Source organism: Cibotium barometz, chromosome 3, assembly GCF_041138505.1.
Source record: "Cibotium barometz isolate CiBa-2024 chromosome 3, ASM4113850v1, whole genome shotgun sequence".
NCBI lineage: Eukaryota > Viridiplantae > Streptophyta > Polypodiopsida > Cyatheales > Cibotiaceae > Cibotium > Cibotium barometz.
In genome coordinates this window covers 29,614,138-29,686,226 of record NC_141048.1, presented here as the reverse complement: position 1 = coordinate 29,686,226, position 72,089 = coordinate 29,614,138, and the positions used below count along the sequence as shown (strand labels likewise).

The following is a 72,089-nucleotide window of genomic DNA, read 5'->3' as shown; positions in this document are numbered from 1 at the left end:
CAAGGTTCGATCCATGACATTCTAGCAGATTTTTTTTCACTTATTATATCTTATGGCGCTAAAGGTCCTATTAATTTGAGTATATTTGAAACAGCATGTGTAAATGTCAAAATTTAATTTAATGAGACTTTGCAAATGGGTTTACTGGTTCTTTGTTGTCACTTGTCTTATTATGAATTATTATGTCTTTATGATTGTCTAATTCATATTGGATCATATGTTCCAGACTATGATATTTCAAAGGATGTCCTTATATCGTTAAGGTCACTCTTGATTGTCAGTAGAGTGTATGTGGGTTCTTAGAGCATAGGATCCTAGTACTTTTCAAAGGTTGAGAGAACAATATACATGTCAAACAAAGCAACCTGACCATGCGGAGCATGATGCTGATGACATGACTGGATTTCTTGATGATTGGTTTCAAAGTAATACAGATGACAATGATCATGAAAAATATCTCCGAGAAGAAACACTCACAAATATCTATGAGGGTTCTTCTATGACAAGATTATCTATGATCCTCATGAAAAATAGAAGCACTCACAAAGATCTATGAGGGTTATTCTATGACGAGATTATCTATGACCTTCCTTATCCTAAACCTCCAAGCTCGCTACTTCTAGAGAGCAATGTATTAGTTTCATCATTACTAAACGTGAGTGGAACATATGCAATAATACATGGGTGCTAAGTGATAGGGTATGTTTATTTTCCTAATAAACTATTGTTGTTGTCAGATTACTTTCTAGTAAGATTCTACCACCCGATAACACCATCCCAAAAACAAGGAACGAGGCACGAAAGATGATGATGAGGAGTCTTGGACTTGACTATGAAACGATCCATGCATGCATCAATGATTGCATTTTGTATCGAGGAGAGCGTCAAAACTCCGTTCTTTGCCTCAAATGTGATGCTTCACGTTCTTTGCCTCAAATGCGATGCTTCACGTTTTAAGGAGTGAGAAATACTTATTCCTCAAAAGGTTCTAGGACATTTTACATTATCCCCACAAATAGAGTACCTATTTTGAAGCTCGAAGTTATCAAAGCTTATGGATTGGGCGGCAAAGAATGTGAGCACATACGAGTTCCTACACATTCCGTCTAACTATGAAGCTTTCAAGCACATTGATAGAACATGGCCAGAATTCAGTTAAGAACCCCGTGACTTAAAACTTGGTGTTGGTCTTGATGGAATCAATCCATTTTCACATAGATCAAGCAAGTGGTCAAGTTGGAGTTTTCAAAACTTATGGATTGGGCAGTGGCAAAGAATGTGAGCACATACGGGATCCTACGCATTCCATCTAACTGTGAAGCTTTCAAGCACATTGATAGAACATGGCCATAATTTAGTTAAGAACCCTGCCACTTAAAACTTAGTGTTGGTCTTTATGGAATCAATCCATTTTCACATAGATCAAGAAAGTGGTAAACTTGGCCGATGGTGCTGATCAATTACAACCTAGCACCATTCATGTCCATAAAGAAGACCCAATGCTCTTCATCCAAGGCCAGTGCCTCTGGAACAGTTCAAAATCTGAATTTCTCTTTTCTTCTTTCTCTAAACCCCCAAGCATAGAGAAAACCCTGTCGGGAGGCTTGCATCTGTGGGGAAAGGGGATTAAAGATGCGCCCAAAGGCAGCAGACCATCAGTAGAATAGCAAGTTGGAAATACTTGATCGCTTTGCGTGCGCCTCACTGGTGCCATTGAATGGAGCACACCGCAACCATATTAGGCAAATAAGACTTGCCTACTTAGCGCAATTGAACAATGCGATCAAACACGAATACAAGCTCTCTCGAAACCAACCAGAAAACGAATCTCTAGCATTGAGGGGGGCTGATGAGCAAAGGAACACTTCTATCCGGCCGGTTGGCCTACAGTCAACAAAATCTCAGTCATCGAACTAGCATCTAATATTGAGTTTACTAATTCCAAGTACATGCACCAGAAACATGATCTGAAATTGTATCCACCCGATATGTTTATACTTCTTGAAAACTCTGACTCAATATAGCACTTCGATATAGGAAAATGATAAGTCAAAGACATCATTGTGTACCTAGCACCACTCATAGAAGATCTACAACAACTATGGAAAGGGATAATCATGCTTGACATGTCTAAGCCTGCAGGCGAACAAAGCTTTAAGGTTTACGGCATTCTAACATGGACTATTCATGGCTGTCCTAGTTCTTCAGGTACATGATTATAATTACTTTTTTGGATTTGAAAGTGACATGGAATAAGAATTGCACACTGACTTCGATTGTTCATAGGTCTATCAACAAATGGTTATAAGGCATGTCCACCATGCGAAGATTGGCTACGATCAAAATATAGCAAGAATATATATCTCTGACATAGAAGATTTCTATTGGAAAGACACATATTGCAATCGAAAGAACAAGCAAGACATTTCAATAGAAGGATTGAGAGTGAAGTGTGCCCTATACGAATGACTCCTATGGAAAATGTACAATTGGGCCTATTATAGATGCAAATGCAGAGCTCACAAGCGACGAGGAAGATGAGGATTATCACAAAAACAGAGGGAAAGAATCGATGACACCCAAGATTTTAATATGGTATAGTTTGGAATATTGGAAAGAATGGAAAATCACACATATTCTTGACCCCATGCATATTTTCAAAAATGTTGGACACTCGCTTTGGAAACATCTTGTGGGTATCAAAGATACAGAGGCTGTGAGGGCAGATATAAAGGAACAAAACTATAAACCATATTTATGGCCTATTTTAAGTCCTAAAACAAGAAACACAACTTATCGTTGTGCACCATGGGTACTGACAAAGGATGAGATGAACACAATCAAACAATGATAGGATGAGATCGATACGTACACCTACAGGCTATGGTGCATCATTGGGAAACATGTTTACTATGGACGATAACAGTCTTTTTGGATTAAAGACACATGACTGACACAACTTCCTAAAGGTAGGCCATGGCTCTATCTTATTCTTGACATTTGTTAATTTATGTGGATACTAACATCAAAGGTGGACTATTTGTAGCATATCCTGCCACTTGGATGGATGCTTAACCAAGGGCATTCGAGATATCATATACCGTTTGGGGTCACATGCAAGGTACTGCTCCTTCAAAAATGTGTCTAGGATTCTTCTTTGCAATTGAAGTTAGTTATTGATTAGTGTTTTATCATTTGCTAGGTGGATCACATCAAACACAATAAAAACTCAGGAAATTCCACAAAAAATTTTGGAGTACATAGAGCTCCTATGCTTGATGGAAAAAGAGTTTTCTACATCCTTTTTAACATCCAAGTCCATGTGCTTATCCACCTCATTGAGGAGATAGAGATTGCTAGAGTTGTAAGCACACGGTGGATGTTTTGGGTTAAAAGAATCACGGGAGTCTTGAAGGGTTTTGTAAATCAGAGGGAAAAGAATCTATGGCAAAGAGATGGTTACATCATGAGTGCATGTACTATCTCTCTAAGTACTTGTAGCTTGTTGATGAGGAGGCTCCCCCTATTTGGATGGTAGAAGAATCAAGTAAATTATCAGAAGAGGTGTTATATGGAAAAGGACTCCTAGTACGTCTTGATCACGAGACAACAATGAAATGCAAAAATGAACCAAAGAGCACAACAAAGAATGGCAAGAGAATATGCGAAGAATATCGACAACGGCTGACCCCCACCATGTCAATGACATGGATACAAGAGCGAATAAAAAAGGCACAAGAAGAAGGTGCGCAAGTTACACGTGAGGAGTTCGAGCTCAGTCTTGAGTGTGACAAGGAGGTTAGATATGGCATGGCCCACACTTCCAGTATTCTATATGCGAGCGTTTGTGATGTTAATATTCTCTACGCTTGTGATTTAGGTTCGGGCATATAGTAGTATGTGGGCCTATGGACAACATCTTCCAGTCAAAAGGATTGATCATATGCATCTTACTCAAGACTCATCCATTGTTGTGTCATTGTAACAACAATCTCATGCAAGTTCCCATGACACTAACCTTGTCGATGAACGAGCTATGTTACGTCGCGGATCTAGAGCAAATATATGAAGTTAATTATCATTTTATGAAACAAGTATAATTTAACTAGAAATTGATTTATTCTCTCACATGTTGGTGTATTTGGTGCTACTTTAAGAACCTGTTTATTATAGGTCATTTTGAAGGTTCGCTAGTTTCGTACACAATACAGAGGCCAAGATGCTGTCGTGAAAGGAGAGCCCATGGGTTTTTGGTCTATCGACTCCTCCAAGTTGCGAGTAAGAAAAGAATCTTACCTTCTTCCAATGCATTGTGAACAAGCATTCTTTTACAAGAATCCAGATGCCAATCCATGGTGGCAAATTGTGCAAGTCAATCCTCGAAGTCGACAAATTTTTGATAGCACACTAGCCTCCTTACTCGAGGATAGCAACCATATTAATATTTAGAAAGATACACATCCTGACCTCGTTGTGATGGTGATTGCATTTCATTGTCGTCTCGTGAATGAGATAGACCAAGACCAAGACCATCTAATGTGAATGAGGAACGAGAGGAGGAAGACGAAGATGACATGGATGAAGACCTCCCTGAATTTGGGATTGAGCAGGTAACTAAGCTTGTAATGTCAACTTTCCCTATACCACCTGGGCTAGACATAACAGAAGAGGAACTACAAGAAGCTAGCAAGGACAATGATGAAACACACTTTTACACATTGACATTTTTCCCGAATCTAGTCCTTGAAATTCATGTATAATCCTACTTCTCCAATAATTCCCCTAGTTTCAATGTGTCACATGCATTCAAAGCTTTCAAACATCATGATTAATGTCACCATTTGCTCCCTTCATCAGTCTTGATTAATGTGAACGAGGAGGAAAAGGAGGAAGACGAGGATGAGGGGGATGAAGACCTCCTTGAGTTTTGGCATTGAGCAGGTAACTGAGCTTGTAACGTCAACTTTCCCTATACCACCTAGGCTGGACCTAACAAAAGAGGAACTACAAGAAGCTAGCAAGAACAATGATGAACCACTCTTTTACATTGACATTTTTCCCAAGTCTATTCCTTGAAACTCATGTATAATCTTAATTCTCCAATAATTCCCCTAGTTTTTGGGGATTTTCCACAGAAGAAAGATGAAGCATCCATTAAGGAAAATTTGGGCTCATTTTTGGGCCCTCTAAGGGATTTTTTGCCATCTTTGCTTTGAAAATGGAAGCCGCAGTGAACATTTCTTACCTTATGTTAAAACCCCATCATATGACATATCATTAGAAAGATCATGAAAAGTAGATCTTACAATTTCAAACTCTGAAACATCTGGAGTTTCTAAGCTCAAGATATACCATTTTCCTCAAAATCAAGTTTAAAGGCTACCACCCATAATAGTTCACCATCAATTTTGAGCCTACTTTTTGTACTTCTTCCATGGGTCGTGTCCAAACCCCATCATGTTATATATCAATGGAAAGATCTTGAAGAGTAGATTCTATATATACAACCTCCGAAAAAAATGGAGTTGATTTACAAAAAATTTACCATGGCTCCATTTTTTATGATGTTGCATTCCTTACAAGGCCCAAAAATGAACCCAAATTTCCCTTAATGTACCGGTAGAGTTTGGCCTGAAATATGGCCACACAGCAAAATCAGCATGGGATTTATTCATCAAATTGACTTATAATGCTTATAATTTGGTGTGTTCACATATCATTAAAGACAGGCTGTGGACTTATTACTTTTTAGGCAGCATGTATATGTGGACAGAAGAAGGCGCCTACAGTAAACTTGGGCTAAAGCCTAGAAAAAGCATAAAGCTAATATTTTTAAACAAGTTCATCTATTTTGAAAAAAAGGGAAAAAGTGCTACAAATATAGCTAGTCGATTCTATTAAATTAAGGGTTGGGACTGATTTTATCATCAAGTGCTCATCTCTCATTTGGTCGACTGGAGATTTCTTCTCTCTCTCTCTCTCTCTCTCTCTCTCTCTCTCTCTCTCTCTCTCTCTCTCTCTCTCTCTCTCTCTCTCTCTCTCATAGCATTGGCCGTACAATAGTTGAGTGATGCTCCTCCCCTTGCGCTGGCTGTACAATTCCCTCTTTTTTGTGATGTGTTGATTGCACATAGGCGAAAACAACTAGACTATTATCTCTACCGAGTGTTGGTCGTATAGAAGTGGTCGTACAACAGCCACACGTGTGACATCTATCGTGTTTCTCAGCTACTATTTTGCTTACTAATCAGACCTTGTTATGGGCAGATTTGGGACTACTTCTTGAGCTATTTTGGATGAGTTTGAGATAGTTTTTGAGAGCTCTTCTAGGGCTGATTTGAGGCTCTATTTTGGGGCTATTTGCGCAGAGTTTGAGGCTATTTTCGGCTCCGTACACCGGGCTGTTTCATGGGCTATTTATGAGCTAATTCATGGGACTGTTTTTAGATAGTTTTTTCGATGGATTTGGGAGGGAAAAAGGACAAAAGGACCAAATGTACGAGAGATTAGAGAAAATCAACATAGCATGAAATGGGCGAGTGAGTGTATATATGATGGTGAGTGAAAACAAGTACAAGAGGCCCTCTAATATGAGGAGACTCTGAGTAGAAGACTGGTGCAGAAGCAAAGATGATGTCAGAGCTGAAGCATGGTCAATGCCAAAGGCTCCCGTCAATGTGAGGCAAAGGCACTCCGTGAGGTGGTCGGTGTCAAAGGCTCTCGTCAATGGATGCAGAGGCACTCCGAGGTGGTAGTGGGAAGAGAAAGGTAAAATGGTGCAAGCAAGGGTGTTGTGGTACCTGAGGGAGGTGATGAAGAGCAAAGAGGGCCACCGTCCCAGAGGTGCAGGCTCTGGTGTGATAAGGGTGCTACAATATCTTAGTGGTGGTGAAGAGGAGCAGAGAATGTTGCCGTCCTGAGTGGTGCAGGCTCTGGTGACAAGGGTGCTACAATACTTGAGGGGTGGTGAAGAGCAGAGAGGGCTGTCGTCTCGAGTTGATGTCGAATGAGCAGAGAGGGATGCCGTTGTAGCTTCCGAGGTGCCCTGGCGTTTTGCAAAACACTTGACCATTGATGCAATTAAACATTGACATCGGCCACAATCTTAACACATATCCATCATCACTTTGCATAAAACATAAAATCTGGACAAAACATCCACAAATGCTGAAAGTGGAACTTGCACATGTGACACCCCATGGATGCCAGAATGGGCTGACCCCCCCTTGGAGTATTTTATTACCCAAGGAGAATAATATCATGTACAAGCTTTGAGGGCCTTACTCTCCCCACAGGAGATGCCGGCTTATCCATATACAAATGCCATAACACAACCCAACACAAGGCAACCATAAAATTCAGTTGGCACATAGCTGTAGAAATGTCTAGCCAATAATGTAAGCCATATACCTCTGTGTGGGTACTGATTCTTTCCTAAAAACAACAGGTCTTCATGTAATAGATCTGGTACAACAAGTACAACTCTCTATTTCGATAGTACAACAAGTACAATGGTTGGTATAGTAGGTACAATGGCTAGTATAATGGTTGGTACAATAGTACAGTTGTGGCTGGTACAACCGAATAATGGTTGGTACAATCGGTATAGTGGCTAGTACAACCGTTATAATGGTGGATGGTACAACAAGTACAGTAAGTAAAAGGTCTAGTATAATAGGTACAATGGCCTAGTACAACTGGTATAGTGTGGTTGGTACAATAGGTACAAGTACAAGGGGGCTGGTACAGTAGGAATAGTGGCTGGTATAGTCACAGTACAGTGGTTGGTACAATAGGTACAGCAAGTATAAGGACTGGTACAATAAGTGCAATGGCTATAAATCATAATAAAATGATTAAATACCCTTTCCTTAAGTATTTCTTGTCATAGATACTTTGCCAACTCTTGGTATTTGCTCAATTCCAGATGTAATGACATGCACCTTGGTTTATTGTAAAAGCTTCTCTCAAAATAATGAAGTTCCTATGGGGAGCAGGTGTTCCACCTCAGTGTGGTGTTTTTATATTGTATATGGTTCTTCCGTTGTGTTTCCATGCTCTGTCTGGTATTTGAAGTGGTGGTCTATTATTGTTTTGGGTTCCCTACTTGTGACATTGGTATCAAATCTAAGGCTTTCTCGCAAAAGCAAGAAGCTTCCTTACAACAATGAGAAAGAGAAAAGATCAGGAATGGGGATTACATTGACCACCAACAATTTTGATTATGGAAGTAGTTATGTGTCAGAAGCATGAGCAGTACATAGATTGGACTAAGGATTTGTGGATTCACAGAATTTATCCTCAAAATATGGAGTTGGCTTTATGTGCCCATGTTCACCACTTGAAGTGTTAGTCTATTACTGTTCCAAGTTTTCTACTTGTGACAATTAACACATATGTTTCTCCACTCAATCTTTCAAACAAGGTTGCGTATTATTACCGTGAATTATCTCTCAAGTGCCTGAGTAAAATTGCATACTCCTGTAGAACACCCTTGTGGCTCCAACCGACCCCGAACTCTCGCTCGAGCTGTGCGATGACAAACTTCTTTTGCTGACCTCATCCTGGTCCCTACATTTAAATGAAAACTCTATTTGTATTAATCAGTTTAATTACAATTTACAACCATCTCATATTAAAATCAAAGATATCTTACCCCCATAGCTTGTGGACCTCAGGCATATAGAATTCCACGAGGTCTCTGTTGAGATATCGAGCTCTAGTGAGGCGGTGGACACTGATGACCCGCCTGGGGGATAGGCCCCGCACTTACACCACTGGCATGGTTGGTGAGATCTTGGGTGATATGCGGCCAGTGGGATGACAGGCTGTGTGACAGCGACTCTAGAGACTGGCATAGTTATAGCGCCAGCTCATTTAGTCGGGTTCACACTATAGAGAACCCGTGTATGTATTTGATTGAGTACCTTTCATATTGTGTGTACTCTTATTCTTGTAAATGGTGTGTTGAGTGTTGAGTAGAGAAGAAGAAGATTTTCAGCCTCTCACCTTGTGTGTTCTCTATTAGGGTTTTGTGAGTGTGTGTGTGTGCTTGCAAGAGCTCAAGCTCTCTTCCCCCCTGCATCTTTTCATGGTATCAGAGCATGGTTCGTGCTAAGGGCTGAGCTGCAAGCAAGAGAACCACAGGAAGCGGTACGAGGGTAAGAGCTTCAACTACTCTTCCCTATTGTGTTGGTGACTACACCCTTGTCGGGAGCTCTACGGGAGACACCGGCAAACGATCTCCGATTGAGGAGCTTTCTTCACGGGAGTGAAGCAATAGGGCAACTATACAGTCCTACAGACTAGTCCTACGGACTGAATTTTTTGGGTCGAAAACGCGTTTCGGGCGCGTCTGGACCTCCGTTTTTTAGAAAGCAGGCGATTTCGAGCACTGCGGGTAAGTCATCGATTCTCTGCAGAACTCTGTTTTAAGAACTGCAGGAAGATAGATTGACTGTGCAGACACTGTGGGTGCTGCAAAGAGGTCTACAGTTGCCATTGGGTGTATGTATGTGCATTGAAGTCACTGGTTGTGACATTTGAGAGTACTGCGGTACCGCTGTGCAGAAAATACAGCATTTGTGCAGAAAAACCAGAGTGCAGTTTCTGGTGAAATTGTGTGTTTGGCAAGATGTCAAATGATGGGATAACTCAGATTGTGGCTGAGAAGCTTGACAAGAATAACTTCCATGCTTGGAGGTTCAGGTTGACGAATTTCCTGATGGGAAAAGGCTATTGGGACTACATAGAAGGTGAGCATGAAGAGGCACCGGAGATACCGGATATAAATCCGACTGCTGCAGATGTGAAAGAGTTTAAAGACTGGAACCAAGGAGCCAGGAAAGTAATGTATTGGCTTTCCATTAGTATACAGGACACCATGATTGGGCACATTCAGGATGCCAAGTCCCCCAAGGAGGCGTGGGACACCTTGGTAAAGCTTTATGAAACAAATACCAAGGCACGCAAGATACAGTTGAAGAATGAACTTCATACTGTGGAGAAAAAGAGCATGTCTGTGAATGACTATGCGCTGAAGATAAAGGGTATTGTGGAATCCCTTGCATCTATTGGTGTGTCAGTAGATGATGATGACAAGGTGGAAGTCTGTCTACGTGGTCTCGGGCCACAATACAAGGCGTTTAAGACGTCTATTCAGACTCGGGAAAACATTCCCAACTTTACAGATTTGGTGTCTATGCTGATTATCGAAGAGAAGAACTTGGGTGAAGACCAACAGTCTTCACAAAGCAAAAACAGTTCAGAGCAACAGGCTTTCTACACGAGTTCAGGAAGAGGACGAGGTAGAGGAGGCCGTGGACGCGGTCAAAGAGGTGGCCGAACAGGTAATCAGAATTATGGCCAGCAGCAGCAGCAGCAACAACAGTCCCAGAATCAACAACAACAACAATAACACGCAGGTGGAAGAGGCAAATTCAGAGGCAGGGGGAGTCAAAGAGGCCGTGAAAATTGGCAAAGGCAATATAATGATGCACGTGAATGCTATTATTGTGGTAAGCCTGGACATGTGCAGTCAGAATGTTATAAGAAGCAGGCTGACATGCAAAATGGAAAAGTGCAGCAAAACAACTATGCATCCTCGAGCAGAAATAATGAGGATAATGAAAGGTTGTTTGTTATGCAGCATGTTGTGAATGCCATGTTTGAAAATGTTGATGCAGCACAAAAAGATAATGTATGGTATGTGGATTCAGGCGCTTCGAACCACATGACGAGTCATGGGGAGTGGTTCAAGGAGATGAAAAACCCGGAAAGACCAGGTTTTGTGGAAACAGGGGATGACACTACTCATCCAATTGCCCACATTGGAGATGTGCCATTGTCTATGCAGGATGGCAAAGTGAAGTACCTTGCAGATGTACTTCATGTACCGAACATAACAAAGAATCTGGTTTCAGTTGGCCAGATGATTGAGCAGGGGTTGCAGGTTCGGTTTAACCCTGATGGATGTTATGTTGAAGATTTCAAAGACAAGTGCAGGTTGGTTGCAAAAGGCAACAGAGTGGGCAGAATGTTTACGTTGAATGTAGACATGCCTAAAATGAGTGCTGCGATGTTTGCAAATGGTTCAGGAGTTGTTGCAGACACAGACATATGGCATAAAAGAATTGGACATGTAAATGTGCAGAGATTGAAGTCTATGCAGACAAAAGGAATTGTGACAGGGCTGCCAAAATTTAAAGTGGAAGGTATGCAGAAAATCTGTGAAGCATGCCAATTTGGGAAGCAAACAAAGCATGTGTTTCCACGTAACAGATATGTGAGCAGAAATGCACTAGATGTTGTGCATTCAGATGTATGGGGTCCTACGAAGACCATATCTATGGGAGGCTGCAGGTATTATGTGACTTTCATTGATGACCACACAAGGAAAGTGTGGGTATATTTCATGAAGGAGAAGAGTGAGGTGTTCACTCACTTTCAGAATTTCAGAGTTTTGGTTGAAAAGCAAACAGGGAAATATGTAAAGTGCCTAAGGTCAGATGGAGGGGGAGAGTACTTCTCCAATGAGTTCTCTGAATTCTTGAAGAAGAATGGTATTCGGAGACAGTTCACATGTAGATATACTCCGCAGCAAAATGGAGTTGCTGAGCGGAAAAACAGGCACATTGCTGAGATTGCGCGAGCATTGATGGAAGAGAAGAATATGCCGCATTGCTATTGGGCTGAGGCTGTTTCTACAGCAGTATACATCATGAACAGGACTCCAACTACAGCCATACATGATGTAACTCCAGAGGAGAGGTTTACTGGTAGAAAACCTGATTTGTCTCATCTGAAAGTCTTTGGATGCATTGCATATGTGCATGTGCCAGATGAGCTGAGAACTAAGCTGGATCCGAAAGCTGCAAAATGTGTGTTTATTGGATATTCCCTTGAGCAAAAGGGATACAGGTGTTATAACCCTGCTACACGTGAGTTGAGAGTAAGCAGGGATGTTGTCTTTGATGAGATGAGCAGCTGGTATGCTGCTAAAAAAGAAGCTGTTGGGGCTGATGTGAGTGGAAGTGTGGTTGCACAGAATGCAGGTGCAATCACAGTCTTTGAGTGGACCAGGAGAGTCCTCATCTAGTGGGTCTATTGATAGACCATGGAGTGGCAGGCTGCATCATAATACCAGTCCTGCAAATGTGATTACTACATCACGTAAAGGAAAAGAGAAAATGGTTGAGCCCCTTGGTATGCCTGACATTTCTGCAGGGCATTCTCATGTTGATGGAGAGTCTAGTGGCTCAGATATGAGCCTTGATGAGGAGCTTGGGATCCCAGCTATGAGAACACCTGGTGTAAAAAAGGCTATGGAAGCCATGAATGAAAAGCTGCGAAGATCAGGGAGAGTGAAGAACCCTGTGCAGAGATTTACATATGATGGTTATGTGGCACATCACTATGCATATATGGCAAAGGTTGTGCAGGTTGTAGAGCCCACATGCATTGATGAGGCTGTTGGAAATGTGTGTTGGGAGAAAGCTATGGATGAGGAGATGGATGCACTATATGGAAATGAAACTTGGGACTTAGTGCAATTGCCTGAAGGCAAGAAAGCCATTGGATGCAAGTGGGTGTACAAAGTTAAACATAACAGTGATGGAAGCATAAACAGGTACAAGGCTAGATTGGGAGCCAAAGGATATGCGTAGACATATGGGATTGATTATGAGGAAACTTTCAGCCCAGTTGCCAAGATGGCAACGGTGAGAGTTGTGATAGCAGTGGCTGCGTCAAAGCAATGGTCTTTACATCAGATGGATGTAAAGAATGCATTCTTGCATGGGGATTTGCAAGAAGAGGTGTATATGTTGCAGCCACCTGGTTATGAGGATATGGGTCACCCCGAGCATGTTTGCAGGTTGAAGAAAGCCTTGTATGGCTTAAAGCAAGCACCAAGAGCATGGTCTGACAAGATTTCTGAATATCTTGTCACTATTGGCTTTCATGTAGCCAATGCAGATTTCTCATTGTATGTGAGACATGGTGATAGAGGGGTTGTGCTTGTTGTCATCTATGTAGATGACTTGATCATTACGGGGGACCATGATGCAGAGATCTTTGATGTAAAGATCTTGCTTAGACAGAAGTTTGAGATGAAGGATCTGGGGGAGCTCAGATATTTCTTGGGCATTGAGGTGATTAGGTCACCACATGGTATTGGATTACTGCAGAGACAGTATGGCTTGGACATGTTGTCCAAGTATGGTATGACAGGCTGTAAGCCTATTTCTGTGCCATTGGATCAGAATGGCAAGTTGAGTGCAGATTCAGGAGAGATCTTGGAGGATCCTACTATGTACAGGAGCATAGTAGGAAGTTTGATCTACATGACGATCACCAGACCAGATTTGAGCTATGCTGTTGGGTTGGTGAGTCAGTTTATGCAGGTTCCATGGAAACCGCATTTGGATGCTGTGAGACGCATACTGAGGTATGTGAAGTCTACTTTACATTGTGGACTATTCTATGAGACTGGGACAGAGATATGTGTACATGGGTACACAGATGCTGATTGGGCTGGTAGTATCTCAGACAGAAGATCTACCAGTGGATTCATGTTTTCTTTGGGGAGTGCTGCTGTGACTTGGAGCAGCAAGAAGCAACCTACGGTTGCTCTATCGAGTATGGAGGCCGAGTACAGAGGAGCTGCTATGGCAGCATGTGAGGTAGCTTGGTTGAGAAAGCTACTTGCAGATTTGGGTCTATCAGTGGATAGACAAGTTGTCATTTTCTGTGACAACATTAGCAGTATCCAGTTGGCCAGGAACCCAGTCTTTCATGCTCGTACGAAGCACATAGAGGTCCACTACCACTTCGTCAGAGAGAAGGTCTTGGCAGGAGACCTTGACCTTGTTTATGTCAGCACAGAGGATCAGGTAGCTGACATCTTCACCAAAGCATTGGGTACAAAGAAGCTCCGCAGATTCAGGGCTTCGCTTGGTGTACATGAGATGGAGTTGAGCTCGAGGGGGAGTGTTGAGATATCGAGCTCTAGTGAGGCTGTGGACACTGATGACCCGCCTGGGGGATAGGCCCCGCACTTACACCACTGGCATGGTTGGTGAGATCTTGGGTGATATGCGGCCAGTGGGATGACAGGCTGTGTGACAGCCACTCTAGAGACTGGCATAGTTATAGCGCCAGCTCATTTAGTCGGGTTCACACTATAGAGAACCCGTGTATGTATTTGATTGAGTACCTTTCATATTGTGTGTACTCTTATTCTTGTAAATGGTGTGTTGAGTGTTGAGTAGAGAAGAAGAAGATTTTCAGCCTCTCACCTTGTGTGTTCTCTATTAGGGTTTTGTGAGTGTGTGTGTGTGCTTGCAAGAGCTCAAGCTCTCTTCCCCCCTGCATCTTTTCAGTCTCAAAATTGACAACAACTAAAAGCCTTGCCTCCATATCAGTCCACAATGTGTCCCTACTCACCATTAATGGAGCACTCTATGCCCACATCCCCTATACAAGATCGTGGCACCAATGGTGGTGGGATTGGCTCAAGCGAATGTGTAGCACTCCACTCATCACTCCTATAAGGAAATTAAAACAAATAGTTATTAGACATTGAAATAACCAGTATAACATACAAAACATACTTCATACCTGCATCAATGATGCCTCTGCTGAGGGTCCTTGTTGGTGACATAACCAGGCCCTGCGTACCTCTCCTTTGTGTCTTGAACAATTGACTAAATATAACTATTATTGCAATTTTTATAAAAATGATAGCTCAAAAGTGACAAATTATAGAAATTATACATATTCATCTGGCTGCGTGGTGGCACCATGTTCTACTCCTAATCCTAAACCTCTGGTGCCATGTCCAGCTCCTAATCCTGATCCTCCAATGCTAGCTCTAGCTCCTGACCCTAACCCTCCTCCTCTTGACCCTCCTCCTGAACCTTTTTCTCTCAATCCTCCCCTCCTGAACATCTTGCTCTCGATCCTCCCCTCCTCCCCTGAGAGATCTAGAGGTGCCCTCGCTAGGGACTACAAGCCACACAGAGCAAGAGAGTCAAGTGAGAGTAGCCTCCATCTTGTCAACGCTCAACACAAAATACTCTCCCATGTCCTCTTCTAACTCCTCTCTACTCAAACCCATGTCCTCTTCTATCTCCTCTCTACTCAAACCAAGACTCTAGTGCACTGATGTAGAGCCAAAAGCATGGTTACTACTTGTAGCTTGCCCTGCTCCTTAATGTTTTGGCATGGCCCAATGGGACCCACAAGTCCAAACTCTTCAAAACTTGATGGCTCACCTATATACACGTTGGGTATACTCATGTCGATGTCATCTGTGACATCAAAAACATCAAAAATATCGAAAACATTGCTGCTATAAACTATAACCCCCATGCATGTGTTGCAACCTAGACCATGGCTGTAGATACGTCCAGACACCTTGGTTTTGCCTAGGGTTTGACTTGGTCATAGTCCAATATATCTTCTAGACTCTCATGATGTCGTGTTGCCAATAGCACTCCTATTTTGGTTGTGTGGACCTAGTGAAAATGACAGCTTTGCGTGTTGTACACTACTTGTAGCTTACCCTATTGCTCACTGTTTTGACGTATCCCAGTGGAACCCACAAGTCCAAAATCTTCAAGTGATGATGGTTCACCGTATACACATTGCATGTACATCCCATTATAAAAAACCATGTGGATGTCATCTTCTGTAATGTCAACAACATCAAAAACAGGATTGTTGTAAATTGCAACCCCCATGCCTTTGCTGCCACCAAACCATGGCTATAGACGAGTTTAGACACCTTGATTTTGCCTAGGGTGGTTTCTACTAGACCCTCGTGATGTCAGCTTGCCAATAACACTCATATTCTGGCTGTGCGGACCTTGTGAAAATTACAACTTTGCGTGTTGTACACTACTTGTAGCATGCCATGCTACTTAATGTTTTGGCATGTCCTAGTGGGACACCCACATGTCCAAACTCTTCAAAACTTTATGTCTCACCTATATACACATTGGGTATACTCATCCAAGTATCAAAACCCATGTCGATGTCATTTGTAACATTAAAAACATCAAAAATAGAGCTACTGTAAACTACAGCCTCCATGACTCTACTGCCACCTAGACCATGGCATAGACGGGTCTAGACACCTTGGTTTTGCCTAGGGTTTATCTTGGTGATATTCCAATATATCTATTAGACGCTCGTGATGTCAGCTTACCAATTGCACTCCTATTCTAGTTATGCGGACCTGGTGAAAATGATAACTTTGCATGTTGTACACTTCTTGTAGCTTACCCCGTTGCTCACTATTTTGACCTATCCTAGTGGGACCCACATGTCCAAACTCTTCAAGTGATGATGGCTCACCTATATACACATTGAGTGTACTCATCCCAGTATGTACTGTGGATGTCATTTGTAATATCAAAAGCAGGGCAGCCGATGCATGCCGATATCTATTGGCATGCTTAGGTAGCTATTGGAATGCATTGGGAACACCCAACATATACATTGGGAGCTCGTGGTGCATGCCAATAGTTACCGGCATGCTTAAGTTATATCGACATGCATCGGGAGCTATCAACATGCACCGGGAGCTTCCGAATTCCGGAGGACCAACCTTTCTCCCTAGATGTTGATTCTCCTTACTTTGATCTGGACCACATAGGGGATGGGACTTCTTACTCATTGGAGAGCCAACTTGTAGGAGTTGGCTAGCCAAGAGGGGCCCACTTTTGGTGCTAGCCAACTAGGCCATATCTAGTCGTGTGCTAGCCAACTAGGTCATATCTAGTCATGTGCTAGCCAACTAGGTCATATCTAGCCATGTGCTAGATGACTAGGGGATAGACCTAATCGTGGGCCCATTTTGGGCGATGTAAGCCTATTTCTACTAGCCGACTGCTACCCCTTACCCATAGATATAGGGCACTTTCTCCCCCAGACATTATGTACTAGATATCTTGTGTATATAGCAGAGTTTACACCACTTCTCCTCTCTTGCACTTCTACATTTTGTTGCTCTCAAATTTCTCTCATTTTCGCTGCACATTCCGACATGGTATGATCAGAGCCCCTGGTAGCTTGAAGCTTTGGAGACAATGAGAGCCTGTGGGGCTGTTGTACTTGGTGTGTTCAGGCTGTACAAGACATGGAGAAGTAGGTAGAAGGTGGGCGTCATTGCTGGACAACCACCTTGCAAGAAAGTGCAACCTCTTCTTCCAAAAAAAATTCCCACCCTTTCTCCCTTCACAAGACCACGTGAACCCCCGAGATCGCAGATTTTCTCAAGATGGCAGAGAAACCTGTGAAGATCCCCATCCTCCCAATGTTCCCAGTGGACCAACAGTTGGATGGGAACAACTATGTCTCGAGGTTGGAGATTTGCCACAGCAGCAGGGCAATAGGCGGCTCCACGTTCTATTCGGGTACCGAAGTGGTTGTTGGATACCATTCGAGAGTCTGGTGTGACAGAGTATCCCTCTGAGTGGCACGGAGGATGGACCTCAAAGATCACACACAGAGTTTGTGACAAAATTCAGTCAAAGGAGCATTCACAGGTAAATTATGCCTTGATGTCTCGTATCATTCGGGATAAGGAGCCTACTTCAATTAAGGAAGCTCTTTCCCAGGAGACTTGGGGGAAAGCCATGCAAGTGGAACTAGAGGCCATAGAGAAGAATGGGACTTGGGTGTTGGTTCCAAGGACGTCAAAACGGTCAGTCATTGGTGTCAAGTGGGTCTACAAAACCAAGTATAAGTTGGATGGGTCCGTGGACAAGCACAAGGCTATAGACTTGTGGCTAAAGGGCTATGCTCAGTCGGCCAAGCCTCGACTATGATGACACTTTTGCACCAACATCTAGGATGGCCACAATTTGGACAGTTCTTGCCCTTGCCTCTCATTAGCATTAGCAGTGGCCGCTATATCATATCGATGTTAAATTTGTGTTCCTGAATGATGACTTGCAGGAGGAGGTGTATGTTGAGTAACCTCCAAGCTTTGAGGTTCCATTTCATTTCTTTTTAGGATTGGAGATTTGGCAGACCCAGAGGGGTTTCTTTGTTTCTCAACAGCAACGGTATGTTCATGAGTTGCTGGAGGCCTTTGGATGGAGAACTGCAAGCCTAATTCTTCTTCGATGGACCTGAATACCAAACTCACTGTACATGAATACCAAACTCACTGTACATGATCCTTGTTTTGTGAGGAGGTTGATGCCTCTTTATATTGGAAACTTGTTGGTTCATTGATTTGGTTGTTGAACACTAGATTGGACTTGAGTTTTCCAGTGGGGCTGTTGAGCTCATTTATGCCGAAACCTTTGAAGACTCGTTAGGATGCAGGATTGTAGATCTTGCGATATCTACACGGTACGAAGGATCTTGGGGACTCTTTTATGAAACTGGATGGGGATCGAAGGTTCAAGTTATTCTTCGAGGTTGGAGTGACTCTGATTGGGGAGGAGACCCAGACACGAAGAGATCTACTTCAGGATACAGCTTTACCCTTGGCTCAGAAGCAATTTCTTGGAGCAGCCAAGAAGTAGCCAACCGTTACCTTGTCTTCTACTAAGGCGGAGTATTGGGCTATTTATGGTGTTGTTGCGAGGTGGTGTGGATGAGGAGGCTACTTTGCGAGATTGGGTTTTCGCAACATATTTGTTTTGCAAGAGGAAACCCATGGTCATCCAATGCAACAAAACGAGAGCTGTATAGCTATTGCTCGAAACATGGTCTTCCATGCCTAAAAACCAAGCAGCTAGAGATACATTATCACTTTATTCGAGAGAAGATTTTGGATGGTGACGTCTTCCTAGCCTTTTGTTCGATAATGCAGGACAATGCAGCAGACCTCTTTACAAAGCCTCTTCCTCGGTAGATGCTCCGTCGGCACTCCAGCTCTCACTGGGATTGGTTCCACATCCAGGAGCTGAGAGGGGGTGTTAGCATTCATCTCCTGTCTATAGCATATTATGCTATAGGGAGTGAGGGCCTATGATATGGTGTGCCCACCCGCAGGAGGAATCCCCGATGATGCCCATTTTTTCCCATTTCTTTCTCCAGTTTTGATAGGTGTGGGGGATATTTTTTTTCTCCAGTTTTGGTAGGTGTGGGGGATATTTTTTTTCTCTTTGGTCAGCCTGTAGAGTCAGCTAGCTAGGAGGGGCCCGACTAGTCGTGGGCCAGTCGACCAAATATTGCTGGTCGTGGTGCCCTATAGAGGGTTGTTGGCCTGTTAAACTGGTCGACTGTGTTGGTCGGCCAACTCGTGGATAAAATCCATCAAATATTACAGTCAATGATACTGTGTAGAGTGAGATGCTATGATCAGCTGATGATGATACCCGCCTCGGCCCCAGAAACAATCTGATGGTGGAGTGAATGTAAGGCCTCTATGATGGAAGTGTGTCATGTCAGCGGCGCAGAACCTCATAAATCTGTCTCTATGTGGTGGAGGGACCTGATGCTTTGGATCAAGGACATCTAGCTCACATAATGGATCAAGCTCTTTCACTAAGAACTCCTCTAAGTGTGGCGTGGAGGGACCTGATGCTTTGGATCAAGGACATCTAGCTCACATAATGGATCAAGCTCTTTCACTAAGAACTCCTCTGTGTGTGGCGTGGAGGTAGAGCGTGGGTACGGGTGGTTATGTGAAAATGGTATTTATCCCAACCCTAAAAGGGGTTTTTTTATTTGATTTTATTTGGGATTTTTGTCTCTTGCTGCTAGGCTGACAGTTGTCCTTGGACCAACCAACAGCACAACAGTAGATATATATACTTTGCTTGCATTACACATAGATACATGTGCCATGAAATCATGAGGCTATGAAACATTACAAGAAAAAACGGCAAGAGCTGGGCTAGGGAGCAAGAAGAAAAGTGGGAAAAATGAAGTGTGGTGGGCCCTTATATAGATTTGTAGAGGAGGTACGGCTGTGGCTTTGAAGAGGAACAGTCGTGACTCTGCAAAGGAACGACCACACGGATAGATGGAGCGAAGAGGCATGGCTAAACTAATGTGGCTTGGCAGATGAACAACCGTGGATACGGGAAATGGAACGACCGAGGCTAGATTGAGTGAGTGGCCATCTTGATGGAGTGAACGATTGTGGCTACGGGGAGTGAACAACCGTGGCTTGGGGGAGTGAATGACTGAGGCTAGATTGAGGGAATGGCCGTTTAGTGATCGAGAGTGAATGGCCATTTTGGGGGAGTGAACGACCGTGGCTTGGGGGAGTGAACGGCCATTCCTTCACGCTTAGTTAGTTTTTTTTTCTAGGCACCCTGTTGATAGGTTGTGTAGCCTTAGACTATGTGGTCAACACCCCATTGCGGTTTTTGTCTTGACTCCTTGCCCAATTGGCAATGGTGACAAGTCGGGCCCAATTGGGTTTGGGCAAGGTCGGCAACTCTTCTTCATGTCATACTGCTACTTGGGAGGGGGTAGCTTGATAGTGAGGGGTTGGGGGGATCAAGCTACTTGGGAGGGGGTAGCTTGATAGTGAGGGGTTAGGGGGATGAGAGCTTGAGTAGGGATAAAGTGTGGGAGTTGTATAATAAGGGTAGGTGGGGTTGCCGAGCTTGAGAGAATATCGCTCATGGAATCAATTGTTGTGAGAGACGTGTCCTTGTAAAGTACTAGTGGTAAGAGTTAAGCCAGTCTTTGGTTGCCATTGGAAGTGTTGTGGTGTGGTGGTCTTGTGGGGGGGAGGATGCTTGCACATCGGTAGCTTAGGTAGCCATACCTGTCTATTGCCTTCATAGAACCTTTGGGCTATCATGACATCCTTAGGTATCCACCTTTGAGTAATTGTGTCATGAGGACGAGGTGGACTTTGTTGCTGTCTTTGCTTCTGTGGTGGTTTTCTCCGAATGTTCTCCTTGACCCTGTGGGTTTGCAGTTGCCTTGGGCGGAGGCCGATGTGAGGTTCTGGTAGTGTATCTATGTGTCAAAGCCTTTGGTGTCACTGAGGCTTAAAAGGGAATATGGGGATCCACATGGTAATAGCACCCTCATATAGCAACCTTATGTGATGAGGACCTTCTTGGGTACCCACCAGTGAGTATTGGCAGGTTGGGCGGAGAACTTTGGTTAGCTAGTCTGGTTAGGAAAGGGTTGAGGTGGTACTTGTTGCTGCTGGCAGTTAGCTGGGTTATTAGGCATCGTTGGTGAGGTTTAACGTGCTACGAAGTTTTTCACCGGGTGAGACTCTTGTTGGAGGGGGAATCTTAGTAAATGATAGGCCTCTTTTTTGGCAATATAATTCTATCTCTTGCGGTGATTAGGGGGTTGTGGTTGTGGTGAAGAGGGTTGGTGATTAGGGGGTTGGTGAAGAGGGTTGTATCCCTTGTGGAGATAGGATCTGCAGCTCTAGCTCTTCATCTATCATGAAGACAATAACTTGCTCTGAGGCAAGTTGTAGTGTTGCTTTCCTAGTGTCCCAATTGACGTGATACTGGTTGTGGCCCATCCATCCTCTTCCCAAGATAATTTCTTCTTGCATTATCCCTGTAGGCATGACATAGAACTTTCCTTCAAAGGGCTTATTCCCAAGCTCAAATCCATAAGTAGAAAGAAGAGAAAAAACCATTAATAGACCCTTGCAAAACTATCATATACCCTTGATCCAAGAATGCTTGCTCAAATCCATAAGAAGAAGGAAGAAAAAAAAGAGCAAGAGGGGGTAAAAAGACTCGCCCAAGAAGACACTATGACTAGAATCAACAAAGTTAAACAATAGATGGGAAAGACACTATCAAACTAATATGGCTACTCTATCATCCATGGAGGATGAAGAACTAGATATTGAGCTTGCAAGGGTCAACATTCAAGTCTCTAGCTAGAAAAGACAACACAAGCATAGCTTTAATTGAGCCTGCAAGGGTCAAAATTCAAGTCTCTATAGCTAGAAAAGACAACACAAGCATAGCTTTAATTGACATAGGAACATAGAAAGATGCATAATGCAAATTTTTATTATAAAAGTGTTGTTTTCATTGAATTTAATTTCTATGCATAGAAAGATATATATTGGAAATTTTTTTATTATAAAAGTGTTATTTTCATTGAATTTAATTTCTATGCATAGAAAGATGCATAATAAAAAATTTTATTATAAAAGTGTTATTTTTATTGAATTTAATTTCTATGCATAGAAAGATGCATAATGAAAAAAAAAATTATTATAAAAGCGTTATTTTCATTGAAATTAATTTCTATGCATAGAAAGATGCATAATGAAAATTTTTATTATAAAAGCGTTATTTTCATTGAATTTAATTTCTATGCATAATGAAAACTTTTTTATTATAAAAGTATTGTTTTCATTGAATTTAATTTCTATGCATAGAAAGATACATAATGAAAATTTTCTTATTATAAAAGTGTTGTTTTCATTGAATTTAATTTCTATGCATAAAAAGATGCATAATGAAAATTTTCATTATAAAAGTGTTGTTTTCATTGAATTTAAATTCTATTCATAGAAAGATGCATAATGGAAATTTTTATTATAAAAGTGTTGTTTTCATTGAATTTAAATTTTGTTAGTTCCAAGAATGGATCTCAATTTGGGAGGAGAGAATGCTAACTCTTGGGCATGTCTTGGGTTGAATATGTGTCTCAAGGCCTCGTAGAGTTGGCCTTTTCTGTCAATGACCTAAACTACTGGCCTGCTTTGCCTTCAAGGGAAAGTCTGAATAAATAGATCTTGGTGGGATCATTAATCCTTTCCATGGCCTCACAAATTCGATAAAACATCTCTAGGTACTCATGAATGGGATCTCCAATTCGAGAGAGAGAGAGAGAGAGAGAGAGGGAGGGAGCGAGGGAGGGAGGGAGGGAGAATAATACACAAGTTAGATAGCTCAACACGTACACACACACAAAGCTATTATTAGTGATTACCTCTTTTAAGACCTGCCACACCAACAGGGGGAAGAGAGAGAGAGAGAGAGAGAGAATAATACACAAGTTAGATAGCTCAACATGCACACACAAAGCTATCAGTGATTACCTCTTCCAAGACCTGCCACTAAAGAGAGAGAGAGAGAGAGAGAGAGAGAGAGAGAGAGAGAGAGATGCTTTGATTATAGGGATGGAGATAGAGTATTTGTATTGTAATAGTCAAGAGGGAGAGAGAGTATTTACGCTATAGCAATCAAGAGGAAGAGCGAGAGAGACTTTGCATTGTAACTAAGAGAGTCGTTGCGTTGTAATAGTCAAGAGTTTTTAAGTCAGTTAGCCTGCTTATGTCCAAGTGGTTTAATGCACTTCAGTCAGTTGGATTATCGTTTCCAACAAATAGTCTAGATCGAGTTCACATCAAAAATATCAAATGCATAAACAAATCTAGTCCCACTCTAATCGACACCTACTAAAATGGGGCTCAAAGCTTATGTTTTTGAAGTGGATTTCACTGCTAATCACAATTGCTAAGCTATTTCTTGATTTTTTTTCATTCCTCCATTGACGTTTACGTTTAGTTGGCTAATTTCTTCCTAGGGACCAAAGGTTGAGTGGATTTGAGGAGATGTGGTTTAGTGCACTAAGTCAACTGCATTCACCCACCTTTTGTGAGAGAGAACCACTACAAAGTCTATCTCCTTGTCCCCATCTAGGCAAAGGAATCTCGGTGTGACAACGGAGTGAGGACACAACAAACGAGTTAGGGCCCCCACATTGAGTTGCATTTACAGAGCTTGAAGGCAAGACCCAACGACACTTGATTCATTAAGGCTAGGATAAGCTCTTGATGTGAACATATTTGGCACCGCTGAGACGAGGAGAAGAAGCTATAATTAGAAGGAGAAACCTACAAGTAATGGCAAGAAGGAGATCACCTTTATGGTGATTCTCTCTCAAAAAAGGTAGTGAGAAGAAAGCTAATGAAAGGGAACAACCTACAAGTAGCCTATTCAAGCAAGCAATCCATCTGGTATACCAGAATCCTAATAGCCTACAAGCACGCAAGAGCAGAGAAGAGAAGAGCTCACAAATATTCTATTATAAGGGCATGAATTTGTATTTTTTATTATCAGAGTTAATTGATATACAAGTGACTTCTATTCACACTTGGCTAGCCTATCAAGTCCGACCGAGTCAAACCATTCTTATCTGTTAGTTCATTTACATCTAGTATAGTCTTTTTCAGTTTCTAGCTTAATTTGAACTAGTGTAACGGATGGGAATTGTTCAAATCTTAAGTAATGTCTTGATAAGCAACATCATCTCTATTGTGCAGAGTACATATACATCAGTTCATTCTGTCTCTATAATAGAGATTTCCCTCTTTATGAAGCCATGAAGCTATGTTATATGATCTCTATCTGTTATCTTATATGTTTTCTTTCATAGTCATTTCTTTAATGTTCTTTGAGTTTACACTGATGTATGTCGTGTACATAATCAGAGAACCCTCAGTATGTGTTGCCACGAATTGGACACAACCACACTTTGATAATCAGAGAACCCTTAGTATGCGTTGCCGGGAGTTGGACCTAACCACACTTTGGAGACGATGATGTGTTTCTTTTTCAGTGCTTTCATTTCTTTTGGGTTTTCCTTTGATGTTGGTTTTTGCCTTCTCTTGCGACAAGAGAGCTTATGTTAAAGCATGAGCGACGCTATTTGCCATGTCAGGATGCTTGGGAGTTTCAGTTTGGAGAGTCCGGTTCTGAATATTCTTAGGATGGAAATCAAGGATAAAAATAAGGGCTAATCGCCAATTGGCTATTTTTGGGGTTTTTCCAAAAAAATAATTTGCCCGACATCTTAAAACATTTACCCAAATTTTGGCCTTTTTGAAGGGTTTTATAAAATATTCACCAAGTTTTGGACATTTAAGGCATTTTTTCAAAACATTCTCTTCAATTTCTATAATTTTAGATTTATATAGAAGGAATAATCACCAACCCACCTACATTTTTATATTCATGGAGACATCTTATTTTTTACCTTGATGGGAATGAGGAAGATGCATTAATTTTGGAGGCAAGGCTAGGACCGGAAGGTGATGCCGCAGTAAAAAGGAGGCGGCTTGAGGACGATGAGAGGTCCAAATCGACGATGAAGGAGGAGCCTCTAAATCGACATTGCCTAGATTTTGTAAATATTTGGCATCCACCTAGATCCTCCACCATCACCACCTCCGATCGTTTATCAGTACGTTCCACTTGCTTGTTCGCAGGAGTTATCATATGTAATATCCAAAGTTCTCTGGAAATCCTCACAAGATGCGAATACTCGTATCCTCCTATTTGATAGTACATGGCGGCTTAATTGGTTAAGCTTTGAAAAAAGGCAGCTTTTGTGCTAACTTTACAGAAAAGTATTGCACTCTGGATTGCTCAATATGAGGATGCTCATTTTCTGACCTATGGAATGAACTGGGATGCATTTCTTCAAAGAATCAAGGAAGATTAAAAATCCGTTCATGTGCTGGACAAGCTATGTTGAATGGATCAATCATGGATGATTGTGAAAGATTATACAACAAAGTTTCGAAAGCTTCTTTGGCGGTTGGTTGACCAGTAGATGAAGTTCTAAATTCCTATTTCATAAAGGGATCAAGCAAGCAACTGAAGAGAGCTATGGTGGATGGTGCAAATTTGACTCTAGAGCAATTGGTGGAGTCCGTGAGATAAGGGCTAAGGGAGTGTTGGTGAAGTCTACAAAGCACAAGAAGAAGAGTAAGAGAAAATCCAAGAAGCATGTTCCTAAATCCTCGAATGAGGAGGATTGGGAGTCTGATACGTCGGATTCGAGTGTGACAAGCTGGATGATGAGGCGAAAAAATAAAAGGCACAAGAAAGGAGAAAGAAGGCCGAGAAAGTAGCCAAGGAAGTGGCTGCAACCATGGCTCATATGGGCAAGGTCCCCTCATAAGGTCCAATCACGTACTTAGTGTATAAGATGCAGAACTCCGGTCATATTGCAGAGGAATGTAGCTTAAATAAGCTTTGGTGTGCTATTTGTAAGACCACTCATAACACTGAGGCTTGCAGGTATAATGGGAGAAGGACCCAACACTTGCCAAGGGTGGTTCTAGTGTGGGTGAAGAGGTAGAAAGCACATGAAATCCCAAACAAAAAAAAAGCATGAGTTAAGATTATTCTGTTCAACCAGTAGATAGCTGAGGGTACTAAGAAGATTTCTACGCAAATAGGATGATTCAAGGATCAAATATCCGTTTTGTTTGGGATTGAATAGCCAGAGGCTCTAGAGAAATCAGAATATAGGGAGATGAGATGACTGCGGAAGAAAGCAAAATCTCAATATGAGAACAATGCAGAGAATGCTCCGTTATATGACCTATGGAAGAAACAGTAGATCCATATATCTATGGAGCAGCTGCTCACGCTGGTGCCAGATTTCAAAGAGTAATTGGCTCAACAAGTAGATAAGGCTAAGTTTATGTAACAATAGATAAGGCTAAGTTTATGTAACAAAGCTAGAACTAGCAATGAACCCCCTCCAGTAGCTTGTTGCCTAGTAAGAGATAACTATGAATCCTTTCTGATATTATGATTCTCATCTTCCCATTTGTGCAATAGAATTGTTTGCTCTCTCCCCCCTTTCTCCTTCGCAACCTTTCACGAGTGCATGTGGGCATATTATTGCTTAGGGTTTGGGAAAGCAATGCTCTCCTATTGATCGCATGATCTCTTTCTTCTTTCCTTTGTTATCTTCTTGCTAGTCTAGGCATTGTGGGCATGCTATTTGGACCTTTTGGTGATCATGTTGGCCATGGCTTCAGTGGAAGCATTCTACGTAGTACCAAAACAAAAGTAGTGCAATCCATTAAAAAATATAGCCTCATTTTTGTTCTTTGTTTCTTCACTACAAGGTTATATGCACTTGAGATCGGATGAAAAAATATAGCTTTTGTTATGTGCTTATGTGATTTGTTTCCTGACTTCAAAGTTACTTTATTGCACTCGAGAAACTGGTCAAAAAGCATGATCTAAGTAAAGTGTAATATCATCCATTTTTTAATTAACTGAGTGTATTCTCTAGTATATGGTTCATTTGATCGTTAGGACGCGGCTTGATAAAGTCAAGTAAGGTAGCATCTTTGGTCAAAAGAATACTCTTTATGGTGCATCACCCGATGATCCTTTATACATCGAATAGCTACATTAAACCTTTATGTAGCATCTTTGGTCAAAAGAATACTCTTTATGGTGCATCACCCGATGATCCTTTATACATCGAATAGCTACATTAAACCTTTGTGTGAAAGCACTGAAGTGCATACAACGCTAATACAAGGAACTCACATATACATACAAATTTACATGCTACACTACAGCTCCCCACACACCATCAAGCGCATCACCCAACAGGTGAAGAAGAAAATGCTGCTATCAATGCAATTTGAAGGTGTGATGAAAACATACCTGTTTTCAATCTGCACACTACCCCGCTGCATGAGGAGTCTCACGATAGACTGATCACTGGCATACAAATCATTCTTTGCAGAAGAGGAGTCTTACACAATATATACAAGTCAGCTTCGATCGAGATCCATGAACCTCGACCTTTCCAGACTCCCAAATGACTCTTCCTCAAGGAGTGTCTACAATCAAATAGCTACGTAAATTATGAACTCCTTGACTGATGGCAATGATGGAAACACCACTTCCTAATCCACATGATTCTACTTGATTCCTCCATCAGAAAAACCAAGGGAGATGTCCAGCGTAGGTCCTGATACTAGTATTCCTTATAGCAGTCCAGAACATTCAATCAACCTACCCAAAAAAAATATCAGTAATAACAAGAGGATAAAAACAAAGACTCTTCTTCTGCAAAGCAAGGGCTCAGGAATGCCTCTTTGCTTATGCTGAGATCTTGCCATTTCAATATAACTCATTCAATCTCCCCGTTATTTGTACACTGAAAGCTTTTCATCTCACATGAAAGAAACAAGCCCTCAGCTTTCCTGCCCACAAGCCACCAGTACCTCTCTAAGACTCTGATGAAGAAAGGGGGCATGCATGTGATGTTGACTCACCTCAAATTATTGCTTTCTTTAGTTTGGGTGAGTAAAAAAATCTGGCTGATTAACCTCTTACTTGCATTTGAGTCCTTTCCTCTATCATCCATCCAAGGAAAAAGCTTCAGTTTTATGTTTCTCTCAAGCTCCTGTGATGTTCTCAAGTACGGAATAAATTGACCACTTTGATGCCCGTGCAACTGCAGCTTTCTGGCTGCTCAGAGGAGCCTTTCAAAAGTAAAATATAGCTCTGTAACCTTCTGAGATTCTAACACTTCTCATATTCATTTAAGGAGGATGGGCCTGGGCAGGTGGGAAACCAGGAGGTAAAGGGGGAGTCAGAGTCTCCAACTCTGGTAATCCAACATCCTCACCACCCACCATATCAATATCCATGTCAATAACTTCACCATTACCTTTTGGAGATCCTGAATCAATCCCATGGTCTCCGTTAGGGAGTGGCCCCAACGCAAGCAGTTCTCCGGGAGTTGAATCTTTTACATGTTCCTTGCCTTTGTTTGTTCTGAATATTCCCCAAAGATATCGCCTATCATCCCAGCCTGACATCAAAAATGGGACAAGGCAGTTGAGCATTTCTCCAGGTGAAATATAACAAGCAAAAAAACACCAGATGAACCTCAGAGTGCCACTGTGAAGCTTACACTGCTCTGCTTCAGGCAATAGCTGGGAAGGAAATATGAGAAGCTGTGCAACCTCCAGCTTTATTCTCAGGGCAAGATCATGAGCAGTCAAACGATCAAGCAATGGTTTGTACCATGTATCATGACTGCACAGTAGGAGCTTGCATTAAGCAGATAGCTACATATTGCTGCAAAACTTCATAGCTAAACTACAAAATATACACAGAAGCTTAACTTCTCTGGAGTCCAACCTTTCCATGTCCATGGGGAAAAAGTAAATGCCAATGCTGTTACAAGTCGGTGGATGCTCTTGAAAAGATTTTGGCCATGAATTAGTTTCCACTCCCCGTTTCAATTCTTCTAGTTGTAGCTCAACAGGCAAAGCCATCATTGCTTCACACACTTTCGGGTCAGCCCTATTAGAAGGATGAGCTTGCATTCCCTTGTAAGATGTTGAGCAGCTGGTACTTGAACAAACATTGAAACAACCACTGCATATCAAACACCAAATGAGTTTAGGAAATAAAAGAAAATGGCCTATGCTTCATCATCGAGTTATGATGCCAAAATAGCATACCTCCATAGCATTTGAAGATCCGGAACGGCTCGCATTTCTAGGAAAATTTTATCAGCATCTGGGCATTGAGATCCAAAAGCCAAGCCAGCTCGGGAAGTTGAAATTGATGTACCATTGCCACGTTCATCCTGAAAAGTAGATAGCACCACTTGTCGCCCCTGTGGATAACCACCTCTCAATGCCTCAACAGGTCTGGCTTGTTGCCAAGTGGCATTGCCTTTGCCAGATTTTGGAGAGGTTACAGGAGAAGGATGCGCAGGTGGGCTTGATGCTACAATATCTGTCTTCCATCTATCCACTGACTTTGAATTTGGTTTTGAACCCATTTTCACACAATCTACAGTAGTGTGTGAGCTCTCTGATCTTGAAATATTCCTCTCAAATCTTGATTCCTTTCTTGGTTGTACCTCATGTCTGTATTTCTCATTAGTTCTAGTGTGCTCATATGTCTTTGGGGATTGTCTTGAACACATTTTTACACAATCTACAGCATGTGACTCTGATCTTGAGCTATTCATCACAAATTTCTCTCCTTTTCTTGGTTGTATCTCAAGTGACTCTGATCTTGAATTACTCCTCACAAATTTCTCTCCTTTTCTAGGTCGTATCTCGTGTTTCCACGAACATAATGGTCCTTGAAAAGGCCCATTTACATGTAATGGTGGACCTGGCCGATTGCCCAACAAGCCTTTCTCACTGCTAGCTGGTATTTCACTTGTTCTCCATTCCCTCAGCCTGCCAATGCTCACTCCTTTGCACATCTCAGCATGATGTCCCGCCTCATTACATCTGTAGCATCTATGAGCTCCTATGTAAGTACCTGAGCTCTGTCCCCGGGATAGAGATGTTTCTGAATCTCTTGAAGATTGGTCATACTTAACGTTTCTAAAACCAGCAACTAGACCTGTTTAGTAATAACAAGAAACAATGAATACTTATGTTAAAACAAAGTATTAGAAAACAACCTTGCCAAGAAAGAAACAGAAGGATACATAGCAAAGGCTGCTATACACACAAGAAAAGTAAGGGAAAAAACATCCATGTTATGTGCTATCAGCGGACCTCAGAGTACCCCTAGGTGCAAGCCTGCTTACCAGCCTGTGTGCGAGGTCTGGACCCAGCAAATGTTGACTTGATATTATCCATGCTACCCAAAGCTTCACGGCTTGCCCTTGAATGGAAACCGCGTTCATCACCCTCCATTCCAATACCAGTTGCCAAACTTTCCCATCGATTAGGTGATTTTCTGGTTGAATCATTAGCCCAATAAACAGATGATTGTACGACTGCACTTTTACTTTTTGTCAGATTTTTCAGCCTAGAAGGCAGCAAAGATGATGGCTGGCTATCATCTGGCTTCATAGACATAGATTTAGACAAAACACGATGTGAGCCTGAAGTGGGCTCATCAGGTGAAGGTTTGATATGATTTAAATAGTCTTTGCCTGCGTTATCAACATTCCTCACCAATTCTGAGCCAGAATGTATAAGAGCTGTTCTGCCCACAGAGGCTCGCTTATCTCTTCCAGCAGTTAACACATCCTTCACAGATTTGTCCTGCACAGACACTAGCCAGCCAGGAGGCTTCTTCAGCATACAAGATGCTAGCACTGATTCACCTCCCTGTTTGACGATGTGATGCCCTGCCTTGTCAGCAGGTTTTACCTCACATGGGGCATTTGAAAGAATGGTCGAGCCTTTGCTGATAATTATTTCCTCATAAGCCTGTAGTCCCCTCCCAGACACGTCCTTCTCTATTCCAGAACTTGATGTGTCGTTAACAAAAACACCTCCCACTGGCCCTGGCAAACAAGAAGGCCCCTTCACACCTTCTGATGGAGCTGCTATTTCACCTGCAGAATTTCCCTTGGATGGGGACTTTGAATTTGGCACAATCTTCTCAGTTATGGTTTTCAGTGAAACACTAGGTAAATCTTTTCTTATAATTTTTTCCATATCACCTTGTAGCCTGCTGCCCCTAATGACTACCTCATCTATTCTTGGACTTGATGTGCCCTTTTCAGATCCACCTCTTACCAGTACCACCGGACAAGAAGCCCCCTTCATGCTCACTGCACCTTCTAGTGAAGCTGCTATTTCGCTTTTCTGCTTGACAATGGTATGCTGTGCAGCAGCATTTGCAGCAGCTATTCCCTTAAATGGAGTGCTTGGCTTTGGCCCAATGTTCTCAACAATGGTTTTTGATGTGAAGTTAGGTAAACATTTGCTTCCAAACTTCTTCACACAAGTCTTTGGGCTGCTTCCAGAGACTAGCCGTTTTGTTCCAGCACTTAATGTGTCCTTGACAGATTCACCTCCAGTGGGTAGTAACCGGCGAGAAAGGCCACTCAATTCTGCTTTGTCTGCCTGCATAGAAATGTAATGCTCTGCTCCATTCTCGATAGAATTCTGCTTGGACGGAAAGGTTTGGACTGACCCTAGATTCTCAAATGAAGAATTTGGCTTTGGCCCAATGTTCTCAACAACGGTTTTCGATGTGAAGCTGGGTGAACATTTGCTTCCAAACTTCTTCGTATGGGTCTTTGGGCTGCTTCCAGAGGCTAGCTGTTTTGTTTCAGCACTTGATGTGTCCTTGACAGATTCACCTCCCGCAGGTAGTAACAGACAAGAAATCCCACTCAATGGTGCTTTGTCTTCATGCATAGAGGTGTAATGCTCTGCTCCATTCTCAATAGAATTTTGCTTGGATGGAGAGGTTTGGACTGCCCCGATGTTCTCAAATGGGGAGTTTGGCTTTGGCCCAATGTTCTCAATGACGGTTTGCGATGTGAAGCTGGGTGAACCTTTGCTTCCAAACTTCTTTATATGAATCTTTGGGCTGCTTCCACAGGCTACCTGTTTTGTTTGAGCACTTGCAATGTCCTTAACAGATTCGCTTCCAGTGGGTAGTGACCTACAAGAAAGCCCACTTGATGGTGCTTTGTCTGCCTGCATAGAAATGTAATGCTCTGCCCCATTCTCAAATGAATTTCGCTTGGATGGAGAGGTATGGACGGACACTATGTTCTCAAACGGAGAATTTGGCTTTGGCTCAATATTCTCAACAACAGTTTTCGAAGTGAAGCTAGGTGAACCTTGGCCTTCAAACTTATTTATATGAGTCTTTGAGCTGCTTTCAGAGGCTGGCTGTTTTGTTCCAGCACTTAATAGTAAGCGACCAGAAAGCCCGCTCAATGGTGTTTTGTCTGATATGTAATGCTCTGCTCCATCCTCAATGTTCTCACAAGGAGAGTTTGGCTTTGGCCCAGTGTTCTCAACAATGGTTTTCAATGTGGAACTAGGTGAACCTTTACTTCTAAACTTATTCATAAGGATCTTTGGGCTGCTTTCAGAGACTGGCTGTTTTGTTCCAGCACTTGATGAGTCCTTGACAGATTCGCCTCCCATGGATAGTAACTGATAAGAAAGCCCACTCAATGGTGCTTCATCTGCCTGCATAGACATGTAATGCTCTGCTCCATTCTCAATAGAATTTTGCTTGGATGGAGAGTTTTGGACTGACCCTAGACTCTGAAATGAAGAGTTTGGCTTTGGCCCAATGTTCTCAAGAATGGTTTTAAATGTAAAGCTGGGTGAACCTTTGCTTCCAAACTTCTTCATATGAGTCTTTTGGCTGCTCCCAGAGGCTACCTGTTTTGTTCCAGCACTTGATGTGTCCTTGACAGATTCATCTCCAGTAGGTAGCAACCGACAAGAAAGCCCAGTCAATCGTGCTTTGTCTGCCTGTATAGAAACGTAATGCTCTGCTCCATTCTTGATAGAATTTTGCTTGAATGGAGAGGCTTGGACTGACCCAATATTCTCAAAGACCATCTTCGCTGACTCCCTGCTTACACTTTGTTTCTTATGAGCCTGAATAGAAAGAAGCCTTTCACATGCAAACCTTTTTTTTGCACTACTTTTCTTCTCCTTCTCTTTACATCTCTCGCAAACCCAATCCAGAGCCACAATATCAGGAATTCCCACCATGCAATATCTGAAGCAAGTTAAAAAATAGAATTTAGGTACATTAGCATCCTGATTGTGTTCCTTCCACAAACAAGTTTGATGCAAAGCGATGAGATAAGCCTAAAAGAATTAGTTATGAGTGATACTAACACATGTTCAGCCCCTTCATTGCATTGACTACAGATAGCAAGGCAATCATCAAATCCTGCATCTCCACAACTATCGCATACTTTCACCTGCAAGATGAAAGATCAGATTTGGTAAGAATGCAATCCAAGGGAACAACCCAAGCCTCGACAAGGTGGCTAGAAATGTTAGGTATGATACGTATGAAGTATTGGACAGCAAGGGTTCAGCAACGGATTTGCTAGTGAAGTACACCAAATACATGCTTTTATAGGTTGCAAACCTTATCTTTTGACTCACATAAATCACATACACATATAAGCATATGACACATGTCATACACTTACCTTATCCAGTTATAAGAGTGTGTTCACAGGGGAGAGAGAGGAGCAACGTGTACGCATGTTTGTGTGCTGTATGTCTTGGTTGCCCCTTCACGCTGCGATCCCTAAACATTTATGCCTGTGGGTGCACAAAGTGTGGGCTGCATACTGCTCGTATAGGGATAATGTGTCTAGCTGTATAGTTTTGCGAGTCTGTACAGTGCACAGAAGGATGCATAGGCTGGGCTGGAGGTCGTACAGGCCAGTTGTTGGTGTCAATTCTAGCCTATAAAAAGGCATGTTTGCTCAACGTTTCACTCATTCAGCCCTTGGCTTGGCTGGATCATAGACTAGGATTATAGACTAGGTATTCTACCTTTTCCAGAAGGCAGCCTATACACTTCTACTTTTCTGCTCAACGTTTGACTCATTCAGCCCTTGGCTTGGCTGGATCATAAACTAGGATTATAGACTAAGTATTCTACCTTTTCCAGAAGGCAGCCTATACACTTGTACCTTTTTGGACATTATGAATATACTGAATACTCAACTATCTCTTTCTCTCCTCTCTCTCTTCTGCATGCGTTTTGCATCAGCATGTTCCCAGATGGTGTTTAGGCTGATGGTGTTTAGGGCTGAAAGAAGACTCCCAGACCTAGCTCTAATACCAATGTAGCTGGCTGACCAGCAATCGGCCAGTTGATGGTGTCAATTCCAGCCTATAAAAAGGCATGTTTGCTCAACGTTTGACTCATTCAGCCCTTGGCTTGGCTATATCCATAGTTGTCACGGTACGAAAATACAATACCGTACGGGAATTTTTGGTATGATATGAAGTTTTCGGATACCGTACGATAAAATATGGTTCTTTTTTTAACACTTACAAACTATGGAGCTTCAAGCTTGAATGTGAGGGAAGGTTGGGGGGGAGGAGTCTACATTGCTTGAGGAACCAGAACATGGAGATGTGTCTCTCCCAGTTGGATCTCCCAATTGTCTCCAAAAAAGAACCTGCATGTCATGTGCATAAAATGCCATGGACATTCTCTGGAGCTAGTCCAGAAGGGGCAACCAGAAAAAGAGCAGCAGAACCAGAAGAGGGAGCACAGAGTGCTGTTTGGCAGTGTGGACTTGGAGCAAGGACATGGAAGGCACGGGAGCTGCTGTCGGCTGCTTACAGAAGGCGTCGGTTGTACCAGATAGCAAGGCGGCTGAAAACGCATCTAGATATAGCAAGAAGACCAGGCGGCGCAGCTTTATGGATTTATGTGACCAGTCGGCGAGCCAGCACTCCAAGATGTCCAAAGGGGCTATAAAAGGGGCACGTGCTCATTCTAGGATTGATTCATTCCTTTAAGGAATGGGTCCAAGTTAGGGACTGTTTTGGGTGATGTTCACCTTTTTAGCAAGGCAGCCTAGGGCTGTAGATTGTAGGTACCTTTTTGTACCATCAGAAATATACTGAATTTCCAGCTCTCTCTCTCTCTCTCTACTCTCTTCTGTCTGCGTTTTGCATCAGCATGTTCTAAGTGGTGTTTAGGACTGAAAGAAGACTCCCAGAGCTTCTGCGTGTTACATTGGTATCAGAGCATCAGGCTCAGCAAAGCTAAACACTGATTCAGTCCCATATGAAGGTGTAATGGAATGGGTCCAAGTTAAGGAATAATTTGGGTGATGTTCACCTTTTTAGCAAGGCAACCTAGGGCTGTAGATTGTAGGTACCTTTTTGTACCATCAAAAATATACTGAATTTCCAGCTCTCTCTACTCTCCCTTCTGTCTGTGTTTTGCATCAGCATGTTCTAAGTGGTGTTTAGGGCTGAAAGAAGACTCCTAAAGCTTCCTCGTGTTACACTGCATGGGTAATGCAATACCAAACGTCTCCTAGTGTAGCGTTTATGACTAAGGGACCGTCCTTACACAAATACGAGCAATGCATCTAGGGTGATAGGTTTGGGGACTCCTCTCTAGATCAAAATTTTCTCCCGGCCATGTCCAAATTTTCTCCCTCGTACATAGCTTGAAGATCTAACTGTCTACCCTACCTATACCAGGGATCTCCAAGTGATGTAGCAAGATTCTCTCATCATACCAATCAAGTGTACACTACCAGTCTACCTTGCTAGATTTTTTAGGTCTCTCACCAACCCCATATGGAATACTGAGTGGACACGAAAGTTACGAAGTATTGCTGAAATCCTGCTTTAAGAAGATCCCAAATAGCCGCAATATTTTTCCTCGAGGTGGGGGAGAAAAAAAAACTCGTGCCTTACGATATCGTACGATACCATACTGTACGAACATACCGTACGAATGGGTTCGTACCGGTACGAGAAACAACGTATCATAGACTAGGATTATAGACTAGGTATTCTACCTTTTCCTAAAGGCAACCTATGGCTGCAAGGACACTTGTACCTTTTTGTACATTATGAATATACAGAATACTCAGCTATCTCTCTCACTCTTCTCTCTCTTCTACATGCGTTTTGCATCAGCATTTTGCCAGATGGTATTTAGGGCTGAAATAAGACTCCAGAGCTTCAACATGTAACAACGGCACTGCCGACTGAAACCGGCCTCTGATAGAAACCAGAGTGCGGTAGACTAGCAGTCACCCGTCCACTTGTAGTCTAGATATGAAAACAGAAAAGATTGGGGCTAGAGTGCCCAAATCTGAAAACAAAGCGACACCTGTTGGCCCCAAAGCTTGGCGCCCCTTGCGGTATTTCTTTATTCAATTCCAAAAGTATGAATGGCTGAGTACAACAAAAAATCAGCCAAGAGATTACACCTGTATGTCCAATCTCACGGCCCACAATACCTCTTAGCACAGAGGATCCATGCACACAGATCTGTGTCTCAAAATAACACACTGTGCCTCCCTCTGATCAGCCAAGACCACTAAGCAGGGCAGCCATGAGCATACATCTGGCATAACTCAAGCACATGATTCAACATCCCAGCTCATACATACATGTACTGTTCAACCTCTGTCTCCACCCTTGTCAATCTGCCATACCCCTCCTCTCACAAGGGGCCAGATAGCTCAAATCTGCAACAGACATCAAGCAGTAGAAAGAGAGATAGATGAACAGATGCGGAGCTTACCAAAATCAGCCCGTGTATTTGCACTGGAGGAAGCAACGGTACCAATCTGTACTTGCAAGCACTTGTTTCCACAACCCTGCTTCACACGTGTGTATGTACTTGTCTGTACCCTCCTCCTTGTGTCCACCTCAGTGCTGTACCTGTCTGTACAGTCCTGAAAAACAGCACTGTACCAGTCTGTACCACCTCGGGATACGTGCCAGAGACTGTCCTTGCATACGCCGCCTGCAGCCAGCACTTGTACACACCTGTACCTGCGCAGCCAGTAGTAGCCACCTGTTGTTTTGATGCTGGTCGCCTGCGCCGCCTGCAACAGTGATGCCCAGCACCTGTACTTGCACCTGATCTGGCCGTACAGTGTACCTGCAGAAGTACAGAACTGTACTTGCAGTCGTACAGCCTGTACTGCCTGAGTTCAGCAGCTGCAGCCGCCTGTTGCAGCATGTCTCTGTTCCACAGCTCAACGCCGCCTCTGTCCACAGCAGTACCTGCTGTCGTACAGACCTGTACGGCTGCTGTACGGCCTGCTCCAGCACACAGAAATCAGCAGCAGCAGCCCTAATCAGCAGTCGACTCCTTCTTGCTTTCTTTTCCACGCTTCCCAACACTCTTTTGCTCCACGATTCTCTTTTTCCCAAAAAGAGGAGAGAGAAGGAGGAGAGAGAAGCACACACTCCAAAAGTGGAGTGGCCCCCTCTCCATAATAATCCTAGGCCCCCCCCCACTTTAAAAGTTATTAAAGTCCCTAGGGGCCACTAAGGCCTAGGGGCAACTTTAATAAAACATTAAAATACTAATGTTCTAGTTCCCCCCTTCACACCTAGGGATGTCCACACATCATTAACTCTGTCCGGGCACCCCCCATGTGAATCATTCAATATTCTGACTCTGCAACCACCATGCCTACACTTGTGCTATTCCATTTTCACAGGGCCATGACACCGACAGTCCTGACTTTTGATGATGATGTGGCTAATTGTCATGAGGATCGTCGAGAGGAGGGTATACCTGATCTTGAAGAAAACTTATTTTGAAGCTTATTTTGATGCCAAGATGGCAAAGCTTCACGAGGAGATTTGACTTACAAGGGAACGACTCACGCTCTCGCAACGAGCTGTGTGAACGCACTTCCTTCCATGACCCCTAACCCAATGACCCTTCGTTCACTCTTGATATCCTTGCAAGTGATAAGGAAGAGCGAACCCAAGAGTTTGTCAACTCTTGGCTGAACAATGCACGCTTAACACGAGGTTTCCACAAATTGGTCTAGCCATCCAGACCCCAAAACCTTAAGGCAATGGAGGATATCCGGTCTATCCATTTTGTGGAAATCTTCTAGTGCGCACCACTTTTCTCAACACCCCCCTTGGTACTAACTTGTCCGCCTTTTCTTAGCTCAGAGGTTGAACTTGTCCATGTTTTCTTGGCAAGTTGGCTCAAAGGCTCAACTTGGCTTCTCTAGTGGCTTAGAGGTTACGCTTCAACCCATGGCTCTAATACCATGTTGGAAATTGGGTGGGGGGCCAAGTCCTAGGAGGTCACCCATCGCAACTGTTTTCACACCAATGCGCGGTTAAGATGAGGTTTCCACATATTGGTCTAGCTATCCAGACCCTGAAACCTCAAGGCAATGGAGAAGCTCCAGTGTATCAATTTTGTGGAAATCTCCTAGTGCTATGCTTTGGCACCACAAGGCCTTGACTTGGTGGAGGAACCTACCTTTTGGCCTGATTTTGAGTCCCAATTTTGAAATGATTACCCGTAGGTTGGAAAATGAAATTTGATATCATCCAAAAGTTCATGGGAGTTAGACATGAAGAATATGCCCTATGACACTTATTCGAGTAAGTTTAGAGAACTTGTTGCTCCTGCGACACATGGATTCACACACATTATGTGAATCCTTTGCTTGGTCCCTAATGGGATGTACAAGAGCACAACTGAGAGAAGAGAGCAATTGAAGTTGTTCATCAACAAGGTAATCAATATATTAACAAGGATTAATAAGGGAATTAAGGAAAGCATACAAGAGAGTCGTGGGAAGCATATTTGTATTATGTTATTTTCTCTCTTTTTAGGAGAGGCCGCCTTTGCAAGGTGTGTGCATATGTTGCCACCACACATGCCAAGTGTCCCTAAGAGGTGTCACCTTTACACATCATTGCTTACATAATATCCTTTTAAGGGGCTATTCCCACACATGAATGAACCTACACACTAGCGGTTGTTCACACACACTATATCGCTTTATTTAAGCCCTAGTTCACACACAAACAAGTGCTAGTTTACACAACCACCTAGCACCTTTTTATTTACTAAACCGTTACACATTTTCACTACGTGAATGTGAATATTCCCGAAAATCCCCCTTGTAGTGGTTATGTGGTAATGCATGTATGTCCAGAGTTATGTCCCAAATGACAATGTTATTTTGTCCTTTTCATAGGAAAGGGCCTCTTTACAAGGTGTGTGCATATGTTGCCACCACACATGCCACATGTCAAGGCATAATGCTAAGTGTTCCTAAGAGGTGTCACCTTTACACATCATTGCTTGCATAAGATCCTTCTAAGGGGCTGTTCCCACACATAAATGAACCTACACACTGTAGTTGTTCACAGACACTAGACCGATTTATTTAAGCCCTAGTTCACACGCAAACAAGTGCTAGTTTACACAAACAAGTGCTAGTTTACACAACCACCTAGCAACTTTTTATTTACTAACCCAGTACACATTTTTACTATCGTGAATGTGAATACTCCCAACATCTTTATGTTGGGAGAAAGGCCGTATCTTTATGTGTGTGGGAAAGGCTTCTAAAGAAGGTCTTTCTTATGTGTGTGTGAAATGCTTCTAAAGCCTATATTGTATTTGGTTAAGTTTGTGTGTGTGCAATTGGCATTAGTTCTCATCCACAAGATGTGGCTAGACTTGGTGGGCTTATGTGGCTCACATCCTTTGTAACCTTTTGTTGGCACATGGTCTCTATCAATGAAATATACTTTTGTTGGCCTCTAAAAGCCATGATTCCACTGTTAGTCATTGTACTTTGCTTAATCCCAATCATTAGTATGCTCTCAACTCACTAGATATGGCTTTCTCTCATTTCCACCCACCATGAGCACCTTATCCACACTCTCTTGAGCACTCCTCTCACACACCATGTTTCAACATGGTACCGAGGCTGCACATCATTGCATCAAATGAAAGTCAAATTTCATTTGATGAAAGCAAATAGAAAAGGATTGCTTTTTTTTCGAGAAAAAGATCCTTCTATTAGTTGTAGAAAACAACCATAATGGCTAAATACAAACTCATCCCCAATGGGAAGTGGGAGTCAAGATACATAAATGTGGAGGATGCTCTTCTCCTTTGGTAGGCTACACTGGGAGGAGAAGGCTATGTCATACAATGGAAGAAAAGGATTGCATTAGCCTTTCGCCTTGTCGTATTTGTGGAAAAAGTAACCACTTAGAGAAAGATTGTTTTTCCAAGAAGAACAGTGCGAATGTCATTGAAGAGAAAGTGTTTCACAAGGAACTTAGGAAGCTAACTATTGTGATGATTGGGCTTTCTAAGTCCAAGATATGTATTTGTTTTTGTTCGTGTTTGTCTTGTTTTGTCTTCTTTGAAATCAACTCTCACCACCGTATGATGTAGGCCATGTGAATTGTGATTTGTGGTTGGTCTTCTTCCACTTGGTTTGCTCTACCCAAGGTGCACCACTGCAGGCATGTGGAACAAGACTCGGGTCTTGATTTATCCTTGCAACAACATGAGAGATAGCCCTTGGGGGGGGTTTGTTGGGAGCAAGGCCTTATCTTTATGTGTGTGTGGGAAAGGCTTCAGAACATAGTAGCACGGGAATGCCGTTTCCACCCCTTGGGAACGATGGAAGGCGTTCCCCCAAGGCTGAGATATCTAAACTGGGTGGAACGTGCATGGGGGAACGATTTGGCATGGGAACAGCCAAGGGAACGTGGGGGAACGGTTACATGGAACGTCTGGCTGCCATTCCCCCTTTGGGGAACGTTTTTTATGTTTGGCCAAGAAAAAAAAAAAAAAAGAAAGTGTACCTGTTGTCGCGAGCCGCTTGTGGATATCCTTGAAAGACGTACCCTATTGTCACCTACCCACATACTTCCAAGGCCCGTGTGGCGTGCGTGTTGACAGCTCTGAGTCACGAGTGGGCTCCTCTCTTGAGTCTCTTTAGACTTCGACTCCTACTTTCCAAGGCAAGGCAACAAGGCTACTTACTTTTCCCTCTCTCTTTCTCTCTCGTTCCCCCTTACCGTTCCCCCTCGTTCCCGTTCCCCTTGTGGCCCGTTCCCGTTCCCTTGATGGGGCTTTCGTTCCGTTCCCGTTCCCGTCCTATTGCTACTATGCTTCAGAAGGTCTTTCTTATGTGTGTGAGAGAAAGGCCTCTAAAGCCTACATTGTATTTGGTAAAGTTTATGTGTATGCAATTGGCAATGGTTCTCATCCGCAAGATGTGGCTAGACTTGGTGGGCTTATGTGGCTCACATGCTTTGTAACCTTTTGGCCTATAAAGGCACATGATCTCTATCAATCAAATATACTCTCGTTGGCCTCTAAAAGTCGTGATCCCGCTTGTTAGTCATTGTACTTTGCTTAATCCCAATCATTACTATGCTCTCTACTCAGTAGATATGGCTTTCCCTCATTTCCACCTGCCATGAGCACCTAAGTGATCATGTTTATCTCGTGAATTTGGCAAGGGGACATGGATAAGTCTAGGACAAATGAGTGATGCATATGGATTCACACACATTGTGCAGATTCTTTATCCGTGATTTGTCAACCGACCATAAGCTTGAGATGAAGAAGAACCATAGCAAAACTTTGGAGGATACAATCCACTTTACTAAAATCTTTCAGTAGGAATGTCTCAAAATCCTCAAACTACCATAGCGATTCGACACCCAAGCATAAACAAAAGTTTAAGCTTGGAAAGGCCGCCCAAAACCAAAATGAGCCCAGTTTTAACGAGACCATTGGGCATTCTATGTGCCTTCGACCTTTAGGTGAACTTTGTACCTACAGACAAGCTCTATAGTGGACATGATGCCTTATGGCAGGGGACTTGTGGGTACGGCAAGGGTCATATCGATTGACACCTCATGGCAGGGGACTTATGTCTACACCGAGGACCAAATGGCTAGATATGTGAGGTTGGGGATTTCGGTCCACGCCTATGTTCAGAGTATAGTGTTCCAAATGGTCTGGGGACGTAATGTCTATGCTCGGAATGACCGCTTGTTACCGCCTGTTACAAGCTAAATAAAAGGGAGATTGTCCAACACATAGGGGATGCCCTCTTGTGAATCGTGTGCATGTATTTGTATTCTGACCAACACATAGGGAACGCCCCTTACGGCTCATTAGAGGAGACACACTTATCCATTTGCGAATTCGAGCACATATATGTGATCAGCATCATAAAAACGTCCATCTTCACCTCTCCATGCGCGTGAATTTGCAAGTCCACCTGTAAGTACAGTACGGCTACCACATCAGCAGGCTAAACTGAATGGACTACGTGGACAGCACTTCAAGAGGTGTGCCACGCATCGGGTGAGCTCTGCAACATTTCTGAAATTTCAGGTTCTGATTTTTCTGATTTCTTTGTTATTATGGACAACCTACGTGCTTGTTTGTGCTTGTGGGCAATGCCCATGACTAGCCAATTGATCCTGACATGCTCAAACTTTGTCAACAACATTGTAGTTGCTTGAAATCGTGCCTAGACGTGTCCCGCGGTGCCAGTTCTCCATTTCAGCACTTTGCATTGTGGCAGGACAAGCCAAGTGCTAGTACAGGCACACCAGTGTTGTGTGTGGACCTGGAACACCAGGGACGCGTTTACTTCTCTTGTGTGACGGGGAATTGTTGAAAATCTTCTTTGACAAATTCTTATCTAACAAACACTATTTGATATTTGTATTCATTTCTTAGTCTATGGCAAATCGGGCTTTTATAGCCCATGGAACACTCTAGAAATGAAATACTCCAATAATATACTTGGTATTGAGGGAGGGTCAGCCCGAGTTCTGGCCCCAATGTTGTGTACGTGTGCAATTTTCAACTTTCAGCTTTGTTAAGTTTTGTGTTGTGTCCATTTCATTAAAGAGTTTTAAGTGAATGTTATTTAGGAGATTGTGCCCAATACTTGCTCACACCCAACAAGGTGAGTTACATGGAATGTGCTTTACATTCGTTACAGTTAGACCCATACGAGACACAAGCTTTAGAAAACATCAAAGCTAACTTCTTTGATGCAAATATATTGAATTGTCTCATGGTCTTCCTCTCGACATGGCGGCTGAATATAAGATTGATCTTGTTCCAATGCAAAGATAAGGCTGGAAGAGGTTGAGATAACACAACAATTGTCAAAGTATCTCAAGATGAGGCAAATTCGCAAGAATAAATCTCCTTGGGGGCACCTATGCTTTTGAAGCACAAGAAGGATAGGTGTTGGGGAATGTGTGAATTATAAAAAACTAAACAAAGTTATGTTATTACCTAATGCTAACCTTGGTTAGTCAAATATCTAGATTTCTTCTTATGAGAATGTACTTTACATTCGTTATAGAGTTAGAACCATACGAGCCCTAGGCTTAGAGATGCAAACTAACTCTAGAGGTTAAGGCTCATATATGATAATCCCAAAAGTTATGGCTATTTATAGCTATAGGATCTAGTATATAAGTAGGCGATTGATCAAGGAGGACTGTTGTTGTATTATGGTCAGTTTCTAGCCATGATTGAGAACTATTTTCACTAATCCATAACATGATGCAAATAGCTTGCCGAAGGCCTTGTCAAGCAAACCCTAGTGAAATGGAACGCGTTGATTGGTATGGATCTGTGAGGATTGGAGCCTTAGCCCATACGCTCGAGGGTAGCCTAGGCCTATGGCTGAGTGGTGAACTTTTGCCTGCTACACTTAGTTAGGACTAATCATGGATTTAGCCTGTGTTTAGGAGATCTTGGGTGGGGATGTGTTGGAATATGCACAGGCAGAAGCATAGACAAGGAAAGAGAGAGAGAGAGCACTTGTTGACAACGTCACATTTATTATAGCATGAGGCCTTTACAATGGCAATAGCCAGCAACACGAGAGAACGGTCCAATGATGAGTAGGCCCATTATATAGGAAAGCAAGGAGCTGGCTAACTGTCCATAGGAGCTGGCCGACTGCTCCACGACCCAAATAATCATGGAAGAAAGCATAAATACCCAATAAATGGGCATTCCAGCTCACACAATAGAAGAGGTTGTGCCCTGTTGAAATCACAGTCACATGGGACACGAAATGGGAATGGAGAAGATTGAGAATGGCCATTCCCTGTGAATATAGAGTGACATGGGACGGGAATGGGAACAAGAAGATGCTGCCATCCCCAGCATTCCCAAGTCTAAAAATGCCCATTCCCTGTGACTATGGTTGAAATGCAATGGCCAACCTTACTCATATAGAAAAGTAGCCATTAATAATTACGATATGCCATTGACATTATTGTATCACTTTGGTCTCATAGGCCCATTGGATCTTTAGTAGACGCTTAATATATCTTTCTTTCTTTCTCACCTCTGAATGTCTTTCCCAAATGCTCTCAAACAATACACTCTTAGTCTTTCTCAACACAATGTGCCAGTCGAGATTTGATGAGAATGATACATCTCTAGTAAATGCTTTCCCTCTCTCACTCTATGTTTGCCAGATAATAGAATGAGTAAATGTACACTACCCACTAGATAATCATAAAAATTCTTAATTCCTCTCACACAAAGATTAGGAAGACTTAAACACTCTAAATAGGCAACAACAGTGGCCATAAGCAATACAATGCTCAAGCAATCTTTCGCATGATACAAGTCACATGACCAATAGCTATGCACGATCACCAGTGCGCTTCTCCTTTGTGGGTATCATAGTGCAATCTCCAAGCCTTGCAAATTGGTAGAAAAGTTATTCGGCTATGTGTGAGATCCTGAGCATTCAATGACTTCTCCACACTACACTGTGTCTCCATCTGGTGTCTCATACGGATAGCTGCCATCTCTCGGTGACGGAGTCGGGGTGCTCTGTGTCTAGTCTGTCTAGGTCTCCTCCTGGCTCTCAATTACTGTGCTCTCTGTGCGGTCACCCCACGTGGTACATCAACTGGCACTGGCATAGCTCTCTGGAAGAAATCTGTGAGCTGGGACTGTCTCCCACCCCTAGTGGGAGCGGGTGTCTGGAGGAGTCTCTCTCAAGAACTATGAAGCTCTAGTAGTAGTCTACCAAGCTGTCGCTGGTCCGAGGCCTCCATCAACTGATGTAGTGAAGAGTGCTCCTCAAACAATCCTGCATATCTATCTCTGACCCCCTGGTGGGCTCTACATCTACATACAAAGTGATCCTCAGTCTCCACCTCCTCGCGGCACAATTTGCGTATCCGCTCGGCTCTGGGAACCCGTGCCGCTCTCCCAACCTCTATCTCTAGCTGATGTGATGAGACTCGTAGCTGTCCAACCATCCCGAGAGAGAGAGAGAGAGAGAGAGAGAGAGAGAGAGAGAGAGAGAAGCTGGAAATTCAAGTATATTCATATAGTACAAAAAGGTACTTGTCTGCAACCCTAGGCTGCCTGAAGAAAAGGTGATAACACCCAAAATTCTGTCCCCCTATGGGACTCCTACTACTGATCCAAACCCCTAGAGGGTTGAATGAATACAACTATGGGCACACTTCGCCTTTTAAAGTATTCTTGAGCAATGTAGAAGCTGGCCGACTGGGCCTGAAGCACACATATTGCTAGTCGGGCTGGGCTTCTCCATGGATTGAGGTGCCTGTTGCAACCAACTTGATCTGGTACAGCCAACGATGCCCTCCTTGCAGCCAACAACTCCTTCTGGGTCTTCTTCAAGCTTTGCTTCATGTCCAACCTTCTGCTCCTTGTGCCCCAACTCTAGTTCTCATGCTCTTTTTCTCGTTGCCTTCCTCTGGATTAGCCCTGAGAAGGTACATGGCATTGATCATGCACATGACATCCCCCTCTACTAAACTTGATGACGGGATTCCACCCTGCTCTTGGATGGCTGTCATCATCCCAAATCTTTTCCCGAAGTCCCTCTATCATCCATCCATCCATCCATCCCTAACAACCCTTTTCTCTGAAAGCCTGGCCTGTTCTCCAAACCACTTTGTCTCAGACTAAGATCTATGCATCTGTTCCATCTAGTCCACAATCCTTTCCTGCCTGACTCTGAACACCGTCTTGGTCTTCATTCCTGAGAAATGAGTCTGGCACTCTCACATCACCCTTGGAAGATAAACCTCCCTTGGGATCGTTGCCCGAGAACCTATCTGGCTCACAGGACTGCCATCCCCTTTGGCTTTGTGGAACACCACCAACAACCTCCGGGGAGTTCTTCCCGCTTTTGTGTTCCTTGCCTTGGGCTTCGTATCCGTGTACTTTCCTGTACCTTGGACCTGTACACTATCATATGGGACTGAATCAATGTTTAGCTTTGCTGAGCCTGATGCTCTGATACCAATGTAACACGCGAAAGCTCAGGGGGGGTCTTCTTTCAGCCCTAAACACTCTTGGCAACATGCTGTTGTAAATCGCAGATATAGAGAGAGAGTAGAGAGCGAGAGAGAGAGAGAGAGAAAGAGAGAGAGAGAAGCTAGAAATTCAAGTATATTCATATAGTACAAAAAGGTACTTGCCTGCAGCCCTAGGCTGCCTTGAAGAAAAGGTGATAACACCCAAAATTATGTCCCCCTATGGTACTCCTACTGACCCAATCCCTAGGGGATTGAATGGCTAGAACAATGAGCATGAGTGCCTATATATAGGCCTTGGATCCCTTGGAGAGCTGGCCGACCAGCAATCGGCCAGCAGCCTTGGCATAAATACAAAAACGCAAGCCCCTTTATCAGCCGCCTTGTTTTTCTTGATGCGCTCCAGCCCCTTGGCTCTCTGGAATCGGCCGACAGCCCTCTGGAACCAGCCGACTACATCCTCCTCCATGATCCCCATGCCCTGCTCCAACTCCACCACAGATTCTGTACCTGTGGCTCCTAAAGTTCTAGTTCTTATCTGGTTCATAGTCTTTTACTGGCTGCCCCCTTCTGGATTAGCCCTGAGAAAGTACATGGCATTGATCATGCACATGACATGCACAATATTCTAACATCTCCTCGGCAACTTAATGTGTGTAAGAGTCTGACAAAGATAAGCTAATGAAGATACAACTATGGACCCCCTAATACTGCAAATATCAGAATCACCTAGGAAAGAGCACCCGCCATCTTGTTTCCTCGTAACACAATGTCATCGCGAACGACAAAAATTTTTACTTGACTCCGAATTCCCATATCAGTGTGTAGGGAACTCCAAGTATAGAATGATGAGCTGCCGGACACACCACACTCCTTATCCCCCAATAGAGGACTGTGAACACATCACGTCCCAAAACCTCGAACAATGAGCTCGAAACATATCCTGCCCATAGTCTCTGCTACACCAAAGCTGACCTTGACCTTCCAAATTTTTAATACTTGGAACTCTAACTCACGGTTCACATGCACCAAAAAATGGAACTATGTACAACCCCCTCTCCCACCCACAAGTCTCCTTTAACTGGAAGCACGTGGAGAAAACTTCATGTATACTAGAGAAGAACACTATCTTGGTCTTCACGGGCTGGAAGCACCTTGGGAACCCTAGGTAAGTCACTAGAAGTATCTGTATCACTATCTTGTGTTGTGTCTTTGCCCTTCTCCTGAGATAAGACTTGTCCTTGGTCTTGTCCTTCTTCTTAAACAAACAATCCTTAGACAAATATCTTCTCTTCCCACACGAGAAGCACCGACTCTGACCTTTCATCTGTACTAAAGTAAGTGCCTGATCTGAACTATTAAGCGACACCTTGATCTGAAGTAAGTGCCTGATCTGAACTATTAAGCAACACCTTGATCTTACCCTGAGAGACGAGGACATACTCTTCTTCCAAGAGGGGAGCTATGGTCATCAAAATCCAATTGAGTGGTTGTGACCTAGCACCTCAAAGTCCGAGAAGTTTGCGCGGCCGATAAGACCTCCTTCGTAATAGTCCACACAAGCACTGAGTGCGCCTTCGAATCACGATCCTCCCAGTCTTGTAATTCCGCAAGGAATTCATCATCCTGAACATAGGTCCAAAGCCTCGAGTTTTGAAGATGCTCGAGTTTCTTCTCATTGCTCTAAACAATCTCCCAAAAACCCTTATGGATAAACCAAATCCGCATATTCAACTTCCAATGGGCATAGTTGGTTCCGTCCAACTTGTCCTCCTTGATTGTACAAGAGGGAGCCATATTCACAACAACAAAGTATGCCAAACACAAATCTCAGCACTCCAAGACTCCTTTGGGACACTTTCCAACAAAGCAAAGCACAAGGATCCATCAACCCCTTCTCAAATCTGAGGCTGGACAGCAACAAAACAGTCCACCAAAATACACCGAAACCACCCAACTGAAGGGAGGGGAAGCCAGGGAAGAAGTAGGGTTGTCGGAGCTGCTGCCAGATTGCACCACACACGAGCAAAACCACCTCCAAAAGCTGTCTTCACTGAAAAAACAGCAGCCACTACACCACCAGCCACTTGGACTTGCACCTTTGCACCTTGCAAGAGTTGCACGAGACAAGAGCACCTCCCTAAGAGAAAATGCCAATGTGAAGAGGCAAAAAACCCAAGTTCAGCAAAAAACGTAGCCACTTGCCGAAGCCCAAAACAAGGGTAGCTAGGACCTAGTCAACTGATACCATGTTGGAGTATGCACGACAATCAACCCCTCTCAAATCTAAGAGAGAAAGAGGCTGGACAGCAGCAAAACAGTCCACCAAAACACACCAAAAACACTGAACTGGAGGGAGGGGAAGCCGAGGCAGAAGTAGGGTTGTCAGGGCCGCTTGTCGGGTTGCCCTGCATGCGAATAAACCACCTCCAAAAGTTGACTTGACTGTCAAGACAGAAGCCACTACACCACCAGCCACTTGGACTTGCACCTTGCCACCTTGCAGGAGTTGCACGGGGCAGGAGCACCTCCCAAAGAGAGAACGCTGATGTGGAGAGGCAGAAAACGCAGCCAGCAAAGAAGAAAGCACAGCCACTTGCTGAAGCCGAAAATGAAACTAGAAACACAGGAGGAGACGGAATCAAAACGCATATGAGGGCAGCCAGGACGTAGTCGACTGATACCATGTTGGAGTATGCACAGGCGGAAGCATAGACAAGGAGAGAGAGAGAGAGAGAGAGAGAGAGAGAGAGAGCACTTGTTGACAAGATCACCTTTATTATAGCATGAGGCTTTTACAATGCAAATAGCCAGCAAGAGAGAGCAGTACAATGTGCCAGGAATGGATGAAACAAGTGAATATGAGGAGGTAGGGTAGCAGGCCGAGTGCTCCACGACCCAAATAATCGTGGAAAAAAGCATAGACACTCAATAAATGGGCACACCCCAAATACACAGTATTCTAACAGGATGGACCAAGTAAACTCGTAGGGCTATTCTAGCAGGTTGGACCAAGTAAACTCGTAGGGCTGCACCCATAACTAATCTCGCACGTAATCCATTGATCAAGTCCGAGCTCTGTCCAGGTATATTCCTGCTACTGATTCTGTAGTTAATCAAAATTTCAGTTTAAGAGCATACCATCGCACATTTACAGTCAGCTTCTGGCAGCAAGAACTCGCTCTGCACAAGATTTTTGCTTTGTGAGCTGTAAGCGCTTACTAGGTTCAATCATATGGAAGCAGTCTTACAGTAATAACGCCTCACGGTTCAAAAAGCCTACACAAAGTTTAACAGCAATATCAAGACGAAGAAATGCAATAGAAAAAAGAAAATCACAAAATACCCACAAAGGTAAGCAAGAAGAAGAAAAACCAGGCGACAATACACGCGCAGAAGAAAGAAGCAAAGCGGACGATAAGAAATGCAAACAGAAACGCAGACACGCGCGCGCGCGCGCACAGACACAGAGCTGCTTTTACCTCATCCTAAGAGCCATTCTGGCGATGGCGACGGCGGTGACAGAGCTCCTGGTTAGGGTCTCCAATACTGATGGCTGAGATCAAACTAGGGTTTCAGAAGCCGTTCGAGCAGACGAAGAAATGAAAGGTCTCCCGGATATGGCGATGCTGCAGGACTTTGTTAGGGTTTTCAATGCTTTGAAGTGCTTCGGGCTTTAGAGGCTTTTAAAAGAAGACGAAGAGAACGAAGGTCGCTGGATATGGCAGTGGTGCAGGTCTGTGTGTCAGGGTTATGGCGGCGACACACCGCCTGATCTTCTGTTGTTGTAGGTAATCGTTTGTTAGTTACACACTTTTAGCGCACCCTTATCATTGTTATCAAGGCCACCACCACCACACAAAGATGTACATGCCATGTATATGTGTGCATGCATGGGCATGGGCATGGGCATGAACATGGGCATATATCGATTTTTTGGGGTATTTTTCTCCATTGGAATCTAAAAAATCTCACTAGATTTCGGCATTGCCTATTAAGGGTCAAAATCATACATTTTCTCTTATAATCTAATTTTTAATGCTTCATTCAAGTTACATCTCTATCTCTATATATATTACATAAAGAAAGAGTTTCACAAAGCTCCCACGTGGCAAGAACTTGGAAATTTGGGAAGTGGAGAAGGAGGTTCGAGGAGGTTGGGGTAGAATTTGAATTTGGAGGTTTGAAGAGCGCGAAGCATGGATCAATGCACTAGCTCCATCAAAAAACAACCTACGTCACTTTCTAGTTGAAGGTTGGAGGTTTGAAGAGCGCGAAGCATGGATCAATGCACTAGCTCCATCAAAAAACAACCTACGTCACTTTCTAGTTGAAGGTTCCCCTTCACTTTCAATATCCTCACTTGCCTCCATCACTTTATAATAAAATGCCTATATGTGGTACTACCACACCCACTGATGTATTCTCATTACTATGCAATTATTTTTTTAGTGAGAAAAAAGTGTTGTAGGAAGTCGTACGTCAAAATATATTCATGTTCGATACTCATGTATTTACTTGAATTTGTTAGAGAATGTCATTATTTTCTCTTCACTAATAGAGGTCGCTTTCTATCATCCAAATTGTTATTTAAGAGTTGTAAGGCTATCAACTTTCGAAACTTACAAAAGTCAAAGCCAATCTTTTGCATTAACTAGTTTCTATTTAAGTTACTTCAAGAGAGTAACAAAGTAACCAAAAGATTGTATTCTTTGAAACTTTTACACCATTCTAAAAGCAACTATGATAATTGATAAGTGTGTTGTAATTGAAAGCTACATTTCAATAAACAAAAGTGTTTAAAGACATCACATTTCTTGAGACTCATGATACACTTCCTTCAATGACAAGAAATGAAGGAAGATCGCATATGTTATCAACTAGTAATTACCTAAGATACTTCTCTTCATGCTCCAAAGCATGTGAAATCAAGGTCACCTTTACCACACACTTCACGCATTTAAAGCCATGTCTTGTTTACTTGGAATTTAAATGTTTAATGGTATTATGTAATCATTTTAAGATAATAGTGCACGAAATAATGTATTGTTTCGAGGGTGGTGTGTGTGATATGGCTAATAAGAAGAATGCATGCGCATGAACCCAACAATGTACACCTGATCATTCATGAGTTGAGTTATGTGAGGACACTTAAGTAAGAGATTAAAGTCAAAAGTGAGGGTGTTCACAATTGGTGAGGTGTCAACCCTCCCTTGTCATTGAAGTGCATTATTTAAGAAGCCCCCCACAAGGTGCTTTTAAAATTGTAAATGAGGTGGTAAAGTGTTGTTGTGTCAACCCTCCATAAATATATAAATTATAAAATAGATGGACACGCTTTTGTTTACTAGTAACTACGTAATTTTTTTAAAAGAATTTATGAAAATGTTACTCTCACTTTTATATAGTTTGAATAAATGTTTCTCTCACTTTTAGATAGTTTGAATAATAATGGCCTTAGGTTGATTGTATACCCAAGAAAAGACGATGACGTCAAGAATGTATAATTATTGGGAACAATAATTTATTAATATATTAATATCTACAACTTTACACAAGATTTTACAAAAAAGTTTATTAATACATTAATATCTACAACTTTATCACAAGATTTTACAAAAAAGTTTTGACTTCAATGCTTTAACCTTTTTTTTTAAGGAAACTTTTCAAGCCATAAGCCTTGAGGTACATGTGAGTAAGAAATTAACGAAGTAAGAGATAATTAGCATATCTTAAGCGAAGAATCCATGGTGCATGAAAGGGCTAACTGTTGAGCAGCGCGCATAGGGTAAGGGTTCTGACAAGGGACTTGACCGGCAGAGAACAATAGCAGAGGAGGACGATGGGGTCAGACCCCTGAAAAGAAAAGCCCGATTTGAATTAGCGTGGGAGACTCTTGTGCACATGGAGATTGTGCATCATGACATCTATGCCGAGAAAGTGCAGCATGCGGCTTACAATGAGCATATCAACAAGAAATCTCCTAAGAGATTAAGAGGCTGTCGACTAAGGTTGAAGAAGGTAAGAAGGTATTCCATGCGGGTAAGGAATTATGAGCTGCACAAAGCTTTTGCATGTGGGGTGTTTTTTTACTTCATGGGGAAGCCCCCCACAGATGAATTTCAGAGATGGTTCGAGGAGGTGTATGCTTCAAAGGTCAGGCTATGCAAGTATCACTTTGCTGGCAAGGGTTTTTACCAAGCTATGGTGGAAATTGAGTCATAGAGGGAGCATCTTGCATTCAAGGGCAATATTGTATATGCCATCCCTTGGTCCCCTATATTCAGACTTGAGGAGGTACTTTAGTACCAGTGTCCAGTATGGGTTGACTTCCCAGGGCTCCCCTATTACTTATGGGAGCAGGTCAAAGAAATTGCAGGAGGTTTGGGTAGAGTGTTGCATGTACCAAGAACCGATGTGCAAGAAAGTACAGCAGCAAGGAAAGCTTGCATTCTCTAGCATAGGAGCGAGGAAACCCCTGATTACCTTGAAATGGAGATGGCAGGGTGCAAAGTTGAAATTGTTGTACACTTACACCCATTCCTTGACTCATGCTATAAATGCAGGGTGTTAGGCACTTTGCGAAAGATTGCACTACAGAAGTTTTGAGACCAAGCCAGATGGGGAGACAAAGCAAGCCCCAGAAGACCAACAGGGAACTCAGAGCAACAATCAAAGCCCAGCACAAATCAAGTCTAGTCAAAATATGGAGACTAATTAGGGGGTTATGGTCCATAGTAAGGAGGGAAGTCACAGCAAGAACCAAGATATGCAGGTTGTCCCAATGGACAAACCAAAGAATCAAGAAAAGAAGGTTGGTGGTGCTAAACCTAGCAACAGCTCCAGTGGAAGCCAGAAGGAGAATGAAGGGGATTGGCAGATGGCTGCTCAAAAGAAAGGAACCAACAAGCCAAATATCGGGCAAAGAGGCGAGCAATGCAGGACATCTCAAATAAACAAGTGTCAAAGTTTAGTCTCAAGAAGGAGGCTAGGAATACGTCCATAACATTTACCATGCTGCTGGAGGGCAGTGAGCTTGAAAATATGGAGTTGGTGACTAATGTCAATGCATAACATGTAATCTAAGGCCATCAGGATGGTTTCTTGGAATGTAAGAAGGTTATGCTCTACAAACAGGCAGGCATATATCAGAAGCCTGCTTGCAACAGAGAGGATTGATGTCCTATTGCTACAGGAAACAAAAGTGGCTATGTTCAGCTGCATGTTAAAGATTATGATTGCATCACTAGTAGATCTTGCAGAGGGTCTGGAGGTTGCATGATACTTGCCAGCAAAAAGCTCAAGGCTCGTGATGTGCTGAAGGAACCTAATGGAAGATATGTAGCATGCAAGGTTGAGGTGGAAGGTACCTTGCTGGGTTTAATCTGTGTGTATGCCCCAAATGGGGAAGCTGAAAGGAGAGTGTTGTGGGAAAGCTTGTCCAGCATGGACTAGGATGTGCCCTTTGATCTTTGGAGGTGACTGGAATTTTGATGAGGTGAGAGTGATGACTCTCAGCAGAGTGGAAGGAGTGGAAGACCAAGTTTGATGTTGAGGATATGGCTGCTATGGAGGGGTGTCTGGATCTATTGAACCCCACCTGGAGCAATAGGTAGTATCAAGGGGCTTATCTCTCCAAGAGACTTGACAAAATTTATGTGTCAGACATGGGAACCTGGTTAGGGCATGATTGTGAAGGATCCCTGATGCACAGACATGCTGTATCAGATCACATCCCATTGATGGTAACCTTTAGATGTAAAGTGGTAAGGAGGGCTAATAAGGGCCCACCCCCCTCCTTCAAATTTATTGTGTCATTTCTTAAGGATAAAGCCTTCTGTAGGAAATTGAAGGAGGCATGGATTCAAGCAAGCACAGTAGAAACAGACCCATACTTGAGGTGGGAAGAAGGTTGCAGAGCCATCACTGCAGTTGCTAAAGCAGGAAGGCAAAATGAGAGCAAAAGAGAGAAGAAGGGAGGAAAGTAACTTGGACTATGCCTTGAAATATATAAGGGGGATATGTGATCAGGGTGGTAGTGACCCCTGTATGCTTCAGCTACAGGGGGGATATATAAGGGGGATATGTGATCAGGGTGGTAGTGACCCCTGTATGCTTCAGCTACTAAAGGAACTGGAGGACCACTCCAAGAGGGTAGAAATCACAACGGTAGAGGCTGCAAGGGTACAGGCTGGGATGCACTGGCTGCAAGTAGGTGATACTCCTAGCAGCGTTTTCTTCAAAGCCCTAAGGATCAAGAAGGATATGGAGCATATAAGTGTTATTAGGAAGAAGGATGGTAGCTTGGCCACCTCTGATGAGGACATCAGTGATGTTTTTGTGTCTAGCCTCTCTTGCATTGTGGGTTCCCCTCTGGATACATCAGGCAACTATGAAGAGAGACTTTAGGCATTTCCTGAACGAGTAGAGAATGCTATCTCTGATGAGAAGAGACTCTTGTTGGGGAGACCCTTCTCAATGAATGAGGTAGAGCATGTGGTGAGCACACTCAAGAAAGAAAAGGCCCCTGGCCCCTGATGGGATGCACGGTGAGTTGCTTCAAGAGTTTTTTGAAGTTGCAGGGAAGAATCTTTGTGATCTTCTAAATGCTTTGCAGAAGGGATGGTCAACTCCTGCCACTATCAACATTGGACTGATCAAACTTATCCCTAATGCTGGGACAGGCTAAATGCAAAGAGTTTCAGGCCCGTGACAATGCTTAATATTGTATACAAGGTCATGGCCAAAGCACTTGCTTTGAGGATCAAGGCTTTGGTTAGTCAGAGGGTACACCCAATGCAAAATGGGTTTGTTCAGGGCAGGAGCATTCATGAACCAATCTTAAATGTTATTATTGCAATTGATTAGGCAGCTGAATAGGATGAACAATATGTGATGATCAATATGGACCTTGAGAAAGCCTATGACAGGGTTAGATGGGAATTTATCCTTGCTGTAATAGACAAGATGGGGTTTGGACATATGTTTTGTCATATGGTCAAAGCATTATTTTCCAATGCATATACCGCAGTTTAGGAGAATGGTTATATCTCAAGCAACTTTCAGTTGAAGAGATTTGTTAGGCAAGGGTGCCCCTTAGCCCCCTTGCTGTTCGCATTGGTCACAGACCCCTTGCTCAAGAATATGGATCTTCTAGTACAGAAAGAAACCTTGAAGCCTCTTCCTCTACCCAATGGCAAGTCTTTTGCTTGTCAGTTGTTTGTTGATGACAACTACAACATAACCAGATGTGAGAGGGAAAGTATCCAAACATTGATGGAGGTCTACAATGACTTTTGCTTTGTCTCAGGCTCATAAATAGCACCCCATAAGACTCAGAGTCTGGTCCTGAGCTATAACCAGCAGGAGGATGTCTTATTATAGTACAATCTCCAAGGACATAGGCCCGGGGAAGATCATTAGGTACCTGGGCTGCCGAGTGGGGCTTGGAATAACTGCCCATCAATGCTTTGGTTGGTTATAAAGCAGGATTGATCAAAAAGTCAGGGTGAGAGCACAACTTAGATTAAGCTTGGTTGGTAGGCTGATTGCACTGGGGCATATACTGTTGGCACTACTAGTTTACATTGCCACTTTAATCAAATTCTCTGACACTGATTGGGGAAAGGTAAATAAGTTGTTCAAAAACTTCCTATGGTCCTTTTGCAGATAGTAGGTCATGGATGGTTCTCTCCTGGGATTAGGTGTGTGCAAGGAAGGAAGATGGGGGTTGGGGCATCCCCAACATTTTTGACAAGGCAAGCCAACTACTTGCAAAATGGATTGGTCACTTGGAGTCTGCCCAGCCATGGGCATGTATCACCAGATACAAAATTGAGGTGGTTGAGATAGATGGAAAATGCTAGGAAGAAGTCCACTGGCTGGACAAGTTGCTTCTGCCTAGTCCTATTAGGATCAGAAACTCTGATTATCTGCAATAGCTGGCTAATAGTTGGAAAAGGATATTGAGCTCAGATTCCTTGAGGGGAAATGGAAGGGCTGACTCATCCCTAGCCCAAAGCATATGGTTCAGCAAAGCTGCATGAAAGATGACACCCCTGCTATCCTCAGGAACAAAAGGCTGGCTAAACAAATTAGTAACAAGGGCCTGAGGCATTTTAAGGATATTTGGAATCTTGGTTCACAGGAGTGGATCATCCCAATGGAGGTATGGCAAACACTGTGTGTAGAAGTGAGAGGTTGTTCCTATCTGACACTATAAGTAGAATTGAGTCCACCTGGCCAACTGCCCCCCTTTTTTGCTTTTGAACAGCCCATAAAGGAGTGGGAACTACATCAAAAAACAATTGGTAAAAGGATGAGGGTGGTTAGACATACTGGTGTCTGGATAGATAAGGCTGTCAAAACCTAGGATAAGGCTGGATGTAGAATAACCCATAGATACTACAAAAGGAGAATGGTCAAGACCTGGAAATCCACTGGTGCTAGTAGGCTTGACTTGTTCTTGTGGAGACTCTGGGAATGAAAGGATGTCCATCCTATCTGGGTAATGGTAAGCAAACTCTTGAATGAATGTGGAGTACTGGACAAATTACACTGGAGACAGGTGCTAATTGGTTTTGCAAGGGCAAGATGAACCCTACTCTATACAAAATTTGGCACACTATCAGGGCCTATGTCCTTGCATAAATCTGGGAACACAAGAATGCCCTAACCCACAAGGGCTTCAAGAGAATTTTGGAACATAGTACGGAGAAGGTAAGGGATATGCTGATATAAGCTTGTCACCTTGGTGGGTCGTGGTGGTGGGTATAAGAAAGTTGCAACTGCAAGAATTTTAATGAAAAAATTAGCACCAGCCTAGATGTAACCTCTGGGTGGTGTATCCACTCATTTTGGATACTAATATAATCTTCTTTTGCATTGAAAAAACACTAGCATATCTCCCAAGTGTGTTAACACAAGATTGGTGATGCAAGAGAACTAGCATATTTCTTTCATTGATATTGTGAGTCTTGTATTGTTTATTATTTTTTACAACATTATATCATAGATTCTCGAGGTCCATGGACACTCAAAGGGATCAAAGTCAAAGTTCATGAAATATATATTTTACAACAAATTCAAAAACCTTATACATGCAAGATTTCAAGTGACATAAACCAAAAATTTAAAAATTCTTTCCACATAATAAGAAGTTAAAAAACAAAAACTATGCTTTCAAAAGCCTTTTAGCATTCAAATTTAAGCACATAATTTTAAACATGCAAATGTGATAGAATCAAGTATACATATTAAAGAGAAAAATGTAACATTTACAATGTCAATGGTGCATAAAAAGAAATCCTCTTGGTTTCTTAATTTCACACCACAATAAATCCTCACTTATTGCTAAACAACAACAAGCCACTGATTTTTTAGATGTCGTCATGTAGGTACTAGGTGATTGTCGATGATTATCCACGCTCGAGCCCCACTTTCTACTCTTTATACTTATTTTTTAAACCCTAGTACTAAAAATTTTATAAATATTTTATATAAAATTAAAAACCCTTTAACACCTTTCCAATTTCATATAAGATTAATTTTACTTTATTGGTCAAAAAAGTTTTAACCCCTAAAAATAACAAATTGTGAAAACCTTATATTTATATATTTTCAATGTTATTTTTCAAAATTTGATATTCACTTGACATTAAGCCTTGTATTTCTTGAAGATCACATGCACCCAAAGCTTGTTACCACCACAACACTAGCACCTCCGTGTCAAGGATCATTGTGGATTTCCTTTACACACCATTGGCAAGGTTGTATTTGAGTCATTCTGTTTAAAATAATCACCAAGTTTATTTACAAGTATGTTAGACAATTGTTGACCTTCTAACTTCTTAATGTTAGACAACTGTTGACCTTCTAACTTCTCAATGATTTTTGGCTCTTGTTGAGGTAATTGTTCAATGGAATTGGCATTTCCTAATCTTAAATTACCTTCAATCTTGAAGATCTTTCCAAAGGCTTGGATTTTTTTGCAAAGGGACCCAAAGATAAAGAAGTTGTTAGCCTCGTAATACCACTAGGATGCTCTCTTGGACTCTCATATTCCACATAACCTTGGCTTAGAGGTGATTGAGTTCAATCATTTGCCATCCCTCATTAAACATTCTTGCCATAAGATCTAGTTCCGAATTACTTATCTCTCATCATGATCTCACTTAGTATATCTAAAGGCTTGGTGATTGGTAGAGGTTCTAGATGAGCAATCATGGGCCTTAAGCCTAGCCTCAAATTTCTCATGGCACTTGTGTATCTTCTTCTTGCCTTCTTCCAATTGAGAGATCTCTTGGATAGGATCAAGATATTATCCCTTTCCATTAGTAGTTTTTGGTGAGTCTCTTTTTTAGTAGTAGCAGCTTTAGCTTTGACCCCCACAACCTGCTTAAGCTACTTTACCATAGGGTGTTTCTTAGAAGGAATGGTGGAGCAATTGGTAGTAATTTCTTCATCATAGCCACTTTGAACAAGGACTCTTTCATCACCTTTACCAACCTTCTTCACTCTTCTTCTTCTTACTATCTTAGCACCCTCACCATTGTGAGTAATCATTATTGCTTGCTTGCATCCTAGTAAGTGCATGAAAAGGTATAGCAATCACTCTTCTTCTTCTTACTATCTTAGCACCCTCACCATTGTGAGTAATCATTATTGCTTGCTTGCTTTGCTTGCATCCTAGTAAGTGCATGAAAAGGTATAGCAATCACTTTTCCCTTCTGGACACTAAGGGCATCATGCATAGTCGTTCTTGCTTGTTTTTCTTACATCGTGGTAAAGGCATAGCAATCACTTTTATCCTCTAGCTCTAATCGGACAGTTCTTAAAGAAATGTTATATGGAGGTTCTATGTCACACTTGCTATAGGCAGGAGCTAATGGGGCAGTTGTTGTTGCTGCTACTTCTGAGCTTGATGGGTTTTCATTAGACATTTCACAACTCTATGTGGACCATTCACTGTAGAGAAACTCTACATGTTGTCGAATTCATCTCTTTGCCTTTGGGTTATACACTCGCTTGAAACATCGGAATTGGAACTCCTCGATGATCCCAATTATAACTTTGTATTCACATTAGGTGGATTTTGTTAAAGTTCCACTTCATTCTCTTGATTTTTAGCACTTTCATCAATCACAGGACTTGATTGACCCAAGTAGCTCTTGGTGTGGGAGGTTGTGGTGGTACTATAAGTGGAGGTAAGGGAACCTCGAGCAAGAACCACACATGTAAGAATACTCTCAATCAATCTCACCCAATTGAAAAATAATATTATTAATACTAATTATAAATTCAAATGTCCTTTTTCATCAAAAATTTAATGCAAATACTTTTACCCTATTCATTTGTTATGGTCAAAAAATATATTGGCTTAATGTGGATAAGGAAATGAAAGTTAATTTTAAATGCATGTTCAAGGCCTTGAGTACCTAGAAGCCTTATAAAGATTGGTGTGTTTCCATTCAAAAGAAATGTAATAGGCCCATATGAACCGTGGGTTAAAGAAAACCTCCATAAATTAAAAGGGTTAAGAGTCATAAAGGTTTGGAGTCTTAAGGGTTAAAAACAAAGTTATTAGATTGAAGCAAATCATGGGCTGCATGGGGGAGTATCTCACCTTCCTCCAGCCACTTGGCAAGACTTTCCTAGCATGGATATTGAGCCCATAGCCTATATAAAGTCCCTAAAATCCCCTTAGCTTGTTATCTCTATCCCTAAGTATTGCCCCTCTTGTTGAAAACATATGCTAGCTTTTAAGCTCTGCATATCCTTGCTAAAACCCAATCCTAGCCGCTCCTTACCTTGCCCAAGCTCTTGTCCACATTTTAGAGGTCCCAAGGGAGGAATTACAAGCAAAAAGAGGCCAAGGATCAGAGCTGTGAAGAAAAAAGCTTCATTTAGAGGCTTCTTGAAGGAGATTAGGCTTGGGAGGGTCCACTGATCAAGAGGACAACTCGGTTAGATTCATTGAGAAAGAGGGTTGAATGTAATATTTTCATGTAATTGCTGTAAGTTTCTTTCAATTCCATACAAAGTAAGCTTAATGATTATTAATTATGATTAAGGATTGATTAAGCTTGATCCAAGGGAAATTGATGAAAGATTAGGCAAATTTGCAAGATTGCTAAGGTGGTCAAGTCAATTTGATAGCCAAGTGCTTAGTTTGCTTTACTAAAATTAAGTAATGATGATTAGTGAGGATTTTCTTCATTAGCTTAAATGAGGATTAAGTAATGATTAGTGAATATTAAGCTTGGATTAATCCAAAACTAAAAAATTGATGACAAATGTGAATACTTAGATGGATTACTAAGCTTCTATCGAAGTCACTTTTAAGAAGTGTATGCTTGACTTAAGAAATATGACCTAGATTGACTTGAATAGATATTCAAGCCAAGAGCCTACCTTAGCCTTGCCAAAGCATCTATCATTGGGTCTTACCTTAGAGTCACCATATGTAACTTCTCGTGTGGGTGCGCTAGCTCATCCATCAGATTCTCACTCCATTATCACACCAAAATGCACCTTGCCTAAGGGGTGAAGGGAGAGCTCTCTATGCCTTAATGGAGGTAACAAGAGATTTGTCTTTACGGTGGTTATCTCTCACAAAAAGGCAGGGAAAGGAGAGGAAGCTAATGCAAGAAGAAAACCTATAATCAAACCTACATGGTATACATCCATCAAGCAAGCAAGATTCAATAGCAAGCAAGAAGAGGAAGCTAATGCAAGAAGAAAACCTATAATCAAACCTACATGGTATACATCCATCAAGCAAGCAAGATTCTATAGCAAGCAAATAAGCAAGAAGAGGAAAGGAAGAGGGGGGCTTACAAGCAAACTATTACAAGGGAATGATTGTATATTGCAAAATGACTTATATACAAGTGACTAGTTTTTAAACTTAAAAATAGTTCAGCCTATATTACTAGTCTTAAGCAACTATGTATACTAAGTGCGTAGACTTTTCCTATTTGACATTAAGTGCATGTAAGGTTGCTTTATATGTCCCAGTGTCGTCTTATTATGTCTTCTTACAAAAGATAAATGCTCGTTTTGCACAAGTGATCATTTGCACGAGTAAGATGGTGAAGCGCCTCATGGTAGGTCGTTGCGCAGGCAAAACCATGTTAAAACTATGGAGTGATTAACATATTCCCCTTTCTAATGGTGACCACATCCTCACGTAACCCAAGTCGACGATGAAGCTATTGTCGCCAGGAAATGGATGGTCGAGGATATGCCATGGAGTTAGCAGCCAAGGTAAAGTGGTTAGTTCAAGATTAGTCAAGAGCCAGATGATAGGGAAAGATTCATCCACAGCCGGATGATAGGGCAAGGTGGTGGGCAAGATTTATCCACATTTGGATGATAGGGCAAGGTGATGGGCATCCCATATGGTAGGCAGCTTGTCAAGGCAGCATGGGAAGTGATTAACGATGTAGGGATGCTTCATTCATTTGGTTATAGAAGTGGTGTGGACCCTTCAACATGAGATAGTTGTTGGTAGAAGCAGTCTGCACCCTGTGTTTGGTGGAATGAGCACTAGGACCTATGGAAATGATTGGCATGGGTAGATGGAGGTTTGAGACGTCTTGCACAATCGAGTATTATGCCTGGATCTCATAGTGTGATGCTAAGAGATAAGGCCTTTAAGGTTTTATTGGTGGTGAATTGGAGTTCAATTTGAGGATATAGGCATGGAAGCTCGAGGGAGGTATACAGGGTCGAGGGTTCTGAAGGTGATGGTTCATACCATGGGCCATGCTTGTGCCCACCATGGTCCCCCCTTCTAGAGAGGTACCTGGAGGGTTGACATTGACGAGGTTCATTGCAACTGCATTTATTTGTGCATGACGTGAAAGGTGAGAAGTGAAAAAATTGTGATGCTTGTAGTGAAATATGCAAGTAATGTGCATGGGCAACAGGTGGAAGGTGTGCCCACGTGGGTGCACGTCTCCATCAACACAATTGCTTTCTTCGACTCTTTCTGCTGCTCTCTTAGATATTTACTTGACATTCCTTTTCTTGGGGAGTTAAGATCAACAACTTTTTAGAGGCATGGCAATGTATTTGCACATTGCGGTGCCCATAGTTGTGTTGTAAGGGAGTTGGGCGGCCTTTGTGTGCCTCGATGGACTTAGCGTTGTCGAGCATGTGGCCTCAAGGTCAATGGGTGTGGTGGTCAAAGACGAGGCACAGAAGGGTTCTGTTGTTTGTAGGAAGGTCTAAGAGTACCATGGGCCAGTCTTGCACACCCGAATGGTCCCCCCTTCAAGAAATTTGCCTAGAACACTATCGGTGATGAGGTTTAACGTAGGTTCGTGAAAGAACAATGTGTTTGCCTAGACCACTATTGGTGATGAGGTTCAACATAGGTTCGTGTGAAAGAACAATGTGTTTATTATATGTAGAGTTTGTGGATGTGTTGCAAGTGGCGTGCATGGGAATTGGTGGGTAAAAGAACAATGCCTATGTGTTTATTACATGTAGAGCTTGTGGATATATTACAGGTGGTGTGCATGGGCATTGGTGGTGGACCTGTGTAGAAGCTTCATTTGGTGATGAAAACTTCAACAATTTGCTTTCTTCAATAGTGCATTCTACTTTCTTCGACTCTTTTTATTTTTTTCTCCCTTTTTTGGGTACCACTGGATAAGGATTCTATACCAAAAGTGGGCCCATAAAATATTGGGCATAGGAACTAGGTCAAAGTCTAGTGGGGTGAGACTTACCAACCCAAATTGGTACCAAATATGCGGTCGATATCATAGAAAGACATGCTGAAGGGCTTACATGAAAGCCATCGGTCGGATCAATAGAAAGACGTGCTGAAGGGCTTACATGAAAGCCATCGGTCAAATCAATAGATGATCTAAAAGGCCTTCCAAAACCCTATATCTAGCATGTCTTCTAAGATGACCACTCTAGGGCCGTGGAAGTATTTGACCATGCCATAAAGGTTGAGTTGCTATGATAGAAGTTGGCACCTTATTTAGGATGAGGATGATGAGCTAGAAGAACCGACATGTGGAGATGATAGTGGTTCTAGCGGTCTTGGCGGGAGTGAAACTAGGGCGCGGATGGTGTGGAAGGGGGAGGATTGGAGCGTAGGGGGGACGCTACATGGATGGAGAAGACACAAGCTGATATGGCTTGTGTAGGCATAGGCATGGAAGGGGGAGGAGTGTGCCAGGGTCACAGGACGACGCAAGCCGAGAGGACATAAGGCAAGAGGGGCGCCATATGGGATGTAGGCTGAGAGGACATAGGGCAAGGGGGATGCACGTGGGATGCAAGCTAGGAGGACATAAGGCAAGGGGGCATAAAGGGTTTTTTGGAGGTGATCCAGGTGCCATATTATTGATAATCCCACTTTCTTAATGATTCAACATCTTGAATTGTCAATTGTATCTCTACAATCACAATCTAACCTCACTAATAACACATCCTAAATTGTCAATTCTTAGATCATGGTGGTGATCTAACTCTTGGATGATTCAACTTGCTAGACGATTCACTTTCTTAGATCGTAGCAATCCTACTCCTGATTCAACTTGCTAAATGATTTAACTTCTATGATCGTCGATTCTTGGATGGTGGCAATCCGACTTTACCAATCGCCGCACACCTTGGATCGGCAATTCTATTTTACTAATCGCACATCTTGAATCGCCAATTTAGCTCATACCGTCTTGGTGAGAATAGTGCATAAAGTCTTGTTTGTGCTTTTAAACCTAGCCATTTTCTTGTGGGCAGTAAGTAAGGTGTCAACTTTCTATGCAACAATGCAAAGAATTCTAGTGCATAAAGTCTTGTTTGTGCTTTTAAACCTAGCCATTTTGTTGTGGGCAGTAAGTAAGGTGTCAACTTTCTATGCAACAATGCAAAGAATTCCTTCAGCTGGAACTCCACCACTTCATTGATAAAATGTGTACCATGATGCTTACTATTTCTAGTGAGTAACCGAATCGGGTAATCACATTCTCATAAAGGAACTTGGTGGTAGCTCTTGTGTCAACTTTTTGTGTTGCTTTAGTCTTGTGGTCCATTTTATGAAATAGCTTGTGGGATGACGATAAAATGCACCTAGGTTCCATTAGCAGCAGGGCTAATGGGACTAACAAAATCTATAAAATACCTTAAACAAAGTTGATAGGATTACCTTATAGAAGAGACTTGGAAATAATCCCAAGAAGGGGAAAATCTTGAGAAGATCTCGCCAAGATATGTTATGGGGCTGGAGGAATTCGGCTTACTTTGATTGGAGAGCTGTGATGTCTCATCAAACTTGCGATGATTTACACTACTTCAGATGTGAATATGGTGTATTTTAACTGAAATATTGGCTATTTTTTTGGAGAATAATGGATTCATGTGTTGCAAATGTTTGTTTTGTGAAAGTATGTGAAGGCACCACACATGTTTATGGATTGCCATGTGGGTGTCATCCGCGGGGTGCATCACACAAAGGTAGTCATCCGAGACCTTAACCCCTCTCGATCAAATGTGGGTGCGCTCCTAGCATGATGGTGTGAGGACAGGAAGGGACCTCAAAGTGAAATGGATAGGGTAGTGTCTGGTTGGCCAAGTGTGGTGATACTAGATATATGTGGTTCCTCCTGATGTTGGTACCTAAAGTGTTTTTGCTTTTGGGAGATAGGTGATGACTAACATAAGTGGCTCCTAGGATTATTGGCACTTGGGTTGAGGTGGATATGACATAATGTAGGGCTCCTCCAGTCTCATCAAGTGTCCAAGAGTGTTTGGGCTCATTGGTGCGTATTTTCTTGGTTTAAGGATCACAATCATTTATGATGATGAGGTGACACTGATGTGTTACTTGTGATATATGATATGAATGTATATTGTATGCATGTTATTGAATGAACAATATGCTGTATGTTTTTGTACGTTTTCTTTTGAAAGGACTGTTTTACAAAGGAGTGTGTGTGTGAACTTATTTTTAAGTGGTGTGGGTGTGTTCACATCGGGGATCCATAGATCTAGGGAGAGAGCAGAAGGCTAGACCCATGTATTGGATGAGGTTAGGATAAGCCTATGGATTTGGTCAAAGTAGAAAAAGAATCTAACACTAAAAAGTGGGTGATGAGGTGGATGTGAGTTGTGAATACTTTCCAAAACTAAATAGAATTGTTTTGTTTAGAATGAGAAAAACTTGGACGAAAAGTTTAGTTGGCAAATCATAACAAGGATAAAAGAGTTTCCTTCATAATCGAGGAGTCGTGACATCTTGTTGAGCCTCGGTGAGCTGCTTGATGTGACCTACTTGTGAGAATTATTAAGGGAAAACACCTGGTGGATAATTTACCTTTCTTATGTAAGGACTGTTCTAGTCAGACTGACAGCAGATAGAATAGCCAAGCATTAGGACATTGTGATATAATGTCCCAAGTGAGCCTTGAGTGAGTTGCTCTACCCTTAGTGTGATTCCATTGCCATATATAGAGGGGTAGGGGCTCACAACCATCTTCACTTCCCTCACATACGGTTCGAAGGGTGTGTGAAGAAGAAGAGAAGATTGTTGGCTCCTTGAAGCCCTCTAGGAGGGTCTTAATGCTTGACTAATAAGCAATAGCCAGTAAGTCCTCTCGCATCATGTGAGAGATCGGCCTCCCTGTTTGTGGAACAATCTCTACTGTGCCAAGGAAAAGCTTGGCAATGCCCAAAACTCGATAGGTAGCCAAGTCATCGTCGTATCTGCACACTGGGCATCTAGCTTGTCGCACAACAGTTGGAGAGAGATGTAGGATACGTGGAAGAAATGACCACATACCAGTGTGCATGCCCCTATTACATTGAGGGGATAAAAACAAACATAGCACTCTCCCTCATGTAGAATCTATGAACGAATGGTTGCTATGCTAGAATCTTGGAAGGAGGCTGAGGATATAGAGTAAGATAGAGGTCACTGCGCACTCCTTAATTGCGAGAAATATGTCGAGACTACTAAAATAAGTGATTGGGTCTATGCTCTACTATGTAGCACCTTGTGACCTCCTCAGAAAGCCTCTATCTTTGGTCCCCCATATGTGCTCTCATCTACTCCATCTCCACCTTCATATGCTTGACGTCTTTGTGGTCAGTCTCTACACACTGCCTTTGATAGTGATGTGCACGTGGTGTTTACATGAAAGAGCAAACACAAATAAGATACATAGAAAAAATACATGAGACATTAATGTACATGTAAGTAAACAAATCAAAGTTAGGTGCCAACCTAAGTCACTATAGGCACTGTGTGAAAACAGCCGCATTGTGTTAAATATTCTCTGTGGTAGTTGTAAATTGACCCCAACATGAGCTCCAAGAGCCTGAACACTTGAAAGTGGTACAAAGGTCAGCTCTGGCGGCTCAACAACTCAAAGGGCCCAGGGGTGGGTCAAGGTTATAACCTACCCTGCTCACCCAAGCAACCCCTTCCCACACCACCGCCAGGATGTGTGGTACTGTAGTCCACCTCCAATCCTAAAACAAACTCTACGTATAATTTCTTTTCAAAGTACAAGGGAATCTAGCGATAATGTTGCATCCTTCCATAAGCAGCTACATATCGGCTATAGATATGTGTCACTATATTTGGGTGGAAGTACCTAGAAATAAGAAGCGATTTCCCAACTATGGGATGGACTTCCTCGCCATCTCTCTAAATAGATCTAAAATGAAATCCCAAATGCCAAGGAGTTTTTCCACTTTGCGGTAGGTAAAGCCATATGAAATGCTAACGGTACGTTGTATCTATAGTCACTTGTCTACAGATGCGATGCTACCTAGGTTGAGTAAGGAGGATGACATCTCCTCTAGGTTTGCCATGATGTGCAAGGTAGAGAGTGTGTCATCTGCACTTGAACGGACCGTTGATAGCTCATGGTGAATTGCAACTATGAGATCCTCAATGAACTTGCATGAGTTCATACAAAGAGGATGATGCAAAGCCACCCAAATGCCTAGGTGTGAAAGTGATCAAAAAGTTTAATAGAGATTAGGGAACACCTAATGGAGATTAGGGAGAGAGGGAGCTCTAAGAATGAACAATAAGAATGAGGGGGGAGGGAAGAAAAGGGGAGGGAAGAAAATGGGCTTTTTATACTTTGACACAAGGGACATGTGTCAATGGTTGCCACACATAACTTCACCAAGTTACATAAAAATTACCAAAAAAGACCTCAATGCACATGTGTCAATTATCTATTGGTTCTTTGCATAACTAGAGTGAGTTTCATTAAAATATTTGATTAAAAAAATTAAGAATATTTCACATGTGAAAATTATTCAATTGGTATAATTTACATGAATTGATCGAGCTACGTGGGAATTGCATGTTTTTTAAATGCCTACTATGCATTAAAATGACATGTATCATCAAGCATTGGGTATCCACGTAACTTGATTGAGTTACATGGAAAATGCACTTTTTAAATTTTTGCATTTTCAATGCAACAATTTTTGCATTTTCAATGCACTTTTTAAATTTTTGCATTTTCAATGCAACAATTTTGGGGTGCATGCTTGATGTGCATGCATGCATGGTAGGGTTGAGTAAGTAACACGATCGAGTTACATGGTGGACTCTCACGTAGGCAACTCGTAACTAAATCATCGAATTCCATGGTGGAAGTCCATGCCATAGCTCACTTGAGTTATGTGGTACACCTACGTGGATTTCCATTGTGCATCTCGATCAAGTTACGTGGATGTCCACCTCTTAAATCACCTCCTAAATTGAGCGAATGTAAGTGGATACATGTCTACACTGCGTAACTTGGTTGAGTTATGTGGTGCCTATATGTGGATGTCCATTGTGTAACTCGATCGAGTTATGCGGTCATCGATAGTTTCCCAAGTGGCAGGGGTGGTAACTCGTTCGAGTAACTTCCCGAGAGCCTCTGTTGTGAATGCCACTAGTCATGATTTGATTGGAAGCATAACTTGATTGAGTTATGTCAATGGTGTCCCATCTACATGACACAATCCCAAATTGAGGACCCTTATTACCCACCCTTATTACTCCCTGAGCATCTGTTGTGAATGCCACTTGTTCATGATTTGATAAGAAGCATAACTTGATTGAGTTACATCAATGGTGTCCCATCCGCATGACACGATCCCAAAGTGAGGACCCTTATTGCCCACCCATAAATCAACTAACACCCATGCTTTGCTAGTAAGGCTAAGATCATCCAAATGATGGTACAGCTGCCATGTGTTAAGACAAAGCCTTGCCTTTTATGCTTGTCTCTAGAGTCCCATTGGACATACTTTATTTGGTAAACCCACTAGTCTAGAGGATCATGAATTACTTCGATGCATTAATAAGATCCTAAGTGTGGTTCATGAGAATGGAGGCCTTGTTTTTACATTGCATTCATCACTTCATCTTGTGGACCTCTACAAGGTAGTTGTGCTTGTATACCTTCATGCATCCAGCACTTATCCATTTTAGATCTTGTGGGTCTCTACAAGGTAGATGTGCTTATAGACCATCACCATGGGCATGATTGATGAGATTTTTTAAATCCACTTGTTACACTTGTATCATTTTAGATCCATAAAAACATAATAGAATCTTTTTAATTGCATGCCATCTAGGATTACTTGGCTAACCAAGGTATTTGTAATTGCCTTCATAAGGTATTTGTAATTACATGCCATCTAGGATTACTTGGCTAACAAAGGTATTTGTAATTGCCTTCATAAGGTAACTAGCTTTTTATCTTTAGTATTAGACCTATCCATATAAGTATCTTATGTCACTACACCCCCCCAGCGATGGGCCCAAAATGATGCGTTTTCCAATAACATTGTTCAAACAATGATAAATGTTGCATAAGCGACACATTTTAATGGTGAGAATGTCATGTCACAAAGACCGTCACACTTGTGGTCGCATAAGCAACGCCTTATTACGCATCGTATAAACGATGCTTGAGCGACACCACCACTATTAACTAACGTTAATAGTGGTGGTGTCGCTTACGCAATGCCCTGTAACGTAAAAAAAAGACCCAAAATAGATGGCTCTCGCAAATTCACAGGAGCTATCTACTTGAAGCTTCCATGCGCACGATCACCATTGCCACTACATCATCGCTTCTCCGCTAGTCCATGCCCTCAGCTCAGCCCGTCCACACTGCCTTCCTGCTGCCAGGTCAGTGGTGGGTGTGTGTGTGTGTGTGTGTGTGTGTGTGTGTGAGAGAGAGAGAGAGAGAGAGAGAGAGAGAGAGAGGTGATGTGAGAGAGGGATGTGTGTGTGTGTGTGTGCGTGTGCGTGTGCGTGTGCGTGTGCGTGTAAGAGACAGAGAGACAAAGAGTGAGAGAGAGAGAGGTGTATGTGCGGTGTGTGTGAGTGAGAGAGCAATGTGTGTGTGTGTGTGTGTGTGTGTGTGTGAGAGAGAGAGAGAGAGAGGTGATGTGAGAGAGGGATGTGTGTGTGCGTGTAAGAGAGAGAGAGAGTGAGAGAGTGAGAGAGTGGATGGGTGTGTGAGTGAGAGAGCGATGTGTGTGTGTGTGTGTGAGACATGTAGGTACTTAGAGTCTCTTGGAGAATGCTCTAGCTTGTTACCAACATGCTCTAGATGTGCTTGAAGGTTCATGCATGGGGAGAATAACTTTATTTCCCAGCCTCGTGTGGGATTGGTAATTGATTGCTATCCCCAATCTCAAGGGGATTACTATCCCCATTTCTCATGGGGGATTCCAAGTATAGAGAGCACGAAGGTAATGTGGTATAGCCTCACTAAGGAATGAGACAACAAGGGAATGCCTTACCACCTTGCCCCTCCAGTGTCCGGGCAAGGGGAGACCCAGAAGGGCAACCTCACTCAAGCCCCCCCACTTAGGAGGATAGTGATCGATTCCGGCTTTGACCTGGACGAGCCTAACACTTCATAGAAATAAAAAAGAAGGTACTGGATCTAGTTTCTGGTGGGAGCAATGCAGCACAATGTGAAGCAAAGATGATCCCACCTTGATGGAGTTACAAAGAGGGCGATTAGGATGGTTCCGGTCCATTAACACCAAGCCTCCAACTCGAGCCACCAACAGAAATCTTTCCAAGCCCAAATTAACATCTATAGATAGGTTTGATCGAAAAAGATCGGCCCACATGGTGACCAACTTTTAGACTTTATATGGGTCTAATGAGAGGCACTTATGCTGTTCATCCCACTTTTCCCAAGTGTTGTGGTGGCGGGCAGTCTTGCAAGATGCGTTTGGTTCAATTCAAGGTCCTTGTGCACAAGTCCATTTTCGGAATAACCCAAATTTGGGAACATGGTTCACAAGATCATTGACCCATGTTCAGACAGAGCGATACTTGTCGAAATCCCCTACTCGCCAAAATATGCTGGAACAAGGGGAATGTTGAGTTCCTGATGTAAGGTGGCTGGCCCCACTGCTGCTCTGCGGTGGAATTGCACCCTTCCCCACAATCCATTTTATTCCGGTGTTGCGACCAATCTTTCAAGAGGTGCGAGTAAAGATTAATTATGTGCTCCCATTATCTTCGCCCCATAAGTAATCACCGGGAATATGAAGGATTTCAAGAAGCTAAATCTTGTCCACAATGGCAGAGCCCTAGATGCGAGGACATGCTCGTGCACATATGAGGCCTTGTGCCCATGCTCAATCCTATCTTTGAGAATCACCTAAATTGAGAATTGATCGTCCACCAATATTCCTAAATATCGATACTTTTCAGTCACATAGATTTGTTCATCCCAATGTATAAAGAGATTAACTTCAAAGCATCAAGGCCTTCATACAGGATGGAGACCTCACATTTTTTAACACCAAATTTCTTTTCCCACTGGTGAGCCCATTGATTCACCATGCAAACCAAATTATCTGCAAACAAGAGTCCCTGAATTTTTCGAAGGAGCCCGGGGATGGAAACTCCCAAGTCCTCCCCCTCGTTTAATATATCATTGATGAAGATATTAAAAGAGTCGGAGAAGTAGGACACCCTTGGTAAATGCCACGGGCTACCTGAATAGGCTCAAAGAGGAGATCACCCTCTAACCCTAACTTGAGAGGACTTATAGAGGGCTTTGAGAAGTCTAAGGGTCTTGCCCCCCAAGCTTGCCGCCTTCAGTTTAAGGAAGAGCGCCTCATGTGGGACAGTGTCATAAGCCTTCTTAAAGTTGATGAAAATGATGTGGGTTGGTTTTCTGACCGTCCTATGTCTCTAACTTCTAAGCGATCTTATTAAGGCATATGACATGTTCGATACACTCCATCGATGTCGAAATCCGGCTTGTCCCCACCACGAAGGAAAAAATTACACTTCTCTAAGGAGTTAGAGATTCGATTAATAATCACCACTGAGGGTCAAAACCTTAAGTGCAACTACGATAAGACAGATAACCCTGTAATTATTGGTTATGGTTGGGTCGCCTTTTTGAGGGATCGAGATAACCACACGGGCATATCGACCCTGTCAAGAATCACCCCACTTTCAAAGATAGATTTGAAGAGTTCAAATACCGCCTTGCCCATGATAGTCCCTGGTGTGCTACGGTCCCTATGAGCCCCTTTGTTGGGCATTGGCTCAAAGGTGGGGTGAAGTGGTGCAGGCTCTGGTGAGACAAGGGTACTCTGGTACTTGAGGGGTGTAGACTTTGGTGACAAGGGTGCTGCAGCACCTGAGGGGTGGTGAGTGAAGAGCACAAAGGTTTGCTGTCTCGAGTCGATGTCGAATGAGCAGAGAGGCCTGTTGTCCCGATGTTGAATGATGATGATG

The 72,089-nt window shown here is 42.6% G+C and overlaps 1 protein-coding gene across 2 annotated transcripts; it reads right to left on the bottom strand.

The window, feature by feature from the left end:
* Positions 1-27,156: 27,156 nt before the first annotated feature.
* On the bottom strand, positions 27,157-50,177 carry LOC147639918 (uncharacterized). 2 transcript variants are annotated; one of them, XM_086775314.1, is made up of 8 exons: positions 49,807-50,177; positions 49,466-49,603; positions 33,338-33,423; positions 30,313-33,215; positions 29,219-30,122; positions 28,893-29,132; positions 28,663-28,787; positions 27,157-28,560 (listed from the first exon to the last, which is right to left on the bottom strand). In XM_086775314.1, the coding sequence occupies exons 2-8, from the start codon at positions 49,466-49,468 to the stop codon at positions 28,289-28,291; spliced, it is 4,533 nt and encodes a 1,510-aa protein (XP_086631440.1). In that variant the 5' UTR covers positions 49,469-49,603; positions 49,807-50,177; the 3' UTR covers positions 27,157-28,288. The 2 variants fall into 2 exon arrangements, with proteins under 2 accessions (XP_086631440.1, XP_086631448.1); XM_086775322.1 differs by lacking the exon at positions 49,466-49,603 and having other exon boundaries at positions 49,807-50,104.
* Between the last annotated feature and the right edge of the window lie 21,912 nt (positions 50,178-72,089).

Bases quoted from the DNA above. Each gene is read 5' to 3' on its own strand.
- LOC147639918 (XM_086775314.1), bottom strand. The intron at 33,216-33,337 runs GTTAGTATCACT...AACTTGCTTCAG, and splicing joins AATGAAGGGGCTGAACATGT to ATATTGCATGGTGGGAATTC. The intron at 28,561-28,662 runs GTAAGCTTCACA...TTTTGATGTCAG, and splicing joins ATTGCCTGAAGCAGAGCAGT to GCTGGGATGATAGGCGATAT.